Source organism: Coptis chinensis, chromosome 6 (genome assembly GCF_015680905.1).
Source record: "Coptis chinensis isolate HL-2020 chromosome 6, ASM1568090v1, whole genome shotgun sequence".
In the NCBI taxonomy this organism is placed as follows: Eukaryota; Viridiplantae; Streptophyta; class Magnoliopsida; order Ranunculales; family Ranunculaceae; genus Coptis; species Coptis chinensis.
The window spans coordinates 1,126,667-1,198,755 of record NC_141461.1 but is presented as its reverse complement, the minus strand read 5'-3'; the positions used below and the strand labels follow the sequence as shown (position 1 = coordinate 1,198,755).

General features: G+C 38.7%; 3 protein-coding genes and 3 long non-coding RNA genes across 9 annotated transcripts; 4 read left to right on the top strand and 2 right to left on the bottom strand.

Annotated features, from left to right (window-relative positions):
* The first annotated feature begins 23,446 nt into the window (after positions 1-23,446).
* Positions 23,447-45,861, top strand: LOC147490529 (uncharacterized). 2 transcript variants are annotated; one of them, XR_015199966.1, is made up of 6 exons: positions 23,447-23,528; positions 24,330-24,363; positions 24,446-24,577; positions 24,702-24,833; positions 45,340-45,423; positions 45,595-45,861. XR_015199966.1 is itself a non-coding variant. In XM_086568982.1 (6 exons), exons 2-6 carry the CDS (start codon positions 24,361-24,363, stop codon positions 25,353-25,355), a joined length of 384 nt encoding a protein of 127 aa, XP_086425108.1. In that variant the 5' UTR covers positions 23,447-23,528; positions 24,330-24,360; the 3' UTR covers positions 25,356-25,386. The 2 variants fall into 2 exon arrangements, 1 of the variants encoding a protein (XP_086425108.1); XM_086568982.1 differs by lacking the exons at positions 45,340-45,423; positions 45,595-45,861 and adding exons at positions 24,949-24,999; positions 25,290-25,386.
* On the top strand, positions 25,434-26,249 carry LOC147490531 (uncharacterized). The gene is made up of 4 exons (XR_015197844.1): positions 25,434-25,620; positions 25,693-25,788; positions 25,883-25,981; positions 26,065-26,249. It is a non-coding gene; the product is annotated as an uncharacterized LOC147490531 (long non-coding RNA).
* On the top strand, positions 38,506-45,304 carry LOC147490530 (uncharacterized). 3 transcript variants are annotated; one of them, XR_015199687.1, is made up of 5 exons: positions 44,110-44,179; positions 44,299-44,364; positions 44,482-44,541; positions 44,660-44,693; positions 44,804-44,824. It is a non-coding gene; the product is annotated as an uncharacterized LOC147490530 (long non-coding RNA). The 3 variants fall into 3 exon arrangements; XR_015199686.1 differs by lacking the exon at positions 44,110-44,179 and adding an exon at positions 38,506-38,679 and having other exon boundaries at positions 44,660-45,304; XR_015199685.1 differs by having other exon boundaries at positions 44,660-45,304.
* A 356-nt stretch (positions 45,862-46,217) lies between the features above and the next one.
* Positions 46,218-49,036, bottom strand: LOC147490528 (uncharacterized). Its single transcript, XM_086566148.1, has 2 exons — positions 47,632-49,036; positions 46,218-46,641 (listed from the first exon to the last, which is right to left on the bottom strand). Exons 1-2 carry the CDS (start codon positions 48,911-48,913, stop codon positions 46,589-46,591), a joined length of 1,335 nt encoding a protein of 444 aa, XP_086422274.1. The 5' UTR covers positions 48,914-49,036; the 3' UTR covers positions 46,218-46,588.
* Positions 49,037-60,610: 11,574 nt separating this feature from the next.
* On the top strand, positions 60,611-61,309 carry LOC147490527 (uncharacterized). Its single transcript, XR_015200341.1, has 3 exons — positions 60,611-60,702; positions 60,792-60,890; positions 60,974-61,309. It is a non-coding gene; the product is annotated as an uncharacterized LOC147490527 (long non-coding RNA).
* Positions 61,310-67,715: 6,406 nt separating this feature from the next.
* On the bottom strand, positions 67,716-69,536 carry LOC147490526 (uncharacterized). Its single transcript, XM_086565376.1, has 2 exons — positions 68,803-69,536; positions 67,716-67,810 (listed from the first exon to the last, which is right to left on the bottom strand). Exons 1-2 carry the CDS (start codon positions 69,521-69,523, stop codon positions 67,716-67,718), a joined length of 816 nt encoding a protein of 271 aa, XP_086421502.1. The 5' UTR covers positions 69,524-69,536.
* Between the last annotated feature and the right edge of the window lie 2,553 nt (positions 69,537-72,089).

The following is a 72,089-nucleotide window of genomic DNA, read 5'->3' as shown; positions in this document are numbered from 1 at the left end:
TCCACTTATTCTTGAGAACTTTTCTCCCCGGGGTTTCTCAACTAACTCATAAGTGTGATTCTTATGCAAAGAATCCATCTCGTCATGCATGGCCTTCAACCATTTTTCTTTGTCCGTACCTTCAAGTGCCTCTTGATAGTACATAGGTTCTCCACCATCCGATAGTAGCACGCGACGCATTATGGGTGGATACCGTTGAAGCTAGTCTCTCTTCTGTCGGACCTCCTTGCCCCATCTGGCCGGGTGCCTCGAGGATACACTTCGCTTGCTCGGTGGTGGTTCATGCATCTCATCTGCATCTTCTATACCAATAGGTTCTATCCCATCATGAGCAATAGGATTCTCATCATGAGCTTCAAACTCATGGTTCTCTGCATTCTCAATGCCTTCGCGACGCTCCACAAAAGAGAACTTCGGTTCGAATCAACAAGATCATTGGTGAAAGCCCAGAAGCTTCTCACCCTCCTCAAAGTCTGCTATGGTTTGGTCTTCTAGGAACACAACATCTCGACTTCGATTACCTTCTTGTTAATCGGATCATAGAGTTTGTAACCAAACTTTTCATCTCCATAACCCGGAAAAATGCACCGCTTGGCTTTGTCATCAAGCTTGGATCTCTCATCCTTTGGAATATGCACAAATGCCCCGCACCCAAATACCCTCAAGTATCCATAATCAACATCTCTCGCGACCATACTCTCTCGGATAATCACTATTCGAGGGCTTTGCTCGGGTGAGGTTGATCACATGCACGTCAGCAGACGCATTGCTTCTACCCAAGAGTTTCTAGGTAGCTTAGAGTGAGATAGCATGCATCTTATCCTCTACAATGGTACGGTTCATTCTCTCGCTATTCCATTCTCGCATTGTCTTGGGAACGGTGCGCTCATGACTAATCCCATGACTCGCAAATACTCTTCAAATGGCCCAATGTACTCACCCCCATTATCCGGCGAATACACACTTCAACAACTTCCCAGTCTCTCTTTCCACCATGTCGTGGAATTTCTCAAACACGCCAAGTACTTCATCCTTGGTCTTCGACTATAGGCCCATATCTTTCTTGGACGATCATCAATGAATGTCAAGAAGTCTGGCTCCCTCGTGGGACTTCACTCATAGGACCACATAAGTCTCCAGTGCACTAGCTCAAGGACGTGTCCTTTTTCGTGAGACGGGAATCTTTGGAAAGACACCCCGTGTTGCTTTCCTACCAAACAATGAGTACATGTATTTAAATGTGTACCTTTAATGTCCGGCAAGGCCTTTTGCTTAGCAAGAACTTCCATCCCTTTTATGCCCGTGTGACCGCGGTCTCTTGTGCCACGGTTCGAGGATGAAGCTTCTTCTTCGCGATTCGCCTACGCTTTACACAAACTAGCCTTGTGTTTTGTAAAGAGAGCAAGTTTTCTTTTCCTCCGGGCTGCTACAATGGAACCTCGGTCAGGTTCCATACCCCGCTACCAAACGAGTTTACAAAGCCATCATCATCTAATTTCCCAAACGAAATTAGGCTTAGCCGTATGTCGGGGACATGTCTTACATCCTTGAGTGTCAAGGTGTAGCCGACATTGGTTTCTACATGAACATCTCCAATGCCTATAATCTTGAGACTCCATCATTACCCATCCTCACTTCACCATATTCACCACAACCGTAGGTAGTGAAGAATCCCCGGCGATTGTGGACGGATAGGATGCTCCCGTATCTATCACCCACTCGTATCCTCGACATGAGGTACTAAGACAAAGACACACCCACAATCGACACAATTCCCACTAGGTCGCCGACTAGTCGCGGTAGTATCTCCGCTTGTGTTTCCGTTCCTCTGCACCATGTCTTCATGTACACGGTTGTTCTTCTCATCCCTCTTCGTTTCTGCACTCATATCCGGTGGCCTTTGGTGGCACAATAGTAACATTGCCTCTCCGCCTTTAGGAGTTCTAGCTTCACCCCTAGATTTACTTCTGTCATCACCTCTAGAACGAGATGGTTTTTCGCCCGACCTCTCCCCGTTTCTCGCGAAAAAGGACCTTTGAGTGAGAAGAGCCGCTTCTTGCACTCCTTCTAGTCTCCTCATTCAACAAAGACGTGGTAGCCATCTCCATGGTAACAATTCCATCCTTGGCTGCTCCATGTAGAGAAACCGCTAATGTCTCCCAACTTTCGGGTAGAGCCTAATAGAAACAAAGCCTCAACTTCGCCTCCCAAATTGATCTTCATCAAATGCATCCGATTGATGATATTCTCAGACTTCATTAAGATGCTCGGACATTGAAGAACCTTCTAGGTACTTCGTGGTTCCGCAAACTTCTTAACGACTAGCACTTTGTTTCCACCCGGCTTCCTCTCATACACGTGTCTTCGAAGTTTCTTCCACGACCGAAGGTCGTAGTCTCTTAGGCCACATGGTGAAAGACACCGCCGCCTATCCATTGTCGAATGTACCCAATAACTTTTCTGTCAAGCTTTTTCCATTCAAATTTCATCGATCTTTTCTCGGTTTTACTCCCTCATTCTCAATGGGAAGTGCCAAGTCCTTGCAAGATAGCAAGTCTTCCATCTTGGCTTTCCAGGATGGTGTAGTTCTTCCTATTCGGACTCATCATACGAAAGTGTTCACGGAATGGTCCATCTCTACAAGTTATTTAACCTCAAATCTTCTCTCGAATTTCGCAAACACCTTCCCGACCAAGATTCGATAACACCCTAGGCTATTCTAACCAAGGCTCGATACCACTTGTTGGGGATTACACCAATATCAATCGGTTCCCCACTACACGTATAACTTGTATGAACACACTTCAACTCCGGATAAATCTCAAATATCACAAACTACCTATACTAACATGCCCAACTCGCTAAAACAACTATTAACAAATGGATAATAATGTAAAGCAAGAAAAGCAAACCACAACACAAAGATTTACCGTGGTTCGCCAATGATGCCTACTTCCACAAGAGCCAGCTTCTTAATAAAGTAGGAAGGAAGATTACAATCTCTCCTTACCTTCTCTCACCTTACTAGATCACTTTATCTCTTTTTGAGGGGTTGTATCTCGTAAAGGTTCTCTCTCTCTTTGTTTTAGTCCGGATCCCAATCCTTTCCGACTTGTTTGGTTCTGTTAGGTTAGGTTTTCCAAAACCTTGATATTTGGTTTTATCTCCAAAAACCAAATTTCGCGGTAATCGTGTAGCAAGGCCCACAAAATTTATGCCTGAGCGGCAGGGCGCTACCAAGACTGGAAGCCGAAAGCGCTGGCGCTGGCACTTTGAGCGCTGGTCGCCTATATGTTATTGAACTCAAGGCCGAAGTCGCTGCTATCTCGGCGCTGGCGCTTCGACTTAATCGCGATGCCGAATTCGCTTGTTTCTCTCCAGCTCCAGTTTCTCTCCTCATGTGAGGGATAACTCCAACAAATTGTAGTAAATTCACTGCAATTTAATGCCTGCTTATATGTATACTATTTACCCACTAACTGTGTTGCATGTGGTTATCCATCTATTCATTTATAATTTGCTTTTGTTTTTGGGTCTTCGATCACTTATTATCCTTGACTACTTTATTCATATATTTACATTCCACTAATACTAACTGCCATATTTGCTATTCGGTTGATTATACTTATAATTAGGTGCAGATAACAAATAGAATGCTAGGACAACGTGCTCGAAGGGAAAGAGAAAGGAGCACTAAACTAATTGGCAACTCAAACTTCACCATCCAAGGTGCACAAGTAGTCACACGTCATGTCATTGACCACCAACTAATGGGTTCAACATTGAATGACTCTCCTTCACTTCCACAGACTCCACTTCAAACACTTCTCCCGCCATCCGGTTCTCATGTAAGATGAGCTTTAATTAAAATAATACTATGATTGCTCATGCATTGTCCAAAAGGTGTTTTTGTACACTATAATTGTAGTAAATTCACTACTATTTAATAACTTCCATTTAATGCCTGCTTATATGTATAATATTTACCCACCAATTGTGTTGCATGTGGTCATCCATCTATTCATTTATAATTTGCCTTTGAGTCTTCGATCACTTATTACCTTTCACTACTTTCTTCATATCTTTACATTTAAATGTTTTCTAATTTTAATACTAATTGCCATCTTTGCTATTATCCATGCATTCCTCTTTCTCCCAATCTATTCGGTTGATTATACTTATAATTAGGTGCAGATAACAAATAGAATACTAGGACAACGTGCTCGAAGGGAAAAGAGAGGAGCACTAAACTAATTGGCAAAGACAAAAACTTCACCATCCAAGGTGCACAAGGTTCAACATTGAATGGTTCTCATTCACTTCCACAAACTCCACTTCAAGTGACAAGCATCAAACACATAATAGTCCAGTTACACCTCATGCAACACCATACCGACGCGTCTTTCTTCTTTGAGTCTCTTCGAAATCTTTATCATTCCTTAATCCCGTAAAGGCTATTTACGCTCCCAAGAAGAGCGTGTCACATCAAGTACCCATGCTGATTCATCGGCTCAAAACAACACGTGAGTACTTCACTTAGTAGTTTTCCTTAATCAAAATCTATATATAACTCACTTTGTGCAAGTTTCATTGCAAAGACATGTATCTCTTCTTCGCTTCCTCATCCTTACCTCATGCAATTCCACATTCAACCAATGAGAACTTTGTACCAACACCGTCTCACTAAAATGCAAGGTTAGTAATGTGGTTTATTACATCTTTCTCTTGGTTCTTTGTGGTTTGGTTACCATAAGATCCTACCTAACATCACAAGTTTCTTCGCAGTACGCGTAACTGCAGGTCTTCTACCTCATCTTTTGTCCATCCAATATCACATTCGACAAATACAGCTTCTGCATCATCATCAACTAACCGAAATTCGCGGTATACTTCTTCACACTTATTGAAATTGGAATAACAAAAAAATGGCACCTTTGTCTAAATATATACAATTATTTCTCTTGTAGACAACAACCATTTGGGGATCCTGCACAATATTGTGAGGAGGTTCACAATAATGGTTTTGACCGTCCAATTTATGCTAATAATGCTGACATAAGTGATGATGAAGACGAAGTTGACAATATTGTTTCTAACCATCTGATTGAACAAGGAAGACACTCATTGGGGAGAATGGATGTTCAGTGTCCATTTTGTAGTGCACTCCATTGGATGGATGAACGACTAAAAGATTCATCATTATCACGTCCTTGATTTGGGACTTGTTGTTTGCAAGGGAAAGTCAAATTGCCTCCACTACGGCCATTACCTCCAGCCCTTAAAGCTTTATATGATGGAAATGATCGCAACTCAAAGTCATTTCGAAGTACATGAGACAATACAACCAAGCTTTTCGCATTTACAAGCCTTGGAGGAAATGAGTGTCTTTCTTGGGCCGAGGTCCAAGGCCTTTTACTATACATGGTCGGTTCGTCATAGAACCGGATCTCTAATTCGACACCGGGCGCAGCCAACTTACTCTCAACTTTACATATATGATCCCAATCTTTGCATTGATATATCGTCAACCGTAATCCCCATTTGAACACGATGTTCAAGATAATTCATGCAACTATGCTCCAGTATAATTGTTTCTCTGCTACTTTTCGCCATGCATACGATGTTCTTAGATCTGCCTCTCTTCAACATGGTGAGAACTTCAATGTACCTGCTTATTTGCATTACAGTGCTACTAGAGACAGACGTCGTTACAACTTGCCAACCGCAGATGAGATTGTCGCATTTTACCTGGGGGCAAATGTGGCGTAATAATATGAGGGATATTGTGATATATCTTAAAGGAGGGCAAGAATTCATGCAGATCAGTGAATGTCATCCAGCTTACTTGCCTTTGCATTATGTGCTAATGTTTCCTTACGGAGAGCTTGGGTGGTCACCATATATGAGGCGTTCAAATACTAATGACCGATTGACACGGATGGATTTCTACTCTTATCGGATATTTGAACATACAGAGAATATTCTGCAATCTTACGCGGGCACAAACCGTTTCAAGAGTTTTTGTGGATGGATGGGCAAAATGACTGAACGAACAAAATGAGATATTATAGGTTACAACAAGACAAGCTTCTGGGCTGAACTTTATCAAGGTATCAGCGATGTTGCGGTTGAAGCTTTCGACCCCAAACCAGATTGGAAGACGAAGTGGTCTTACCAAAGATCTTGTGTCGGCAGCCCTAGGCACATGTTCGAAATTTTTCAGGATTCAATGGCCATCACACGCGTTACAATAAGCATCCTGATATATTTCTCACAATGACTGCAAATCCGCACTAGGGCCGAAGTTGTTCGCATTGTCCGAAAGCACCAAATCGCAACTCATCGACCAGAGGTCGCGGCCCGTGGTTTGAACTAAAGCGAAGGGCCTTGATGAAGGAAATTAAAAGAAAGGTGTGCTTGGTAATCGCCGTTGCACATGTCTACACCATTGAGTTCTAGAAACGCGGGTTGCCCCATATGCATGCACTTATATATCTTCGACATTCGACAAGATCCGTATACCTCAAGTTGATCGCATTGTATGTGCAGAGTTTCCGATCCGAAACCTAACTGAAGTTATTCGGCACCGTCCTCACATGTATGGTTCATGGTCCATGTGGACTAAATAATCCTAACTCTCCGCGGCATGGTAAATGGTAGATGCAAGCATCACTATCCCCGGACTTTTGCGGATGCTACCACCATGGATAAAGATGGATATCCTATCTACCGGTCATCGTGACAACGGTAGATCATATATTGTGAGGGGCATACAGGTTGATAACAGGGATGTTGTTCCTTATAATCCTTATCTTTCTAAGATGTTCAACCGCCATATTAATGTCGAAGTTTGTCTTTGGGATCCGTTGTGTTAAATACATTCACAAGTATATATTTAAAGGGCATGACATGACAACAATAGTGTTGAATGAGTTGGATGAGATCCAACAATACTTGGATCACGAGATACATTGGCCCACCGGAAGCGGTTTGAGATTATTAACTTTCCATCTACATGAGGAGATTCCACACGTTAGCGCGCCATGGCATCATCTCCTCGAATGCACCAGCGTAGTTTATAAAGTCGATGAACCAATACATGATATACTATCAAGGGCGGAGCACCAAAAGTCAACTTTGACCCCTTCTTTGATTGTTGTGCATCAGATTTAAGAGCAAGAAGCCTCACTTATCAAGAGTTCCCGAATACTATGTCCGAACAAACAATCTCGGACTTGGACAAGAAGGATCTGAGAGGGAAAATTTGCTATTGGTAGAATGTATTTCGCCAGTCCTAATTCCGGTGAGCGATTTTACCTACGTTTACTTCTAACCGTTGTAAAAGGACCTCAATCATTTGATGATCTGAAAAGGATTGGTAATAGTCCTCCCCTTCCAACTTTTAAAGATGCATGTGTTGCACGTGGACTTCTAGAAGATGACAGCGAATGGGTGCAATGTCTACAGGAAGCTTCAGTCATGCAGACTGGATATCATTTTCGCCGACTATTTTGTGTTATTCTCGCAGAGTGCAATCCTTTGCAACCCCAAACATTGTGGAATGATTTTTGGGAAAATATATGTGATGACCTTCCACATAAGCTTTCTCGACAATGTTCAACATTCGAGAACCTACCCCCGTTGAAGTGCAAGATTATGGTTTATTTCTCTTAAATGAGATTTTGATAGAGTCGTAAATCAATCGGCTAATTTCCCTCTAATGCCGCTGCCTCATTAACTACAAGATGGAACTTAGTTGTTGCAAACCGACTCATATGGGACCAGCGACAATTTCGGTTTAATCCTCAAAATGCAAAAGCACATGGCAAATGGGGTTCTCCTAAATGCAGAGCAACGCTTTTCATGTCAAACGATGATAGATTCTTTCCCAAAATCTAGGGAAACTCTTCTTTTTAATGGAGCGGCAGAATAGGCAAAACTTTTGTTTACAACACAATCGCCGCTACGTGGTCGTCTTTGAGGGCATATTGTTATTATGGTCGCTTCATCCGAATAGCTTCATTACTATTGGTTTGGTCGTCGCATCTCTTCACTCGACCTTTTCGCATCCCACTAGATATTCTTGATACCTCTGTTTTGTGGGTTTAGTAAGAATTCAATGCATGCCGAATTATTCAGGGAAGCTAAACTTATTATTTGGGATGAAGTCCCAATGCAAAATAAGTTTTGTGTGGAGGCGATTGATCGCACACCCGGGATACTCGCGACAATAATAAACCTTTTGGTGGATTAACAGTTGTACTTGGTGGTGACTTCCGTCAATGCCTTCCAGTTATACCCAAAGGGGTTCGAGAACAGATTGTGCGTGCTTCCTTGCGGTCTTCCTTCCTCTGGAGTCACATTCATGTTCTAACTCTTGCCCAAAACATGCGATTGGAAAATGGAAACTCTGCAAATATTAAGGCTCGCAAATTTCTTAATGGAGGTACCAAACTGTGTATTTTTCTTTGTACTATTTTGCTTAATATTGATATTCATTTACATCATTCTTTGTACTATTTTTATTCGTACTAATATTCATTACTATTTTCTGGTTAATTAGATAGGAAGTGACCCAAGCGAGACAGTTGAACTACCATCAACAATTCATCGATGTGCAAATCTTCAGGATCTCATTTCTACTACATATCCTCATAAAATCAACCTACCACAGTTACACCGAATATTTAACCGAGCGCATGGATTCTATCTCATGACGCAATGATGATGTCAATGATATTAATGCAGCAGCTTTAAATATGTTCCCAGGGGAAAGTACTCTCTTTCTAGCTGCAGACAAGCTGGCAGACGAGGATGCAACGAATCCAGCCAATATTAATCAATACCCAAATGAGTACCTAAACTCACTTGATCCAAATTGGGTCTACCACCGTTTAGCCTCAACCTAAAAGTTGGTTGTCCTATAATGTTGTTCGCGAAAATATTGCTCCCAAAGATGGATTATGCAATGGAACCCGATTGATGGTGGTCCACTGTCGACCTCACGTTCTTTTCGCAAGAATTTTGACTGGTGAAAAAGCGGGTAATCATGCATTTATTCCAAGAATATCTTTGTCACCGTCGTCTTCTGATTTTCCTTTTCATATGACAAGAAGACAGTTTCCTGTGCGTGTTGCTTATGCAATGACTATAAATAAGTCACAAGGACAATCGGTGAAGTATGTGGGGATTGACCTTCGCACTGAAGTTTTCAGCCACGGTCAATTATATGTCGCACTATCAAGGTGCACTTCTTAAGACATAATCAGTATTCTCCTCCCTCCAAAATTAAAAGTCACACCTCAAACTTTGTTTACCCGAAGTCTTACTATAATCCGTAAAGTTCTTTTCATTTATAGTCACGTGTTGAGTAGTTACTCATTGAATTTATAGTCATCAAATTGATACATTTGTATTTGCTCTTACTTGGTTAATTTGCTTCGCTCAAATTATGTAGGTTTTGCTTGAATTGGTGTGTAATTACATTTTGTCGAGATTATGTTGAAGAACTTTTTTGCGAACCTTGGTTAGTTTTTTCCCCTAATTTCTTCTTTTTGATCTTACAACACCTGAATATATAGTTCTATACAAATCTATTTCAATTCCTACTAAATGGTGACGCCTGTTTATATGGTATTTAGTTTGAACGAGGAAATTTCAATTCTCATATCTTCAAACTTAGTGTGATCTCTGGCGATTCTCGGGGTATTTTCCTTTTTCATTTTTCATTTTCCTTCCCTGGTCTTTCTCTACTTATTGTGTTGTTTAATTTTTTCATCCGTGAACGTGGTGATGGGACCTTGGCCAATCACTATAACTTAGTGATCTCTGTTGATTCTCAAGTCAAGTGAAACAGGTAACATCTCTTCTCTTATAACTCAATCTCTTTGATTTTCCATGTAAAGATTCAGTTCGTTTTAAAATCGTTTAGCCAGAGATGAATTATTTGTTTTCTTCTATGTAAAGGTTTAGTCTGAGCTTCTTCTGGTGTTGTTATAGGTATTTATTTGCTTATTTATTAAGGGTTCTATTTTTTGGTTTTGGGTTTGTCGAAAAGTATTAGTTTTGATTGATTTGAGCTTTGATTTGGTTCTGCTGCTTTTATAGGTATTTTAGTGCAGGTAGCATTTCGGTGGCTATTGTTTGTTCTTTCATTTATTAGTGTTGTTACAGAAAGTCACGTTTATGGAACTACCCCAATGGAAACTTTAGGAAATATGGTATATGTATACATTGTAAATATCATTTGTTAAGGGTGTGTAGACCTTTTGATAGTTATGGGACTCGAATGTATGTATTTTACTTGTGTTTTCGGTAATGACTTTGTACGAGGTGCTTTGATGATCCGCATTAGTCGGGACATTCAAATACTTTTGGCGTACTAAGTCATAATGTTGAAGTGCTCTCATTTTTGTAAGCCAATTATTTGATCGCTCATGTCATCCGTCGAGACGGTTAAATGCTTGGATTAACCAATGAGAAATATATGATTGTGGTTTTCGTGTTATGACAGGTTTATATTTATGAAATGTCAAAAATACTGAGAGGAGATCTTTGCTAAAATTTTACTATAAAACCACGTGTCATAGGTTTGTAATTGTTTGAGTTTTGGGGAAGCTTACATATTTGCTTGTTCCAAAACTTAAAAAGAGTCTATAGGTGAATACAATCGTTCATTGTTTCACTTCTAAATTGTCAATTTCTTCTTCCCTTCATTATATATAGTATTTCCTACTCACTCTATTTAACGAATTTAAAATAGATAATTACATACTTCTTCGATGAAGTTTCCTTAAGGCTTGGGATTTATGATAATGACCTTGACATTGGCGAATGAGGATGGGGTTTCTGGAAGAGTTATGATTGTCAACAATGTTATCTGTACTTTCGCTACTTTTTTTTGTACTTGGCGTACTTTTGTGGGTGCTCTTTTTGGTACTGTTTTGATGTCCTCATTCAAACCACTTGTGGGAGTCTGATTATTTATATGTTTCTCATATTGTTCTTATTTCATTTGGTTTAATTGGTGTTCTTCTATGTTTAAGTCCATTTAGATGAATGAGTCTAGAACATCTGTGCAAATCACTACCGGATTTATTGAATGAGAATTGTCTTTGCAGCCTTTTAACATGATCCAAAACATTGGAAAGTCATAAAATAATGGGGAGGTTCTATCCAAATTACCCCTTAGGTGGTTCATGTTAGTGTGATGTCGAGTTTCTCAACCTAATAATCATTCTTGACCATAAATGGAACAATAGCCAGTATAATAGAATCAAAACGGGAGAGGGGGGTGTGTTCAAGTTTAGGCTACTTCTTCAAAGTTAGCGTCGCAGGCGACTCTATCAGTGCCGTACGGCACGGGCATACCCTAGTAAACAAAGAATATACATTGAACATCCTTGCATGTACAAGGAGATTGTTTTTTTTTGATAATCAACAGACTATATTTGCATGAGTTCTATCTTCCTCCAAGACGTCCGTCAACCAACAAAGCGGCAGTGTAAGCCACTCAGAACGTGGGGGTAGATTGTGGCCATTAGAGGCTAAGCTTATGTGCTACACACGGTTTGCAGATCTACTGATCCACTTAATACAAATAAAGTAAAAAAGGCCAAAATCTAGCCGTGCATCTTCTAGTATATTCCTTGAAGTCCATGATATATTTGATGCTTTTCTTCCCAAAAGTTGCTGACTTCTTTCACATCGACCTCTACTTCAACTGAGGAGCTGAAGTTCCTGCTCCACTTGAGTCCTTTAAGAGTTCCTTGGCATTCTGCCTCTGCAACAGACCCTGCCTTTACCGGTTCCTGCAGCAATAAAAATACCATTGTGATCCCTTAAAACATAGCCTAAGCCAAACCATTTGCTTTGATTTTATAACTGGCAGCTATTCTGAGTTTAAGATGCCCAGGTTGAGGTGGCATGTACGGGGAGGTAACTCAAAAGAAAACCAACTTAAGAGGCAAAGATCACAACATTTGTCTCCTTCCACAAAGTCCATATGATGGCTCTTGGACGATGATACACTATTTACCTCGCCTTACTAGCTAGAGAGTAATAGAAGTATGAACTTACTACTCAATGCCTGGTTTCCTATACACGCCAACTAATTAATATCATCTGAAATTTTTTCTTAATTGCTTATGCAATAATGGGATTGCTAAGAATCCTACTAGTGTTGCTTGATCTGAAGGAGAAATATAAAGTTTATTACACAATTTATACCTTGCACGTGTTCTTCCAGAAACTGGTAATCTAGCACGAAACAAGATATTACATTGGTAGATCTACCAACAAATAGACCCTGATCCACGGATCCGAACATGCAACGTGGTATAATAGGTTCACATTCAAAGTGTTAATACACTCGTTCCATTATTACACAAATAAAACACTCATACCCATAATTAAACAAAAGGATCATGGTTGCCGCAAAGAGAGCAGCTTAGGACATTAGTAAAAGAGACATCTTGATCAAATGCCAATTGTTGACCACTATCAAACACAATACCCAAAATTGGAATGACAGGTTTCAACCATGGATATAGTGCATTTTCAAGCTGTGATGAGAAAATTTTGTTTCAAACAATCAGGCTTAAACTTAAATTGGAGAAATGCACTAATATAAATTCATAATAACAAGAATAGGCAACTACTAATTGCTACTGCTTTGAACCAAACTGATTGTTGTAGAACACCAAAACTTTTGGGTGCGCCTTGATCTTTGAGGAATCAAAACCAGATAAATAAAGGCCTCGTAAGTTTCTAACTCTAGAAAGAGCAACATAAACCATACCATAATCGAAGGCAATCAAGAGTCATTCCTTGGCACTTGTGAACGCTAATAGCCCATGCCAGTATAAGAGGAATCTGCTTTCGAGTTGCAAGCACTTTTTCTCCCTCCATAACATGCCATTCTTCAGGCCCAATCATATGCACCAATCCTGAGTCAAATCGAACCTTGGGCAACAGACATTTAGCAAATACTCCCCGAGACTTCTTTCCAGTTTGCTCAACGAAATCCACAATGGTACCAGTCGCACCTTTCATGAGGCCAACACCCACATCCATGTTCTTAATCAACATCACCCTAGCACCAATACCTAACTCCAACTTCTTAGGTGCGATCCCCCTACTGTGTTCCCACTTCCAAAGGTTCTTTGCCTTCTTTCCAGTATCCCTTGCTGTATACTTTAAAAATTTTCCCATTCAAACTTCTTAACCTAGCATCATTCACTATCTTGACATCCCTATTCAACGGATAAAGACATGGCACAGTCACCGATGAATCCACCGGTTCTTTACAGCAATATTGTTGAAGAATTCTTAAATGTTCTTCATTCAATCTCCCTCTCCTTACCCCTTGAAGCAAATCTATAAACTCCCGCTCCGATTGTCGAAATATTGCAGTAAGTTCAAGTTGCAAATAAAAAGTAGCATTCCAACATTTAGCATCAAAAGCAAATTCCCTATCAAAGGGGTATTGGTCGTCCATAATAGGTGGAAGTTGAAAAAATCACCACTAACAATCAACTGAATACCACCCCAAGGTTTATGGACACGACCCTTCAAAGTTCTAGCAATGTAGTCAAGTTTATCAAAAAGATCACCACTTATCATACTTATATCATCAATAACTAAAGCTCTAACACTTTTCCATCTTTCAAAAGCATCAGAATTCCTAACAACCATTTCAAGTAAATCATGTTTATGACCAACCCCAAGTCCTATACCAGCAAATGAATGTAAAGTTTGTCCATATAAAGCGCAAGCAGCAATACCAGTTGATGCAGTAACAAACACTTCACCAGGTTTGTATACATCATTCTTTAAAATGTCTATAGCTATTGAAACCAAGAAAGTTTTACCTGTTCCTGCTGACCCAGTGATGAAAACTGACTTTTTATTTGATATTGCATTCAGTGCTTCTTGCTGTTGACTTGTTAAGTGTTGTGTGTAACCTGTGGTGTTCTTATTGGTGCAGTAGGTTCGAAACAATGAGGTGGTGGGTTTGAAGTGAAGGAAAGTAAAGATTTTTGAAGCATGTCTTAGCATTTTGACTTTTGAGGATTAAACTCACTTCATTCCTAGCTTCTTGCCACTCACTTTCTGTTTGCTTTTACAGTTTACCAACCGAATAAACTGTGGCCGTGGGTAGTTATAAGGCTTTCTTGGCTCATGTGCCACTCGGGCGGTGGGCTTGTGGGCCATATTGACATCCTTAAGTGGTCGCCTCAAGTAGCCGAAAGTTTGTACATCAAGTTGAAGAGCACGTTTTGGTAAGTGAGATTGTAATTGTACATAAAGTTGAAGCATCTTATACGTAGACCTGATGTGCAATTTATTATGATATTCAATATCGGTCATCTCGGTGATCGCCCGTACCGTTTGCAAACCAATTATTTTTTTTAATGATTTTTAAAATTTTCTCACCAACCCGATTTAATTACCGAATTTACCGATTAATAGACCGAAATGACCAATTTCTCGCTAAACAGAGAAAAAAAATATTGGTTCTCCACCCATAAAAAATTAAAAATATATAAAATTAACGAATTGGATTCTTAGACCGTATTAATAATAATTGTAAATGAGCGTTTTAGTTTTCCTTTACATATAAGATTAGGAGGAGAAGGGGTTGAATATTGGAAAGACCGAGTTCGTTGTTGAGCGAACTGCCTACGTATCTATCTATCGATTATGAGGGGAGAGAAGAATCAGGTCTGACGTAGTTCATGTAGGGGGTATTTATAATTGTTGAGCATGTAGATCTGCGCAACACGTGTACCGACGGGTACAGATATGTGGCTGAGATTAGGGATGCGTGTAGGGTTGGTGTTGGTAGGAATCCCGTAATGATAGGGAGTGGTTGCAGTGGTTCGTATATTGCGGTGATGGGATGTGTAAGCATATCTCTGGTAATGATTGCATCTGGACAAGGGATGATGTCATGAGATGAAGCGTTCTGCGTGAGCTCGTCCGTTGGACCTGTGTCACCCTGGAGCGAGCTCATAGGACGAACATCTTAGATCGAGCAATGGTGTCGTTGCTTGTAGTATGAGCCGAAGTAGATCACCTATATAAGGTGAGTCGCTTATGAAGCGAGCTCGGAGGACGAGGACATGAGGTCGGTGTGGTATTTCTATTTATGCTAAACACGTGTATAATATACATTGGTTGTGTATATTAGTCCCTCACACAGCCCCCTCTCATTAGGTCGCTCCACCTACGGGGGTGACGATGAGAGAGTAATTCCACACGTGGGAAGCACGTGGAATAGTGACTGAAGATGCAAGTGATACTGGTTTGACAAGTACTGAATTGATCCTAGAAGTGTAGGCTCTCAATTAGTAAGAAAGTTGTAGCTCGAGGGAGCCTTGGAGCTTGAGTGAGCTGAATGCTTTAGTAAGCGTTCTGCACTGAGCTTATCTTAGAAGCATAGGTCCTCAACTAGTGAGAAGTGGTGGGCTATGTAGCCCTTGAGCTCAAGTGAGTGTGTTAGCTTAGGAAAACGTGTGATTCAGAGAACCGTAGCCAAAGTTATGGCCAAAATACCAAAACACATCCTAATTACTATGTATAACTCCTAAGTTATAGATGCTAACATGCAAATAATCACTCATTCGGTAATATATATGCTAAACATGTGACTTAGATATAGATATATAGATAACCATGCAAAACAGTTCCATTTGTATGTATATATACATTAATATGTAATTCATGACCAGCTAACGCGCATATATATATATTCACAAAAGGTATTCACATGATTCATACATAATTCTAGGCTAATACGTAAATAATAATCCATAAATTTTTCCTAATACTATATACATGGCATACATGCAGAAAAACATAAAAAATTACAATAATATCGAAAATTTGGAACCTGTAGCTTCCGGCTTTTTTTCCTTGAACTCAAAACAAACGTTTCAATTAAATTGACGCGATTAATCCCAAAGGATTATCGAATTTTTCGTCTGGGCCGGATATTTAGGCTTCTGGCGTCGCGACTTCGACCGACGCGCCGCGCGTGTCGCTTAATTCAGAATGATTTCAACTTTTTACAACACTCTTATAATCGCTGCGGTGATGTTTCCCGATCCTAACTTTTGGTACCGGAAGTGGAACGAAAAATTTGTGAGCCGAACAGGTCTATTGCGAGGTAAAAATACTGAAATTTGAACAAAAAAAAAACGAACGAAAAAGGAAAGGAAGGAAGAGAATGGGGTTCCCCGCGATGCAACTTCCGATCGTAGCCCAAGTTCTATTGCTTTAGAACAAAGAAATGGGCGCCATTTGATATATGCTTGTTTACTACTACTTAGAGGTTTGAACTCTAAATTGATGCAAAAGCACTCAAAGTTCCTTACTCACGATCTTCGTTTACGTAGAGAGTTGGAATAAGGATTCAACTAACCTAAAGTTTAGAACAACTACAAATTGGATGTTACAATAAAGGGAACTAAGGAGTAAGGTTATAATATTGATGCTAGGTTTTCCTTCCTACACAAACATTAAGAAAGACATTAAAGTTTGAAAATATGCACTTAATACCAAAATACAGATTTGAAAGAAAAGGTGGAGAGTTAATCCTCCTCATGTGAAACTATCATTAGTTGTTGATTTGAAAAAGGTTATTTGATCCTTCCTAGACTCATAGACAATCCCCTAATGGAAGAAAAGATTTGATCCCTAGCATGTATGGCTCACTTAAGAGCTCACACATGCTAGCAAGTGAAACTAAGCAATGACTTATCTCTAAGCTCATTGCTTTGATTCCTAACTAGACACTGCACCAACTATCATTTTGGGATAGGGTGTAGAGCTAGTTGTTTTTCCTAACAACCTACCAAACCAACAAAAATTGATTTACCCTCACATGAGTTGGATTAACTCCCCAAAAGGGAAGTTAACTCATGATCCTTGGGACAAAGATTTATAAACTAAAAAAAACAAAAGAGAGATAGAGAAAAGAAGAAGATAAACAATCAAACTCACTGATATATTTATTTTCTAGAAGAAAACAAGTGTTTCCTCCATTAAAACTATTACAAGCTTCTTACAAAAACTAAAAACTAACTTATGATTTTTTTCACTAAGGAACTAAAATAATGCCATGTGAGGAAAATAAGTCAAGGGAGTAAATGGAGTGTCCCCCACCCTTGTCTAATTTCTTCTCCATTTGAGAGAAATCTCATTTCCTCCCACGTGAATCATCAAACCACATTAATTCATTTTTATCCACCATATTAAAACAAAGTGACACCTTGCCTTTTTTTCACTATTAACACATAATCTAATTTATTACATGCAAGGTGTCAACTTTGCACCAATAATTTGTTATTTTTGTCTTGACATGCTCCATGATTGATGACTCATCCAATCTTGTGGCCCCGCATAGTGGGCTCATGTGCGATCCGATGGCGGTCCGGTATTTAGGCAGTTTTACAACTTCCGCCTATCGTAGAGTTCATCATACGATTGTCCGAGGCGACTCTCTTGTCGCGTTCGAGTCTTGGTTCGAGAGGTAGGAGCTTTGGAAGTTTGATGCTTACGTGCGGTTTGGGAGAATTCATATATATCACAGCCGCTCCTCGTGCTTTATTGCGGGTTTAACCAATATTTCCATGTTTACCGCAAAATACGCAAAAGTATGAAAATATATTTATTTCATGATTATTAAACACATAATTAACCAAATTTATATGTGTCAATGGGGTTTCATAATACACTTTTGGGTGCTTATCACCTAGTTTTATTGCCAAAGGGCAAAAGGACTATCGACAGTAAATGAGTGTTCGGAAAGAAAGAGGTCCTTCCCCGAGTCCGGCAAAGATCGGGGTACAAAGGCAAAGTAGTAGTAAAGGGTTTCTCCACGTAAGGAAGGAGTCGACTACAATGAGGTATTTTTCCCGGTGGTCAAACATACTTCCATTCGTGTGTTATTGAGTTTAGTTGCTCACTTTGACTTGGAGTTAGAGCAACTTGATGTGAAAACCGCTTTCTTGCATGGGGACACGGAGGAAGAGATCTATATGAGACAACCCGAAGGGTTTGTTGTTCTTGAAAAGAAGATCATGTATGCAAATTGAATCGGTCATTTGTATGGGTTAAAGCAATCGCCCGCAATGGTACAAGCTTTGACACATTCATGATGCAACATATGAGTACACCCGTAAGTATGACTAGCGTGTCTACTTTAGAAGGCTTCGTGGTAATGACTTCATCTATCTCCCCGCTTTATGTGGATGACATGCTTATTGCTTCCAAAAGCATGGTGGAGATAGACAAGTTGAAATCTCAACTTAGCTCGAGTTTGAGATGAAAGACTTAGGTGGAGCCAAGAAGATCTTGGGCATGGAGATTGACAGAGATAGGAAGAAGCGGCGGATAGTTGTATCTCGGAAAAATACCTTCAGAAAAGTAATTTCATGATTTGGTATGGAGACCAAAATCGGTTTCTACACCTTTTAAATTTGGGCATTTTAGGCTTTCAGCTAAGTTCTCTCCTAGTTCGGTGGAGGAACAAAAGCATATGGCTAATGTTCCTTATACAAGTGCCGTGGGTAGTTTGATGTATGCTATGGTGTGTACACGACCAGACATTTCCCAGGCAGTTAGTGTTGTAAGCAGGTATATGGCAAATCCTAGAAAGCAGCATTGGGAGGCAGTGAAATGGGTACTAAGGTACTTGAAGGGTACCTTGGATGTGGGATTAGCTTATGGTGGAGGCACTTGTTATGTCGATGGGTTTGTGGATTCGATTATGCGGTGATCTAGATAGACGACGATCGACTCACCGGTTATATGTTTATGATGCATGGTGCAATCGGTTAGTTGGAGGTCTATGCTCTGACGAGCTACTGATTGCTCTATCTACTACCGAGGTAGAGTATATGGCGATGGCGAGGCAAAGAAAAAGCACTATGGCTCGAGGTCTTCTAGATGATATGGGTATTGAGCAGAACAGTGTTGCTTTGTATTGTGATAGTCAGAGTGCTATTCATTTGGCGAAGAACCAAGTTCATCATGCACAAACCAAGCATATTGATGTCCGTTATCACTTTATACGGGATGTCGTTGAGGATGGTGATGTAGCACTTGAGAAAGTGGACACCCATGACAATCCTGCTGATATGCTGACAAAAGTTGTCACCGGAGTTAAGTTCCAACACTGTTTGGACTTGCTCCAAATCCTACATGTTTGAAAGAGCCCTGTGTGGGCATAGCCCTTCGAGGTAGTTGACTGCGAGTCTTTCTTGCTGGATGTGTTCTTGCTGGATGTGTTCGGCTTGGTTTTATGTGTTAAAATATCACCGAGGTGGAGAATGTAGAGAAAAAGGGATGTTTTTTTCTATTTCACGTTCAGCCGCTTTTGCCAAGAGCATAGAGACAAAGAGCGACCGACGCTTCGAGTGAATTTGCCCTTCGCTTAAACCTGAATTTCGTGGGCCTCGCTCAAGAACAATCGAAATTTGTTTTTTGGTATAAAAACAAAATCAAGGTTTTGGAAAACCTAACTTTTTCCAAAACCAAGAAAGAGAGAGATTACAAGAGAGCAATTCTAACATGCCCACGAAATTCGTCAAACACAGATAACTTGTATTTGACCTTTCTGAGAAAATTCAGTTAAGTGTCGCTTCGCTCTTGAAGCAGTGCGCTCTGAACGTGAAATAGAAAAAAACATCCCTTTTTCTCTACAATTTTTCATTTATTTATCTGCGATAATTTTTTTACAAGGGCAGCGTACTTAGCACTTGGGTGTTTTCTTGAGCAGTTGAGCATTAGGGAGCTCTGGGACTCTACGGCCAGCTGCTTGTACCCTGAATAACTTCGACTTCTGCGAAAATATGAAAATTCTTCCATTGCTTCGACCTCTTGCTACCTAAATTAACTCCTATCGACCAACAAGTGAAGATGTTCAATACTTGACATCAAGAAACTGCTATAGTTTTCGACAATTTAAGCAATGCCTCAGCTGAAATGGACAAATGCTCAACTTTATCATTATTAGTTTAGTTAGCCTACTTTCCATGACTTCCAGGATATCGTTTTTGAAACTTGAACCTAGAACCTTGAAGCTTGTGTTTAGTTTACCGTTTGATGATCTTAAGATGTGGACGTAAGGATCAACCAATGGCTCAGATACTCATTTTAAAACTCGTAATAGTACTTCAAAGATGGGCAATAATCTAAGTAATGTACGCAAATACTAACAAATTTGCTGATTTTTTTCAACCCAATCAATTTGCTCCATTTAAAGTCGAACTAACTCGAGGCGACGAGACCCACCATAAAATTACTAATATTGCGATACTGATAGTCCTTAGATGAAATAATGGTTTAGGTTAAGACAGTCCAAAATTATATATCCAAAATTTACATTGTGCAAGGTATACAGAATGGATATATAGACAGACATGAATAAGTTTATTAATCAGAAACACTGGATTTATTCAAGACTGACAGAAAATATAATAAAAATAAATCTACAATACAGACTAGGGTGGGAATTTGGCCCTAACGACTCTAACCCGGCCCTGACCGACCCGACCCTAAGCCCTATAAAGCCCTTACAACTAAAGCCCTCACAGAGTTTAGGGCAGGGCCGACCCGACCCTAAGGCCTTCTAGGGCAGGACTAGGGCTAAGGTTCTGAAACATAGGCCCGACCCTAATTCAGCCCTAACCAAGCCTTAGTTATAGTTTTAAATTTTCACTATAAATATACGTACCATAATTGTCCAACTCTTTGTTAAATATTTTAAATTAAAATAACATTGTTCTTTGTAATTTATCACCTACAGTCTTATACCCAAAGGTACTTCCAATAACTTGTCTTATATAACAAAAACTTGTCAACCTATATAGCAGCTATGAAGAACAATGAGCACTAGCCTAATAAAAAAATATGACTTTATTCCTTTGATCATCAAATCAAAGTCTAGAATTTATTATTCTCAATTTATTTTTTCACTTACTTCTTATAAATTATATTTTTATTCACATCCAAACCAAGTCTATAACTAAAGGTTTCCGTCCCACACCATTAAAGCGAAATATAGAAAGCGGTTATTTGTAACACGTAAAACCAAAAACAACCTCTCTCAATGAAAAAATGGCATTTGTAAAACGAAGAAAATATATAGGCCCGGCCCTAAAACCCGACCCTAAAACCCGGCCCTAAAGCTTTTAAAGAGGGCTTAGAGTAGGGTCAGGGCTTGAGATTTAGACTTGTGACCCGGCCCATTGCCCACCCCTAATACAGACCAATATAAACATTACAAACAATCCCTACATAAGCATTATCTATCTAATAAAACACAATGGTGTGGGGCCCGCAGGGCCTCCATCCAGTGGTTACCATTGTCTTTTCTAAGTTGTGACATGGCAAAATAAGCCAATCCCAAAGAGTATGCTCCCTTATGCCCTAACACTGGGATCTATTGGATCTTATTCTTCAAACAAACTATGTATGCCCTATCCTTCCTTCCTAGCGCCGTCACTCTAGAGAAAGAATTGCCCTGTTTCATTTCCACAACCAACACAGTAAAATGCGAAGCTTGAAGCCCAGTAAATGAGGTCCGACTTGGTTTTCATTCTTTTAATTTATTAATCAATCTTTTGTTATTTATGTACAATGCTTTTGTTCATTCATTCTGACTTCAGTTTTCATTTGATTCATTCTTTATGTACAATACTTTTGTTCATCTCTGGAATGATTGAAGGAGCGGTTAACAAAAGATTGATTGCCTGTATTATGACGAAGCTGAAGCACAGGTAAATGAGGTCTGACTTCAGTTTTCATTCTTAATCAATCTTTTGTTATTTTGTGTTATGGAAAAGCGGGAAAGAAACAAACTTAATTAAAGGTTGGACAAGTTGAAGTACTACGACAAATCGATGGTGTTGTGTTTGCATGGTACTCTTTTTTGCTCAACCAAGATGGTGTATAGCGAAAATGACTTCAAAATCAGAATTTGGATAAATATTGGTTAATAAAATGGATTTTGACAGTAAATATTTTGCAGTATCTCGCTTCTACTTCATAGATAATATAAAATTATTTTATGTTCCCTTGGTTCGCTTGTTTATTCAGTTTTTGTATGATTACTGTTGTGGTTTAATTAGTATTTTAATTATGAAGGGGGGTTGAGATTTTAGACATATAGGTGCCACTCATGAAATTAAATTGAAATTACGTCCATTTTCGGGCTTGTAAATTTCTGAATGCATTCATCTATACCTAGGTTACATTCTGCCCGAGAACCACATAGAAAGATCAAAGATACATAAAAGAGCACCCTACCAATAAAGAAACAATACAGTCATATTAACTTCTTAATATGTCTAAAATAATGGAGCAATATGTCCTCTTTGTATCTTAAGTTCTTAATTAGTTTTCATTCATTCGACTTCATTCAGATTTTCATTCATTCATTCTTTATGTACAATGCTTTATGTACACTAATAAAGCAAATATTATATGTATGCCTCTTTATGTACACTAATAAAATGAGGTCCGGCTATTGTTTGTTCTTTGAAGGGAGCGGTTCGGGTTCATGTGTTCGGACGCCTCTTGAAGACCGAATGTATAATTGTTCCTCTATTATTCAGCAAATATTATAAATGTAGATGACCGAGCTTTGTGAACTCTACAAAGCTACGGGATCTTGAAATACCGTTTTCTCCATAACATAACTGTAAGTTTATTCCTCGCTTGAGGATAATGTTAACTCCAAATCAATGTTTCGCTAAAAAGAAAGTGTTGTTTTTAAGATTTGGTTTTAGGGGGATGTAGGTTTCCCTTAGAAGCATGTGTATCAATACATTGTTTATAGTTATGAGAATTGTTTATAGCTATCAATACATTGTTTATAGCTTGAAAATGGATATATCCGATATATATCGGTTTTTGGGTACACCAATATATTTATCGATATCGATATTTTGGGCCTTGGTTTGACTGGTCACAAAAAATAGATATATATCGGTTTTGGGTACACCGATATATTAACCGATATCGATATTTTGGTCCTTGATATGTGGTCCTTTTCGGCTTTTAGGCTCTTCCCACTTACAATGTTGACTTGTACAAGATTAAAAATCACCAAGATTTTTAGAGAAACTTCATCCTTAAAAAAAAAATGCATGAGGATATTGGATTGTCTTCCACATGCTCTTCTTTGGGGTCCACCTTCTTTTAAACTCGAACAAATGGCAGTGATTTTGTCTAGCTTGAAGATTGGATTGACTTTTGAGTATAGTAATCAAAGTTCTACTATGTGTATGCTGAAATGTTAAAGGCAATGTTAAATATGTATGTATCCCTTACAGAGTGGACTTCCAACTAATAATTATTCAGAAAATATTCTTTAACGTAATGTGTGATTATTTTGTTTTCCTAATTTATTTTGTTTTATCAAACCTGTTCAACCCTTTGTAGTTTGGGACTTCAGCTCATTATACTCACCGGTTCTCCAAAAAGTCTCATGGGCGTATAGGAGCTAGAGTTGGAAGGTAAGCAAGGAAACCTTTTAGAACCTTTAAACGGTCAACATTTATGTTAGTTCTCCTAAAGTTTGAAATGTATTTTTTTTGTCTTTGGTTAAAAAAAATGAAACTTTGAGTTGGAGAAAAGCAAAATAAGAGCAGATGACACCCTGAATAGTGTCCCGTGTGTAGTTATATGTTTTTAGTACTCAATTTAGTCGTATTTTAAATGTGTTAATTCTATTGTTTTAAAATATAGGGGGTTAGATGTCACTCAATTAATCTAAGTAAAACTCTTTCTTTCTTATGGAGGGAAAATTTTCCACCAGAAGCGATGTGACAGTTGAAATTTAAAAGCAGGAGAGAAACAGTAATTCCTGATGGGTCAGGTTATGATGAAGCAAGTAACTTACATGGGATGTTGATGGACTTTTTCCTGAAAAATTTGCCTAGGCTTAAGCCCAAGTGCCAACTAGTCTACATTAATTGAGCTTACAACCGGTGGAGTCCAGGTGCGCCTGTTCTATATAAGTTAAGAAGTTTACCCTGTGGAGGAATGTGACCGTGGGTTTGGATAGGGGCCACAGTAATTCCACTCTACTCCTTGGGGGGTGTCTCATGGTGGAGACATAGGTGTTAACACTATTCGATTGCAATATAAGAGATGATGGTTATGAACAAGAAAATTCTTTTTAGTTTATCTATGATTGTTCGGATAGAACATGTACTAATCAATTTACTGATTTAGTGTGTTTTAAGTTGCCTTTAGGTTTTGATTAAAAGCTGATCAAGTACATAATCAACTTCTTTGCTTTGTCTTTTTTTTAGGCACCATTTTTTGTTGCAGATTTTCCTCTCAATGGTATGTTATCCCTACCCATCCTTTTTATGTTTGTTTCTACAGATTTTATTGAGTATCTAGCTATTTCTATTTGTTTCTACAGGATCCCATAGATAAGGGTAAACGTCCAATGGACCCTTATAAGGACCCTTGCAAGAAAAACAATAATTATGTTCCAGTTCAAGATGGACTCTACCTTCAGCCACCTACTCCTCAACGATCTACTCGCTCCCAGGTATTACAATCAACAATATACGTTATTGATAACTTCTATTAACATACTTTGAGTTACCCAAATTATATTAACACTCTTATTGGTTTCACATCATGTTTTTGAACTCTCTTTCAAATATTTATAGCTTCCTACGCAACCAATTCTTGACAAAGGAAAACGCCCTATAGACTCCTTTAAGGAACCTTCAAACCAAAACAAACATGTCTTTGTTGCCCCCCAAGATAGGCTCAATCTTCAACCGCCTCTTGGCTTCCAGGTATTTCTTGCTTGCATTGTCTTATGCTAAGTTGCATTGCCTTATTTATTTTTCTACACTGTTGCTTATGTATATTGCATTGTCTTATTTCTTCTTTTGCTTTATAAATGTGCAGCGCCCATCAGATAGTGTTTCTCTATCTCATCTCCCGCCATCCGGTTCTCATGTAAGATGAGCTTTAATTAAAATGTAATGCTATAATTGCTCATGCATTGTCCAAAAGGTGTTTTTGTACACTATAATTGTAGTAAATTCACTGCAATTTAATGCCTGCTTATATGTATACTATTTACCCACTAACTGTGTTGCATGTGGTTATCCATCTATTCATTTATAATTTGCTTTTGTTTTTGGGTCTTCGATCACTTATTATCCTTGACTACTTTATTCATATATTTACATTCCACTAATACTAACTGCCACATTTGCTATTCGGTTGATTATACTTATAATTAGGTGCAGATAACAAATAGAATGCTAGGACAGCGTGCTCGAAGGAAAGAGAAAGGAGCACTAAACTAATTGGCAACTCAAACTTCACCATCCAAGGTGCACAAGGTTCAACATTTAATGGTTCTCATTAACTTCCACAAACTCCACTTCAAGCTGACAAGCATCAAACACATAATAGTCCAGTTACACCTCATGCAACACCATACCGACGTCTTTCTTCTTCAGAGTCTCTTCGGAAATCTTTATCATTCCTTAATCCCGTAAGGCTATTTACGCTCCCCGAAGAACGTGTCACATCAAGTACCCATGCTGATTCATCGGCTCAAAACAACACGTGAGTACTTCACTTAGTAGTTTTCCTTAATCAAAATCTATATATAACTCACTTGTGCAAGTTTCATTGCAGTACATGTATCTCTTCTGCTTCCTCATCCTTACCTCATGCAATTCCACATTCAACCAATGAGAACTTTGTACCAACACCGTCTCACCAAAATGCAAGGTTAGTACGTGGTTTATTACATCTTTCTCTTGGTTCTTTGTGGTTTGGTTACCATAAGATCCTACCTAACATCACAAGTTTCTTCGCAGTGTAGTACGCGTAACTGCAGGTCTTCTACCTCATCTTTTGTCCATCCAATATCACATTCGACAAATGCAGCTTCTGCATCATCATCAACTAACCGAAATTCGCGGTATACTTCTTCACACTTATTGAAATTGGAATAACAAAAAAATGGCACCTTTGTCTAAATATATACAATTATTTCTCTTGTAGACAACAACCATTTGGGGATCCTGCACAATATTGTGAGGAGGTTCACAATAATGGTTTTGACCGTCCAATTTATGCTAATAATGCTGACATAAGTGATGATGAAGACGAAGTTGACAATATTGTTTCTAACCATCTGATTGAACAAGGAAGACACTCATTGGGGAGAATGGATGTTCAGTGTCCATTTTGTAGTGCACTCCATTGGATGGATGAACGACTAAAAGATTCATCATTATCACGCCCTCGATTCGGGACTTGTTGTTTTGCAAGGGAAAGTCAAATTGCCTCCACTACGCCATTACCTCCAGCCCTTAAAGCTTTATATGATGGAAAATGATCGCAACTCAAAGTCATTTCGAAGTACATGAGACAATACAACCAAGCTTTCGCATTTACAAGCCTTGGAGGAAATGAAGCGTGTCTTTCTTGGGCGAGGTCCAAGCCTTTTACTATACATGGTCGGTTCGTCATAGAACTGGATCTCTAATTCCCGACACCCGGCAGCCAACTTACTCTCAACTTTACATATATGATCCCAGTCTTGCATTGGATATACGTCAACCGTAATTCCCATTTGAACACGGATGTTCGAAGATAATTCATGCAACTATGCTCCAAGATAATTGTTTCTCGCTACTTTTAAGCCATGCATACGATGTTCTTAGATCCGCCTCTCTTCAACATGGTGAGAACTTCAATGTACCTGCTTATTTGCATTCTGATTACTACTAGAGACGACGCGTCGTTACAACTTGCCAACCGCGGATGAGATTGCGTCATTTTACCCGGGGATGGCGCGTATAATAATATGAGGGATATTGTGATATATCTTAAAAAGAGGGCAAGAATTCATGCGGTCGGTGAATGTCATCCAAGCTTACTTGCCTTTGCATTATGTGCTAATGTTTCCTTCTACGGAGAGCTTGGGTGGTCACTGATATGAGGCGCTCAAATACTAATGACCGATTGACACGGATGGATTTCTACTCTTATCGGATATTTGAACATACGGAGAATATTCTGCAATCTTACGCGGGCACAAACTGTTTCAAGAGTTTTTGGTGGATGGATGGGCAGTGACTGAACAGAACAAAATGAGATATTATAGGTTACAACAAGACAAGCTTCGGGCTGAACTTTATCAAGGTATCACTGATGTTGCAGCTGAAGCTTTCGACCCAAACCAGATTGGAAGACGAGTGGTCTTACCAGCATCTTGTGTCGGCAGCCCTAGGCACATGTTCGAAATTTTTCAGGATTCAATGACCATCACACGTTACAATAAGCATCCTGATATATTTCTCACAATGACTACAAATCCGCACTAGGACGAAGTTGTTGAGGAATTGTATGAGCACCAAACTGCAACTCATCGACCAGAGGTCGTGGCCCGTGTCTTTGAACTAAAGCGAAGGGCCTTGATGAAGGAAATTAAAAAGAAAGGTGTGCTTGGTACTGCCGTTGCACATGTCTACACCATTGAGTTCCGAACGCTGGTTGCCCCATATGCATGCACTTATATATCTTCGACATTCTCGACAAGATCCGTGATACACCTTTCAAGTTGATCGCGTTGTATGTGCGAGTTTCACGATCCGTAAACCAAACTCGAAGTTATTTCAGACCGTCCTCACATGTATGGTTCATGGTCCATGTGGACTAAATAATCCTAACTCTCCGTGCATGGTAAATGGTAGATGCAAGCATCACTATCCCCGGACTTTTGCAGATGCTACCACCATGGATAAAGATGGATATCCTATCTACCGTCGTCGTGACAACGGTAGATCATATATTGTGAGGGGGCATACAGTTGATAACAGGGATGTTGTTCCTTATAATCCTTATCTTTCTAAGATGTTCAACTGCCATATTAATGTCGAAGTTTGTGCTGGGATCCGTTGTGTTAAATACATTCACAAGTATATATTTAAAGGGCATGACATGACAACAATAGTGTTGAATGAGTTGGATGAGATCCAACAATACTTGGATGCGAGATACATTGGCCCACCGGAAGCAGTTTGGAGATTATTAAGTTTCCATCTACATGAGGAGATTCCCAGGTTATGGCGCTTGGCTTCATCTCCTCGAATGCACCGCGTAGTTTATAAAGCCGATGAACCAATACATGATATACTATCAAAGGCGGAGCACCAAAAGTCAACTTTGACCGCCTTCTTTGATTGTTGTGCATCGATTTAAGAGCAAGAAACCTCACTTATCAAGAGTTCCCGAATACTATGTCCGGAACAAACAATCTCGGACTTGGACAAGAAGGATAACGAGAGGAAAATTTGCTATTGGTAGAATGTATTTAGCCAGTCCCTAATTCGGTGAAATGATTTTACCTCGTTTACTTCTAACCGTTGTAAAAGGACCTCAATCATTTGATGATCTGAAAAGGATTGGTAATGGTCCTCCTTCCAACTTTTAAAGATGCATGTGTTGCCGTGGACTTCTAGAAGATGATGACAATGAATGGGTGCAATGTCTACAGGAAGCTTCAAATGCGGTGGATATCATCTTCGCCCGACTATTTTTTGTGTTATTCTCGCAGAGTGCAATCCTTTGCAACCCCAAACATTGTGGAATGATTTTTGGGAAAATATATGTGATGACCTTCCACATAAGCTTCGCACAATGTTCAACATTCCGAACCTACCCCCTGTTGAAGTGCAAGATTATGGTTTATTTCTCTTAAATGAGATTTTGATAGAGTCGGGATTAAATCAGCGGCTAATTTCCCTCTAATGCCGCCTCCTCTAACTACAAGATGGAACTTAGTTGTTGCAAACCGACTCATATGGGACCGGCGACAATTTTAGTTTGATCCTCAAAATGCAAAAGCACATGGCAACAGGGTTCTCCTAAATGCAGAGCAACGCTTTTCATATCAAACAGTGATAGATTATGTTTCCCAAAATCTAGGGAAACTCTTCTTTTTGAATGGAGCAGCAGGAACAGGCAAAACTTTTGTTTACAACACAATCGGCCGCTTCGGTCGCGTCTTTGAGGGCATATTGTTATTATGGTCGCTTCATCTGGAATAGCTTCATTACTATTGGTTGGCGGTCGTACTGCTCACTCGACCTTTCGCATCCCACTAGATATTCTTGATACCTCTGTTTGTGGGTTTAGTAAGAATTCAATGCATGCGAATTATTCAGGAAGCTAAACTTATTATTTGGGATGAAGTCCCAATGCAAAATAAGTTTTGTGTGGAGGCAGTTGATCGCACACTTCGGGATACTCGCGACAATAATAAACCTTTTGGTGGATTAACAGTTGTACTTGGTGGTGACTTAAGTCAATGCCTTCCAGTTATACCCAAAGGGGTTCGAGAACGATTAGCGTGCTTCCTTGGGTCTTCCTTCCTCCGGAGTCACATTCATGTTCTAACTCTTGCCCAAAACATGCGATTGGAAAATGGAAACTCTGCAAATATTGCGTTCGCAAATTTCTTAATGGAGGTACCAAACTGTGTATTTTTCTTTGTACTTTTGCTTAATATTGATATTCATTTACATCATTTATAAGGCTTTCTTGGCTCATGTGCCACTCGGGCGGTGGGCTTGTGGGCCATATTGACATCCTTAAGTGGTCGCCTCAAGTAGCCGAAAGTTTGTACATCAAGTTGCAGAGCACGTTTTGGTAAGTGAGATTGTAATTGTACATACAGTTGAAGCATCTTATACGTAGGCCTGATGTGCAATTTATTATGATATTCAATATCGGTCATCTCGGTGATCGCCCGTACCGTTTGTAAACCAATTATTTTTTTTAATGATTTTTAAAATTTTCTCACCAACCCGATTTAATTACCGAATTTACCGATTAATTGACCGAAATAACCAATTTCTCGCTAAACAGAGAAAAAAAATATTGGTTCTCCACCCATAAAAATTAAAATATATAAAATTAACGAATTGGATTCTTAGACCGTATTAATAATAATTTGTAAATGAGCCGTTTTAGTTTTCCTTTACATATAAGATTAGGAGGAGAAGGGGTTGAATATTGGAAAGACCGAAGTTAGTTGTTGAAACCGCCGCCACGATATCTTTCTATCGATTATGAGGGGAGAAAAGAATCAGGTCTGACGTAGTTCATGTAGGGGTATTTATAATTGTTGAGCATGTAAATCTGCAATAATCGCGGTACCGACGGTACGAGATATGTGACTGAGATTAGAGATCGTGTAGGGTTGGTGTTGGTAGGAATCCGTAATGATAGGGAGTGGTTGCATGGTTCAGATATATTGCGGTGATGGGATGTGTAAGCATATCTCCTCGGTAATGATTGCATCTGGACAAGGGATGATGTCATGAGATGAAGCGTTCTGCGTGAGCTCGTCCGTTGGACCTGTGTCACCCTGGAGCGAGCTCATAGGACGAACATCTTAGATTGGGCAATGGTGTCGTTGCTTGTAGTATGAGCCGAAGTAGATCACCTATATAAGGTGAGTCGCCATGACTTATGAAGCGAGCTCGAGGACGCGAGGACATGAGGTCGGTGTGGTATTTCTATTTATGCTAAACACGTATAATATACATTGGTTGTGTATATTAGTCCCTCACCTGACCCCTCTCATTAGGTCGCTCCAATTACGTAGGGGCTTACCCGATGAGAAATAATTCCACACGGGAAGCACGGAATAGTGGACCCAAGATGCAAGTGATAATTGGTTTGACAAGTCTTGAATTGATCCTAGAAGTGTAGGCTCTCAATTAGTAAGAAAGTTGTAGCTCGAGGAGCCTTGGAGCTTGAGTGAGCCAATGCTTTAGTAAGCGTTCGCGACCGAAGCTTATCTTAGAAGCATAGGTCCTCAACTAGTGAGAAGTGGTGGGCTATGTAGCCCTTGAGCTCAAGTGAGTGTGTTAGCTTAGGAAAACGTGTGATTCAGAGAACCGTAGCCAAAGTTATGGCCAAAATACCAAAACACATCCTAATTACTATGTATAACTCCTAAGTTATAGATGCTAACATGCAAATAATCACTCATTCGGTAATATATATGCTAAACATGTGACTTAGATATAGATATATAGATAACCATGCAAAACAGTTCCATTTGTATGTATATATACATTAATATGTAATTCATGACCGCTAACCGCATATATATATTCACAGCGATTCACATGATTCATACATAATTCTAGGCTAATACGTAAATAATAATCCATAAATTTTTCCTAATACTATATACATGGTATACATGCAAAAAACATAAAAAATTACAATAATATCGAAAATTTGGAACCTCAGAAGCCCCTTTTAAGCTTTTTGAACTGAAACAAACGCGTTTCAATTGGCCGACGCCGATTAATCCCAAAGGATTATCGAATTTTTCAGTCACAGGGCGGATATTTAGGCTCTGCGTGCGACTAATACCTGATATCGCGTGTCGATTAATTCGAATGATTTCAACTTTTACAAAGACTCTTATAATCGCTGCAGTGATGTTTCCCAGTCCTAACTTTTGGTACGGAAGTGGAACGAAAAATTTGTGAAAGCGAAACGGGTCTATTACGAGGTAAAAATAATGAATTTGAACAAAAAAACGTAAAACGAAACGAAAAAGAAAGGAAGGAAGAGAATGGGGGTTCCCCTTGATGCAACTTCCGACCAGAGTAGCAAGTTCTATTGCTTTACAAAGGCGTGGCCACGCATTTGATATATGCTTGTTTACTACTACTTAGAGGTTTGAACTCTCTAAATTGATGCAAAAGCACTCAAAGTTCCTTACTCACGATCTTCGTTTAAAGAGAGTTGGAATAAGGATTCGAACTAACCTAAAGTTTAGAACAACTACAAATTGGATGTTACAATAAAGGGAACTAAGGAGTAAGGTTATAATATTGATGCTAGGTTTTTCTTCCTACACAAACATTAAGAAAGACATTAAAGTTTGAAAACATGCACTTAATACCAAAATACAGATTTGAAAGAAAAGGTGGAGAGTTAATCCTCCTCATGTGAAACTATCATTAGTTGTTGATTTGAAAAGGTTATTTGATCCTTCCTAGACTCATGCAGACAAGCCCCCCTAATGGAAGAAAAGATTTGATCCCTAGCATGTATGGCTCACTTAAGAGCTCACACATGCTAGCAAGTGAAACTAAGCAATGACTTATCTCTAAGCTCATTGCTTTGATTCCTAACTAGACACTACACCAACTATCATTTTGGGATAGGGTGTAGAGCTAGTTGTTCTTCCTAACAACCTACCAAACCAACAAAAATTGATTTACCCTCACATGAGTTGGATTAACTCCCCAAAAGGGAAGTTAACTCATGATCCTTGGGACAAGGATTTATAAACTAAAAAAAACAAAAGAGAGATAGAGAATGTAGTGTCTTGCTGGATGTTGACTGCGAGTCTTTCTTGCTGGATGTGTTCGGCTTGGTTTTATGTGTTAAAATATCACCGAGGTGGAGAATGTAGAGAAAAAGGGATGTTTTTTTCTATTTCACGTTCGAGGCGCACTGCTTCCAGAGGCAGCTTACTCGCACCCCAAGAGCCTAGAGACAAGAGCGACTGACCAGCGCTTCGAGCTGCCATGAAGCGAATTTCGTGGGCCTCGCTACAGTAACCGCGAAATTTGTTTTTTGGTATAAAAACAAAATCAAGGTTTTGGAAAACCTAACTTTTTCCAAAACCAAGAAAGAGAGAGATTACAAGAGAGCAATTCTAACATGCCCACGAAATTCGTCAAACACAGATAACTTGTATTTGACCTTTACGAAATTCAGTTCTGGGCGCAGGTGCGCTCGCTCTTGGGCGCAGGTGCGCTCTGAACGTGAAATAGAAAAAAACATCCCTTTTTCTCTACAATTTTTCATTTATTTATCTGCGATAATTTTTTTACAAGGGCAGCGTACTTAGCACTTGGGTGTTTTCTTGAGCAGTTGAGCATTAGGGAGCTCTGGGACTCTACGGCCAGCTGCTTGTACCCTGAATAACTTCGACTTCTGCGAAAATATGAAAATTCTTCCATTGCTTCGACCTCTTGCTACCTAAATTAACTCCTATCGACCAACAAGTGAAGATGTTCAATACTTGACATCAAGAAACTGCTATAGTTTTCGACAATTTAAGCAATGCCTCAGCTGAAATGGACAAATGCTCAACTTTATCATTATTAGTTTAGTTAGCCTACTTTCCATGACTTCCAGGATATCGTTTTTGAAACTTGAACCTTGAAGCTTGTGTTTAGTTTACCGTTTGATGATCTTAAGATGTGCACGCAAGGATCAACCAATGGCTCAGATACTCATTTTAAAACTCGTAATAGTACTTCAAAGATGGGCAATAATCTAAGTAATGTACGCAAATACTAACAAATTTGCTGATTTTTTTCAACCCAATCAATTTGCTCCATTTAAAGTCGAACTAACTCGAGGCGACGAGACCCACCATAAAATCACTAATATTGCGATACTGATAGTCCTTAGATGAAATAATGGTTTAGGTTAAGACAGTCCAAAATTATATATCCAAAATTTACATTGTGCAAGGTATACAGAATGGATATATAGACAGACATGAATAAGTTTATTAATCAGAAACACTGGATTTATTCAAGACTGACAGAAAATATAATAAAAATAAATCTACAATACATACTAGGGGTGGGAATTTGGCCCTAACGACTCTAACCCGGCCCTGACCGACCCGACCCTAAGCCCTATAAAGCCCTTACAACTAAAGCCCTCACAGAGTTTAGGGCAGGGGGCCGACCCGACCCTAAGGCCTTCTAGGGGGGACTAGGGCTAAGGTTCAAACATAGGCCCTACCCTAATTCAAATTTAACCAAGCCTTAGTTATAGTTTTAAATTTTCACTATAAATATACGTACCATAATTGTCCAACTCTTTGTTAAATATTTTAAATTAAAATAACATTGTCCTTTGTAATTTATCACCTACAGTCTTATACCCAAAGGTACTTCCAATAACTTGTCTTATATAACAAAAACTTGTCAACCTATATAGCAGCTATGAAGAACAATGAGCACTAGCCTAATAAAAAAATATGATTTTATTCCTTTGATCATCAAATCAAAGTCTAGAATTTATTATTCTCAATTTATTTTTTCACTTACTTCTTATAAATTATATTTTTATTCACATCCAAGCCAAGTCTATAACTAAAGGTTTCCGTCCACACCATTAAAAGCGAAATACGAGCAGTTATTTGTAACACGAAAACCAAAAACAACCTCTGTCGAAAAATGGCATTTGTAAAAGCGAAGAAAATATATAGGCCCTACCTAAAAACCCGACCCTAAAACCCGCCCTAAAGCTTTTAAAGTAGGGTCGGGGGCTTGAGATTTAGACTTGTGACCCGCCCATTGCCCACCCCCCTCTGAGACCAATATAAACATTACAAACAATCCTACATAAGCATTATCTATCTAATAAAACACAATGGTGTGGGGCCACGGGGCCTCCATCCGATGGTTACCATTAATCTTTTCTAAGTTGTGACATGGCAAAATAAGCCAATCCCAAAGAGTATGCTCCCTTATGCCCTAACACTGGGATCTATTAGATCTTATTCTTCAAACAAACTATGTATGCCCTATCCTTCCTTCCTGGCGCCGTCACTCTAGAGAAAAAATTGCCTTGTTTCATTTCCACAACCAACACAGGTAAATGACGAAGCTTGAAGCCCAGGTAAATGAGGTCTGACTTCAGTTTTCATTCTTTTAATTTATTAATCAATCTTTTGTTATTTATGTACAATGCTTTTGTTCATTCATTCTGACTTCAGTTTTCATTTGATTCATTCTTTATGTACAATGCTTTTGTTCATCTCTGGAATGATTGAAGGAACGGTTAACAAAAGATTGATTGCCTGTATTATGACGAAGCTGAAGCACAGGTAAATGAGGTCTGACTTCAGTTTTCATTCTTAATCAATGTTTTGTTATTTTGTGTTATGGAAAAGCGGGAAAGAAACAAACTTAATTAAAGGTTGGACAAGTTGAAGTACTACGACCACAAATCGATGGTGTTGTGTTTGCATGGTACTCTTTTTTGCTCAACCAAGATGGTGTATAGTGAAAATGACTTCAAAATCAGAATTTGGGTAAATATTGGTTAATAAAATGGATTTTGACAGTAAATATTTTGTAGTATCTCGCTTCTACTTCATAGATAATATAAAATTATTTTATGTTCCCTTGGTTCGCTTGTTTATTCAGTTTTTGTATGATTACTGTTGTGGTTTAATTAGTATTTTAATTATGAAGGCGGGGTTGAGATTTTAGACATATAGGTGCCACTATGAAATTAAGTTGAAATTACGTCCATTTTCAGGCTTGTAAATTTACGAATGCATTCATCTATACCTAGGTTCTGTTACAGCCAGAACCACATAGAAAGATCAAAGATACATAAAAGAGCACCCTACCAATAAAGAAACAATACAGTCATATTAACTTCTTAATATGTCTAAAATAATGGAGCAATATGTCCTCTTTGTATCATAAGTTCTTAATTAGTTTTCATTCATTCTAACTTCAGTTTTCATTCATTCTGACTTCAGTTTTCATTCATTCATTCTTTATGTACAATGCTTTATGTACACTAATAAAGCAAATATTATATGTATGCCTCTTTATGTACACTAATAAAATGAGGTCTGGCTATTGTTTGTTCTTTGAAGGAGCGGTTCGGCCATGTGTTACGGGCGCTTTGCGAAAGACTGAATGTATAATTGTTCCTCTATTATTCAGCAAATATTATAAATGTAGATGACCGGAGCTTTGTGAACTCTACAAAGCTACGGGATCTTGAAATACCGTTTCTCGACCATAACCTGTAAGTTTATTCCTGCTTGAGGATAATGTTAACTCCAGTCAATGTTTCGCTAAAAAGAAAGTGTTGTTTTTAAGATTTGGTTTTAGGGGGATGTAGGTTTCCCTTAGAAGCATGTGTATCAATACATTGTTTATAGTTATGAGAATTGTTTATAGCTATGAATACATTGTTTATAGCTTGAAAATGGATATATCCGATATATATCGGTTTTTGGGTACACCGATATATTTATCGATATCGATATTTTGGGCCTTGGTTTGGACTGGTCACAAAAAAAATAGATATATATCGGTTTTTGGGTACACCGATATATTAACCGATATCGATATTTTGGTCCTTGATATGTGGTCCTTTCGGCTTTTAGGCTCTTCCCACTTACAATGTTGACTTGTACAAAATTCAAAAATCACCAAGATTTTTAGAGAAACTTCTGTCCTTAAAAAATGCATGAGGATATTGGATTGTCTTCCACATGCTCTTCTTTGGGGTCCACCTTCTTTTAAACTCGAACAAATGGCAGTGATTTTTTGTCTAGCTTGAAGATTGGATTGACTTTTGAGTATAGTAATCAAAGTTCTACTATGTGTATGCTGAAATGTTAAAGGCAATGTTAAATATGTATGTATCCCTTACAGTGGACTTCCAACTAATAATTATTCAAAAATATTCTTTAACGTAATGTGTGATTATTTTGTTTTCCTAATTTATTTTGTTTTATCAAACCTGTTCAACCCTTTGTAGTTTGGGACTTCACTCATTATACTCACCGGTTCTCCAAAAAGTCTCATGGGCGTATAGGAGCTAGAGTTGGAAGGTAAGCAAGGAAACCTTTTAGAACCTTTAAACGGTCAACATTTATGTTAGTTCTCCTAAAGTTTGAAATGTATTTTTTTTGTCTTTGGTTAAAAAAAATGAAACTTTGAGTTGGAGAAAAGCAAAATAAGAGCAGATGACACCCTGAATAGTGTCCCGTGTGTAGTTATATGTTTTTAGTACTCAATTTAGTCGTATTTTAAATGTGTTAATTCTATTGTTTTAAAATATAGGGGGTTAGATGTCACTCAATTAATCTAAGTAAAACTCTTTCTCTCTTATGGAGGGAAAATTTTCCACCGTAAGATGTGACAGATTGAAATTTAAAAGCGGAGAGAAATGAGAATTCTTGATGGGTGGGGTTATGATGAAGCAAGTAACTTACATGGGATGTTGATGGACTTTTTCCTGAAAAATTTGCCTAGGCTTAATCCCAAGTGCCAACTAGCCTACATTAATTGAGCTTACAACCGGTGGAGTCCAGGTGCGCCTGTTCTATATAAGTTAAGAAGTTTACCCTGTGGAGGAATGTGACCGTGGGTTTGGATAGGGGCCACAATAATTCCACTCTACTCCTTGGGGGTGTCTCATGGTGGAGACATAGGTGTTAACACTATTCGATTGCAATATAAGAGATGATGGTTATGAACAAGAAAATTCTTTTCGTTTATCTATGATTGTTCCGGATAGAACATGTACTAATCAATTTACTGATTTAGTGTGTTTTTAAGTTGCCTTTAGGTTTTGATTAAAGGCGATCAAGTACATAATCACTTTTGCTTTGTCTTTTTTTAGGCACCATTTTTTTGTTGCAGATTTTCCTCTCAATGGTATGTTATCCCTACCCATCCTTTTTATGTTTGTTTCTACAGATTTTATTGAGTATCTAGCTATTTCTATTTGTTTCTCTGAGATCCCATAGATAAGGGTAAACGTCCCAATGGACCCTTATAAGGACCCTTGCAAGAAAAACAATAATTATGTTCCAGTTCAAGATGGACTCTACCTTCACCACCTACTCCTCAACGACACCTTTCGCTCCCGGGTATTACAATCAACAATATCGTTATTGATAACTTCTATTAACATACTTTGAGTTACCCAAATTATATTAACACTCTTATTGGTTTCACATCATGTTTTTGAACTCTCTTTCAAATATTTATAGCTTCCTACGCAACCAATTCTTGACAAAGGAAAACCCCATGGACTCCTTTTAAGGAACCTTCAAACCAAAACAAACATGTCTTTGTTGCCCCCAAGATAGGCTCAATCTTCAACCGCCTCTTGGCTTCCGTGTATTTCTTGCTTGCATTGTCTTATGCTAAGTTGCATTGCCTTATTTATTTTTCTACTACTTTATTGTTTATGTATATTGCATTGTCTTATTTCTTCTTTTTGCTTTATAAATGTGCGGCCCATCGATAGTGTTTCTCTATCTCATCTCCCCCCATCCGGTTCTCATGTAAGATGAGCTTTAATTAAAATGTAATGCTATAATTGCTCATGCATTGTCAAAAAGGTGTTTTTGTACACTATAATTGTAGTAAATTCACTGCAATTTAATGCCTGCTTATATGTATACTATTTACCCACTAACTGTGTTGCATGTGGTTATCCATCTATTCATTTATAATTTGCTTTTGTTTTTGGGTCTTCGATCACTTATTATCCTTGACTACTTTATTCATATATTTACATTCCACTAATACTAACTGCCATATTTGCTATTCGGTTGATTATACTTATAATTAGGTGCAGATAACAAATAGAATGCTAGGATAACATGCTCGAAGGGAAAGAGAAAGGAGCACTAAACTAATTGGCAACTCAAACTTCACCATCCAAGGTGCACAAGTAGTCACACGTCATGTCATTGACCACCAACTAATGGGTTCAACATTGAATGGCTCTCCTTCACTTCCACAGACTCCACTTCAAACACTTCTCCCGCCATCCGGTTCTCATGTAAGATGAGCTTTAATTAAAATAATACTATGATTGCTCATGCATTGTCCAAAAGGTGTTTTTGTACACTATAATTGTAGTAAATTCACTACTATTTAATAACTTCCATTTAATGCCCTTATATGTATAATATTTACCCACCAATTGTGTTGCATGTGGTCATCCATCTATTCATTTATAATTTGCCTTTGAGTCTTGATCACTTATTACCTTTCACTACTTTCTTCATATCTTTACATTTTAGAGTGTTTTCTAATTTTAATACTAATTGCCATCTTTGCTATTATCCATGCATTCCTCTTTCTCCCAATCTATTCGGTTGATTATACTTATAATTAGGTGCAGATAACAAATAGAATACTAGGACAAATGCTTTCGAAGGAAAGAGAGGAGGAGCACTAAACTAATTGGCAGCACAAACTTCACCATCCAAGGTGCACAAGGTTCAACATTGAATGGTTCTCATTCACTTCCACAAACTCCACTTCAAGCTGACAAGCATCAAACACATAATAGTCCAGTTACACCTCATGCAACACCATATCGACGTCTTTCTTCTTCAGAGTCTCTTCGGAAATCTTTATCATTCCTTAATCCCGTAAGGCTATTTACGCTCCCCGAAGAACGTGTCACATCAAGTACCCATGCTGATTCATCGGCTCAAAACAACACGTGAGTACTTCACTTAGTAGTTTTCCTTAATCAAAATCTATATATAACTCACTTGTGCAAGTTTCATTGCAGTACATGTATCTCTTCTGCTTCCTCATCCTTACCTCATGCAATTCCACATTCAACCAATGAGAACTTTGTACCAACACCGTCTCACCAAAATGCAAGGTTAGTACGTGGTTTATTACATCTTTCTCTTGGTTCTTTGTGGTTTGGTTACCATAAGATCCTACCTAACATCACAAGTTTCTTCGCAGTACGCGTAACTGCAGGTCTTCTACCTCATCTTTTGTCCATCCAATATCACATTCGACAAATATATGCAACTTCTGCATCATCATCAACTAACCGAAATTCGCGGTATACTTCTTCACACTTATTGAAATTGGAATAACAAAAAAATGGCACCTTTGTCTAAATATATACAATTATTTCTCTTGTAGACAACAACCATTTGGGGATCCTGCACAATATTGTGAGGAGGTTCACAATAATGGTTTTGACCGTCCAATTTATGCTAATAATGCTGACATAAGTGATGATGAAGACGAAGTTGACAATATTGTTTCTAACCATCTGATTGAACAAGGAAGACACTCATTGGGGAGAATGGATGTTCAGTCCATTTTGTAGTGCACTCCATTGGATGGATGAACGACTAAAAGATTCATCATTATCCGCCCTCGATTCGGGACTTGTTGTTTGCAAGGGAAAGTCAAATTGCCTCCACTACGGCCATTACCTCCAGCCCTTAAAGCTTTATATGATGGAAATGATCGCAACTCAAAGTCATTTCGGAAGTACATGAGACAATACAACCAAGCTTTCGCATTTACAAGCCTTGGAGGAAATGAGCTGTGTCTTTCTTGGGCGAGGTCCAAGGCCTTTTACTATACATGGTCGGGCCGTCCATAGAACTAGATCTCTAATTCCCGACAATCGGGCGCAGCCAACTTACTCTCAACTTTACATATATGATCCCAGTGCTGCATTGGATATACGTCAACTTCGTAATCCCCATTTGAACACAGATGTTCTGAAGATAATTCATGCAACTATGCTCCAGTATAATTGTTTCTCTGCTACTTTTTCGCCATGCATACGATGTTCTTCTTAGATCTGCCTCTTTCAACATGGTGAGAACTTCAATGTACCTTTATTTGCATTCTGATTGCTACTAGAGACAGACGTCGTTACAACTTGCCAACCGGATGAGATTGCTTGTCATTTTACAGGGATGGCAAATGGCGTAATAATATGAGGGATATTGTGATATATCTTAAAGGAGGGCAAGAATTCATGCAGATCAGTGAATATCATCCAGCTTACTTGCCTTTGCATTATGTGCTAATGTTTCCTTACGGAGAGCTTGGGTGGTCACCTGATATGAGGCGTTCAAATACTAATGACCGATTGACACAGATGGATTTCTACTCTTATCGGATATTTGAACGCCCTGGAGAATATTCTGCAATCTTACGCGGGCACAAATTGTTTCAAGAGTTTTTGGTGGATGGATGGGCGTGGCTGAACAGAACAAAATGAGATATTATAGGTTACAACAAGACAAGCTTCGGGCTGAACTTTATCAAGGTATCACTGATGTTGCGGTTTGAAGCTTTTCGATTAAACCAGATTGGAAGACGAGTGGTCTTACCAGCATCTTGTGTCGGCAGCCCTAGGCACATGTTCGAAATTTTTCAGGATTCAATGGCCATCACACGTTACAATAAGCATCCTGATATATTTCTCACAATGACTGCAAATCCGCACTAGGACGAAGTTGTTGAGGCATTGTCTGAGCACCAAACTGCAACTCATCGACCAGAGGTCGTGGCCCGTGTCTTTGAACTAAAGCGAAGGGCCTTGATGAAGGAAATTAAAAAGAAAGGTGTGCTTGGTACTGCCGTTGCACATGTCTACACCATTGAGTTCCAGAAACGCGGGTTGCCCCATATGCATGCACTTATATATCTTCGACATTCTGACAAGATCCGTATACCTGCTCAAGTTGATCGCATTGTATGTGCAGAGTTTCCTGATCCAGAAACCGAACCTGAGTTATTTCGGACCGTCCTCACATGTATGGTTCATGGTCCATGTGGACTAAATAATCCTAACTCTCCGTGCATGGTAAATGGTAGATGCAAGCATCACTATCCCCGGACTTTTGCAGATGCTACCACCATGGATAAAGATGGATATCCTATCTACCGTCGTCGTGACAACGGTAGATCATATATTGTGAGGGGGCATACAGTTGATAACAGGGATGTTGTTCCTTATAATCCTTATCTTTCTAAGATGTTCAACTGCCATATTAATGTCGAAGTTTGTGCTGGGATCCGTTGTGTTAAATACATTCACAAGTATATATTTAAAGGGCATGACATGACAACAATAGTGTTGAATGAGTTGGATGAGATCCAACAATACTTGGATCTGCGAGATACATTGGCCCACCGAAGCAGTTTGGAGATTATTAAGTTTACATCTACATGAGGAGATTCCCACGGTTAATGCGCTTTGGCTTCATCTCCACTGGAATGCACCGCGTAGTTTATAAAGTCGATGAACCAATACATGATATACTATCAAGGGCGGAGCACCAAAAGTCAACTTTGATCGCCTTCTTTGATTGTTGTGCATCGATTTAAGAGCAAGAAGCCTCACTTATCAAGAGTTCCCGAATACTATGTCCGAACAAACAATCTCGACTTGGACAAGAAGGATCTGAGAGGAAAATTTGCTATTGGTAGAATGTATTTTGCCGATCCCTAATTCGGTGAGCGATTTTACCTCGTTTACTTCTAACCGTTGTAAAAGGACCTCAATCATTTGATGATCTGAAAAGGATTGGTAATGGTCCTCCCCTTCCAACTTTTAAAGATGCATGTGTTGCACGGGACTTCTAGAAGATAACAAATGAATGGGTGCAATGTCTAGGGAAGCTTCATCATGCAGACCGATATCATCTTCGCCGACTATTTTGTGTTATTCTCGCAGAGTGCAATCCTTTGCAACCCCAAACATTGTGGAATGATTTTTGGGAAAATATATGTGATGACCTTCCACATAAGCTTCATGCAGCACAATGTTCAACATTCCGTAACCTACCCCCCGAAGTGCAAGATTATGGTTTATTTCTCTTAAATGAGATTTTGATAGAGTCGGGTAAATCAGCGGCTAATTTCCCTCTAATGCCGCTGCCTCACATTAACTACAAGATGGAACTTAGTTGTTGCAAACCGACTCATATGGGACCAGCGACAATTTCAGTTTGATCCTCAAAATGCAAAAGCACATGGCAACAGGGTTCTCCTAAATGTAGAGCAACGCTTTTCATATCAAACAGTGATAGATTCTGTTTCCCAAAATCTAGGGAAACTCTTCTTTTTGAATGGAGCAGCAGGAACAGGCAAAACTTTTGTTTACAACACAATCGCTGCTACGTGTCGTGCTGAGGGGCATATTGTTATTATGGTCGCTTCATCTGGAATAGCTTCATTACTATTGGTTGGCGGTCGTACTGCTCACTCGACCTTTCGCATCCCACTAGATATTCTTGATACCTCTGTTTGTGGGTTTAGTAAGAATTCAATGCATGCCGAATTATTCAGGGAAGCTAAACTTATTATTTGGGATGAAGTCCCAATGCAAAATAAGTTTTGTGTGGAGGCGATTGATCGCGACCGGGATACTCGCGACAATAATAAACCTTTTGGTGGATTAACAGTTGTACTTGGTGGTGACTTCCGTCAATGCCTTCCAGTTATACCCAAAGGGGTTCGAGAACAGATTGTGCGTGCTTCCTTGCGGTCTTCCTTCCTCTGGAGTCACATTCATGTTCTAACTCTTGCCCAAAACATGCGATTGGAAAATGGAAACTCTGCAAATATTATTGTTATCGCAAATTTCTTAATGGAGGTACCAAACTGTGTATTTTTTTTTTTTGTACTATTTTGCTTAATATTGATATTCATTTACATCATTCTTTGTACTATTTTTATTCGTACTAATATTCATTACTATTTTCTGGTTAATTAGATAGGAAGTGACCTGCCGAGGCAGTTGAACTACCATCAACAATTCATCGATGTGCAAATCTTCGAGGATCTCATTTCTACTACATATCCTCATTAAAATCAACCTACCACGGTTACACCGAATATTTAACCGAAGCACAAATTCTATCTGCACGCAATGATGATGTCAATGATATTAATGCAAAGAAGCTTTAAATATGTTCCTGGGAAAGTACTCTCTTTCTAGTCTGCGCATAACAAGATTGCCGCAGACGAGGATGCAACGAATCCAGCCAATATTAATCAATACCCAAATGAGTACCTAAACTCACTTGATCCAAATGGTCTACCACCGTTTAGCTCAACCTAAAAGTTGGTTGTCCTATAATGTTGTTGCAAAATATTGCTCCCAAAGATGGATTATGCAATGGAACCCGATTGATGGTGGTCCATTGTCGACCTCCACGTTCTTTTAAAGAATTTTGACTAGTGAAAAGCGGGCAATCATGCATTTATTCCAAGAATATCTTTGTCACCGCTGCCTTTTTCTTCGATTTTCCTTTTCATATGACAAGAAGACAGTTTCCTGTGCGTGTTGCTTATGCAATGACTATAAATAAGTCACAAGGACAATCGGTGAAGTATGTGGGGATTGACCTTCGCACTGAAGTTTTCAGCCACGGTCAATTATATGTCGCACTATCAAGGTGCACTTCTTCGACATTTAATCGATTATTCTCCTCCCTCCAAATTCGGAAAGTCACACCCCAAACTTTGTTTACCCAGAAGTCTTACTATAATCCGTAAGTTCTTTTCATTTATAGTCACGTGTTGAGTAGTTACTCATTGAATTTATAGTCATCAAATTGATACATTTGTATTTGCTCTTACTTGGTTAATTTGCTTCGTTCAAATTATGTAGGTTTTGCGAATTGGTGTGTAATTACATTTTGTCAGTATTGCGTTGAAGAACTTTTTGTGAACCTTGGTTAGTTCTTTTCCCCCTAATTTCTTCTTTTTGATCTTACAACACCTGAATATATAGTTCTATACAAATCTATTTCAATTCCTACTAAATGGTGACGTCTGTTTATATGGTATTTAGCTGAACGAGGAAATTTCAATTCTCATATCTTCAAACTTAGTGATCTCTGCTGATTCTCAGGTATTTTCCTTTTCACTTTTTCATTTTTCCTTCCCTGGTCTTTCTCTACTTATTGTGTTGTTTAATTTTTTCATCCGTGAACGTGGTGATGGGACCTTGGCCAATCACTATAACTTAGTGATCTCTGTTGATTCTCAAGTCAAGTGAAACAGGTAACATCTCTTCTCTTATAACTCAATCTCTTTGATTTTCCATGTAAAGATTCAGTTCGTTTTAAAATCGTTTAGCCAGAGATGAATTATTTGTTTTCTTCTATGTAAAGGTTTAGTCTGAGCTTCTTCTGGTGTTGTTATAGGTATTTATTTGCTTATTTATTAAGGGTTCTATTTTTTGGTTTTGGGTTTGTCGAAAAGTATTAGTTTTGATTGATTTGAGCTTTGATTTGGTTCTGCTGCTTTTATAGGTATTTTAGTGCAGGTAGCATTTCGGTGGCTATTGTTTGTTCTTTCATTTGTTAGTGTTGTTACAGAAAGTCGCGTTTATGGAACTACCCCAATGGAAACTTTAGGAAATATGGTATATGTATACATTGTAAATATCATTTGTTAAGGGTGTGTAGACCTTTTGATAGTTATGGGACTCGAATGTATGTATTTTACTTGTGTTTTCGGTAATGACTTTGTACGAGGTGCTTTGATGATCTGGCATTAGTCGGGACATTCAAATACTTTGGCGTACTAAGTCATAATGTTGAAGTGCTCTCATTTTTGTAAGCCAATTATTTGACTGCTCTGTCATCTGTCGAGACGGTTAAGTAACTGGATTAACCAATGAGAAATATATGATTGTGGTTTTCAGGTTATGACAGGTTTATATTTATGAAATGTCAAAAATACAGAGGAGATGCTGCCAAAATTTTACTATAAAAACCACGTGTCATAGGTTTGTAATTGTTTGAGTTTTGGGGCGTTACATATTTGCTTGTTCCAAAACTTAAAAAGAGTCTATAGGTGAATACAATCGTTCATTGTTTCACTTCTAAATTGTCAATTTCTTCTTCCCTTCATTATATATAGTATTTCCTACTCACTCTATTTAACGAATTTAAAATAGATAATTACATACTTCTTCGATGAAGTTTCCTTAAGGCTTGGGATTTATGATAATGACCTTGACATTGGCGAATGAGGATGGGGTTTCTGGAAGAGTTATGATTGTCAACAATGTTATCTGTACTTTCGCTACTTTTTTTTGTACTTGGCGTACTTTTGTGGGTGCTCTTTTTGGTACTGTTTTGATGTCCTCATTCAAACCACTTGTGGGAGTCTGATTATTTATATGTTTCTCATATTGTTCTTATTTCATTTGGTTTAATTGGTGTTCTTCTATGTTTAAGTCCATTTAGATGAATGAGTCTAGAACATCTGTGCAAATCACTACCGGATTTATTGAATGAGAATTGTCTTTGCAGCCTTTTAACATGATCCAAAACATTGGAAAGTCATAAAATAATGGGGAGGTTCTATCCAAATTACCCCTTAGGTGGTTCAAGTTAGTGTGATGTCGAGTTTCTCAACCTAATAATCATTCTTGACCATAAATGGAACAATAGCCAGATAATAGAATCAAAAGCGGGAGAGGGGGTGTTCAAGTTTAGGCTACTTCTTCAAAGTTAGCGTCGCAGGCGACTCTATCAGTGACGTACGGCACGGGCATACCCTAGCAAACAAAGAATATACATTGAACATCCTTGCATGTACAAGGAGATTGTTTTTTTTTGTATAATCAACAGACTATATTTACATGAGTTCTATCTTCCTCCAAGACGTCCATCAACCAACAAAGCGGCAGTGTAAGCCACTCAGAACGTGGGGGTAGATTGTGGCCATTAGAGGCTAAGCTTATGTGCTACACACGGTTTGCAGATCTACTGATCCACTTAATACAAATAAAGTAAAAAAGGCCAAAATCTAGCCGTGCATCTTCTAGTATATTCCTTGAAGTCCATGATATATTTGATGCTTTTCTTCCCAAAAAGTTGCTGACTTCTTTCACATCGACCTCTACTTCAACTGAGGAGCTGAAGTTCCTGCTCCACTTGAGTCCTTTAAGAGTTCCTTGGCATTCTGCCTCTGCAACAGACCCTGCCTTTACCGGTTCCTGCAGCAATAAAAATACCATTGTGATCCCTTCAAACATAGCCTAAGCCAAACCATTTGCTTTGATTTTATAACTGGCAGCTATTCTGAGTTTAAGATGCCCAGGTTGAGGTGGCATGTACGGGGAGGTAACTCAAAAGAAAACCAACTTAAGAGGCAAAGATCACAACATTTGTCTCCTTCCACAAAGTCCATATGATGGCTCTTGGACGATGATACACTATTTACCTCGGCTTACTAGCTAGAGAGTAATAGAAGTATGAACTTACTACTCAATGCCTGGTTTCCTATACACGCCAACTAATTAATATCATCTGAAACTTTTTCTTAATTGCTTATGCAATAATGGGATTGCTAAGAATCCTACTAGTGTTGCTTGATCTGAAGGAGAAATATAAAGTTTATTACACAATTTATACCTTGCACGTGTTCTTCCAGAAACTGGTAATCTAGCACGAAACAAGATATTACATTGGTAGATCTACCAACAAATAGACCCTGATCCACGGATCCGAACATGCAACGTGGTATAATAGGTTCACATTCAAAGTGTTAATACACTCGTTCCATTATTACACAAATAAAAACACTCATACCCATAATTAAACAAAAGGATCATGGTTGCCGCAAAGAGAGCAGCTTAGGACATTAGTAAAAGAGACATCTTGATCAAATGCCAATTGTTGACCACTATCAAACACAATACCCAAAATTGGAATGACAGGTTTCAACCATGGATATAGTGCATTTTCAAGCTGTGATGAGAAAATTTTGTTTCAAACAATCAGGCTTAAACTTAAATTGGAGAAATGCACTAATATAAATTCATAATAACAAGAATAGGCAACTACTAATTGCTACTGCTTTGAACCAAACTGATTGTTGTAGAACACCAAAACTTTTGGGTGCGCCTTGATCTTTGAGGAATCAAAACCAGATAAATAAAGGCCTCGTAAGTTTCTAACTCTAGAAAGAGCAACATAAACCATACCATAATCGAAGGCTTTTGAAAGATCAGTATGAAGGCAATCAAGAGTCATTCCTTGGCACTTGTGAACGCTAATAGCCCATGCCAGTATAAGAGGAATCTGCTTTCGAGTTGCAAGCACTTTTTCTCCCTCCATAACATGCCATTCTTCAGGCCCAATCATATGCACCAATCCTGAGTCAAATCGAACCTTGGGCAACAGACATTTAGCAAATACTCCCCGAGACTTCTTTCCAGTTTGCTCAACGAAATCCACAATGGTACCAGTCGCACCTTTCATGAGGCCAACACCCACATCCATGTTCTTAATCAACATCACCCTAGCACCAATACCTAACTCCAACTTCTTAGGTGCGATCCCCCTACTGTGTTCCCACTTCCAAAGGTTCTTTGCCTTCTTTCCAGTATCCCTTGCTGTATACTTCAAAATTTTCCCATTCAAACTTCTTAACCTAGCATCATTCACTATCTTGACATCCCTATTCAACGGATAAAGACATGGCACAGTCACCGATGAATCCACCGGTTCTTTACAGCAATATTGTTGAAGAATTCTTAAATGTTCTTCATTCAATCTCCCTCTCCTTACCCCTTGAAGCAAATCTATAAACTCCCGCTCCGATTGTCGAAATATTGCAGTAAGTTCAAGTTGCAAATAAAAAGTAGCATTCCAACATTTAGCATCAAAAGCAAATTCCCTATCAAAGGGGTATTGGTCGTCCATAATAGGTGGAAGTTGAAAAAAATCACCACTAACAATCAACTGAATACCACCCCAAGGTTTATGGACACGACCCTTCAAAGTTCTAGCAATGTAGTCAAGTTTATCAAAAAGATCACCACTTATCATACTTATATCATCAATAACTAAAGCTCTAACACTTTTCCATCTTTCAAAAGCATCAGAATTCCTAACAACCATTTCAAGTAAATCATGTTTATGACCAACCCCAAGTCCTATACCAGCAAATGAATGTAAAGTTTGTCCATATAAAGCGCAAGCAGCAATACCAGTTGATGCAGTAACAAACACTTCACCAGGTTTGTATACATCATTCTTTAAAATGTCTATAGCTATTGAAACCAAGAAAGTTTTACCTGTTCCTGCTGACCCAGTGATGAAAACTGACTTTTTATTTGATATTGCATTCAGTGCTTCTTGCTGTTGACTTGTTAAGTGTTGTGTGTAACCTGTGGTGTTCTTATTGGTGCAGTAGGTTCGAAACAATGAGGTGGTGGGTTTGAAGTGAAGGAAAGTAAAGATTTTTGAAGCATGTCTTAGCATTTTGACTTTTGAGGATTAAACTCACTTCATTCCTAGCTTCTTGCCACTCACTTTCTGTTTGCTTTTACAGTTTACCAACCGAATAAACTGTGGCCGTGGGTAGTTATAAGGCTTTCTTGGCTCATGTGCCACTCGGGCGGTGGGCTTGTGGGCCATATTGACATCCTTAAGTGGTCGCCTCAAGTAGCCGAAAGTTTGTACATCAAGTTGCAGAGCACGTTTTGGTAAGTGAGATTGTAATTGTACATACAGTTGAAGCATCTTATACGTAGGCCTGATGTGCAATTTATTATGATATTCAATATCGGTCATCTCGGTGATCGCCCGTACCGTTTGCAAACCAATTATTTTTTTTAATGATTTTTAAAATTTTCTCACCAATCCGATTTAATTACCGAATTTACCGATTAATCGACCGAAATGACCAATTTCTCGCTAAACAGAGAAAAAAAATATTGGTTCTCCACCCATAAAAAATTAAAAATATATAAAATTAACGAATTGGATTCTTAGACCGTATTAATAATAATTGTAAATGAGCGTTTTAGTTTTCCTTTACATATAAGATTAGGAGGAGAAGGGGTTGAATATTGGAAAGACCGAGTTCGTTGTTGAGCGAACTGCCTACGTATCTATCTATCGATTATGATGGGAGAGAAGAATCAGGTCTGACGTAGTTCATGTAGGGGGTATTTATAATTGTTGAGCATGTAGATCTGCGCAATACGTGTACCGACGGGTACAGATATGTGACTGAGATTAGAGATGCGTGTAGGGTTGGTGTTGGTAGGAATCCCGTAATGATAGGGAGTGGTTGCAGTGGTTCGTATATTGCGGTGATGGGATGTGTAAGCATATCTCTGGTAATGATTGCATCTGGACAAGGGATGATGTCATGAGATGAAGCGTTCTGCGTGAGCTCGTCCGTTGGACCTGTGTCACCCTGGAGCGAGCTCATAGGACGAACATCTTAGATCGGGCAATGGTGTCGTTGCTTGTAGTATGAGCCGAAGTAGATCACCTATATAAGGTGAGTCGCTTATGAAGCGAGCTCGGAGGACGAGGACATGAGGTCGGTGTGGTATTTCTATTTATGCTAAACACGTGTATAATATACATTGGTTGTGTATATTAGTCCCTCACACAGCCCCCTCTCATTAGGTCGTTCCAATTATGTGGGGTGACCTGATGAGAGAGTAATTCCACACGTGGGAAGCACGTGGAATAGTGACTGAAGATGCAAGTGATACTGGTTTGACAAGTACTGAATTGATCCTAGAAGTGTAGGCTCTCAATTAGTAAGAAAGTTGTAGCTCGAGGGAGCCTTGGAGCTTGAGTGAGCTGAATGCTTTAGTAAGCGTTCTGCACTGAGCTTATCTTAGAAGCATAGGTCCTCAACTAGTGAGAAGTGGTGGACTATGTAGCCCTTGAGCTCAAGTGAGTGTGTTAGCTTAGGAAAACGTGTGATTCAGAGAACCGTGAGCCAAAGTTATGGCCAAAATACCAAAACACATCCTAATTACTATGTATAACTCCTAAGTTATAGATGCTAACATGCAAATAATCACTCATTCGGTAATATATATCTTTGAACATGTGACTTAGATATAGATATATAGATAACCATGCAAAACAGTTCCATTTGTATGTATATATACATTAATATGTAATTCATGACCGCTTAACGCGCATATATATATTCACAAAGTATTCACATGATTCATACATAATTCTAGGCTAATACGTAAATAATAATCCATAAATTTTTCCTAATACTATATACATGGCATACATGCAGAAAAACATAAAAAAATTACAATAATATTGAAAATTTGGAACTCAGAAGCTTCCCGCTTTTTAGCCCTTTGAAAACAAACGTTTCAATTGTCGACGCGATTAATCCCAAAGGATTATCGAATTTTTCAGTCATGTAGGGCGGATATTTAGGCACAAGGCGTCGCGACTTCGACATCGCCGCCGCACGTGTCGGCTTAATTCAGAATGATTTCAACTTTTTACAGCACTCTTATAATCGCCTGCAGTGATGTTTCCCAGTCCTAACTTTTGGTACCTGGAAGTGGAACGAAAAATTTGTGAGCGAACAGGTCTATTGCGAGGTAAAAATACGAATTTGAACAAAAAAAAAACGTAAACGAACGAAAAGGAAAGGAAGGAAGAGAATGGGGGTTCCCCCTTGATGCAACTTTCGATCTGTAGCCCAAGTTCTATTGCTTTAGAACAGCAGCGGCGCCATTTGATATATGCTTGTTTACTACTACTTAGAGGTTTGAACTCTCTAAATTGATGCAAAAGCACTCAAAGTTCCTTACTCACGATCTTCGTTTCGTAGAGTTGGAATAAGGATTCGAACTAACCTAAAGTTTAGAACAACTACAAATTGGATGTTACAATAAAGGGAACTAAGGAGTAAGGTTATAATATTGATGCTAGGTTTTCCTTCCTACACAAACATTAAGAAAGACATTAAAGTTTGAAAACATGCACTTAATACCAAAATACAGATTTGAAAGAAAAGGTGGAGAGTTAATCCTCCTCATGTGAAACTATCATTAGTTGTTGATTTGAAAAAGGTTATTTGATCCTTCCTAGACTCATAGACAAGCCCCTAATGGAAGAAAAGATTTGATCCCTAGCATGTATGGCTCACTTAAGAGCTCACACATGCTAGCAAGTGAAACTAAGCAATGACTTATCTCTAAGCTCATTGCTTTGATTCCTAACTAGACACTACACCAACTATCATTTTGGGATAGGGTGTAGAGCTAGTTGTTCTTCCTAACAACCTACCAAACCAACAAAAATTGATTTACCCTCACATGAGTTGGATTAACTCCCCAAAAGGGAAGTTAACTCATGATCCTTGGGACAAGGATTTATAAACTAAAAAAAAACAAAAGAGAGATAGAGAAAAGAAGAAGATAAACAATCAAACTCACTGATATATTTATTTTCTAGAAGAAAACAAGTGTTTCCTCCATTAAAACTATTACAAGCTTCTTACAAAAACTAAAAGCTAACTTATGATTTTTTTCACTAAGGAACTAAAATAATGTCATGTGAGGAAAATAAGTCAAGGGAGTAAATGGAGTGTCCCCCACCCTTGTCTAATTTCTTCTCCTTTTGAGAGAAATCTCATTTCCTCCCACGTGAATCATCAAACCACATTAATTCATTTTTATCCACCATATTAAAGCAAAGTGACACCTTGCCTTTTTTTCACTATTAACACATAATCTAATTTATTACATGCAAGGTGTCAACTTTGCACCAATAATTTGTTATTTTTGTCTTGACATGCTCCATGATTGATGACTCATCCAATCTTGTGGCCCCGTAGTGGGCTCATGTAATGCGATCCATGGGCGGTCCGGTATTTTGGCGCTTTTACAACTTCCCGCCTATCGCGTAGTTCATCATACGATTGTCCGAGCGACTCTCTTGTCGCATTCGAGTCCCGGGTTCGAGAGGTAGGAGCTTTGGAAGTTTGATGCTTCGTGCGGATTTGGGAGAATTCATATATCTGCCGTTCCTCGTGCTTTATTGCGGTTTAACCAATATTTCCATGTTTACTGCAAATACCTGCAAAAGTATGAAAATATATTTATTTCATGATTATTAAACACATAATTAACCAAATTTATATGTGTCAATGGGGTTTCATAATACACTTTTGGGTGCTTATCACCTAGTTTTATTGCCAAAGGGCAAAAGGACTATCGACAGTAAATGAGTGTTCGGAAAGAAAGAGGTCCTTCCTGAGTCCGACAGTACTGGGTACAAGGCAAGAGTAGTAGTAAAGGGTTTCTCCGCGTAAGGAATGAGTCGACTACTGATGAGGTATTTTCCCCGTGGTCAAACATACTTCCATTCGTGTGTTATTGAGTTTAGTTGCTCACTTTGACTTGGAGTTAGAGCAACTTGATGTGAAAACTGCTTTCTTGCATGGGGACCTGGAGGAAGAGATCTATATGAGACAACCCGAAAGGTTTGTTGTTCTTGAGAAAGAAGATCATGTATGCAAATTGAATCGGTCAATTGTATGGGTTAAAGCAATCGCCCGCAATGGTACAAGCTTTGACACATTCATGATCAACATGAGTACACCCGAAGTAAGTATGATCACTGTGTGTCTACTTTAGAAGGCTTCGTGGTAATGACTTCATCTATCTCCCCGCTTTATGTGGATGACATGCTTATTGCTTCCAAAAGCATGGTGGAGATAGACAAGTTGAAATCTCAACTTAGCTCGAAGTTTGAGATGAAAGACTTAGGTGGAGCCAAGAAGATCTTGGGCATGGAGATTGACAGAGATAGGAAGAAGCGGCGGATAGTTGTATCTCGGAAGAAATACCTTCGAAAGTAATTTCATGATTTGGTATGGAGATCGCAAAATCGGTTTCTACACCTTTATTTTCGGGCATTTTAGGCTTTCAGACTAAGTTCTCTCCCTAGTTGATTGGAGGAACAAAAGCATATGGCTAATGTTCCTTATCTGAAGTGCCGTGGGTAGTTTGATGTATGCTATGGTGTGTACCGCGACCCGGACATTTCCCGTGCGATTAGTGTTGTAGCGTGGTATATGGCAAATCTTAAGCGACATTGGGAGGCGGTGAAATGGGTACTAAGGTACTTGAAGGGTACCTTGGATGTGGGATTAGCTTATGGTGGAGGCACTTGTTATGTCGATGGGTTTGTGGATTCCCGATTATCGCGGTGATCTAGATAGACGACGCGATCGACTCGGTTATGTGTTTATGATGCATGGTGCACCGGTTAGTTGGAGGTCTATGCTTCAGCCACAGGTTGCTTGCTCTATCTACCAATGGGCAGAGTATATGGCGAAGGGCGGCGCAAAAAAGAGGCACTATGGCTTTCGAGGTCTTCTAGATGATATGGGTATTGAGCAGAATAGTGTTGCTTTGTATTGTGATAGTCAGAGTGCTATTCATTTGGCGAAGAACCAAGTTCATCATGCACAGACCAAGCATATTGATGTCCGTTATCACTTTATACGGGATGTCGTTGAGGATGGTGATGTAGCACTTGAGAAAGTGGACACCCATGACAATCCTGCTGATATGCTGACAAAAGTTGTCACCGGAGTTAAGTTCCAACACTGTTTGGACTTGCTCCAAATCCTACATGTTTGAAAGAGCCCTGTGTGGGCATAGCCCTTCGGGGTAGTTGACTGCGAGTCTTTCTTGCTGGATGTGTTCGGCTTGGTTTTATGTGTTAAAATATCACCGAGGTGGAGAATGTAGAGAAAAAGGGATGTTTTTTTCTATTTCACGCGTTCGAGCGCCCTTTGCCCAAGAGCCTAGAGACAAAGAGCGCGACTGCCGCCGAGAGTGAAATTACTGCGCCCGAACTGAATTCGTGGGCCTCGCCATAAGAATAACCGAAATTTGTTTTTTGGTATAAAAACAAAATTAAGGTTTTGGAAAACCTAACTTTTTCCAAAACCAAGAAAGAGAGAGATTACAAGAGAGCAATTCTAACATGCCCACGAAATTCGTCAAACACAGATAACTTGTATTTGACCTTTACGAAATTCAGTTCAAAGGTCAGGGCCTCTTTGGGCGCGTGTCTGAATGTGAAATAGAAAAAAACATCCCTTTTTCTCTACAATTTTTCATTTATTTATCTGCGATAATTTTTTTACAAGGGCAGCGTACTTAGCACTTGGGTGTTTTCTTGAGCAGTTGAGCATTAGGGAGCTCTGGGACTCTACGGCCAGCTGCTTGTACCCTGAATAACTTCGACTTCTGCGAAAATATGAAAATTCTTCCATTGCTTCGACCTCTTGCTACCTAAATTAACTCCTATCGACCAACAAGTGAAGATGTTCAATACTTGACATCAAGAAACTGCTATAGTTTTCGACAATTTAAGCAATGCCTCAGCTGAAATGGACAAATGCTCAACTTTATCATTATTAGTTTAGTTAGCCTACTTTCCATGACTTCCAGGATACCGTTTTTGAAACTTGAACCTAGAACCTTGAAGCTTGTGTTTAGTTTACCGTTTGATGATCTTAAGATGTGCACGTAAGGATCAACCAATGGCTCAGATACTCATTTTAAAACTCGTAATAGTACTTCAAAGATGGGCAATAATCTAACTAATGTACGCAAATACTAACAAATTTGCTGATTTTTTTCAACCCAATCAATTTGCTCCATTTAAAGTCGAACTAACTCGAGGCGACGAGACCCACCATAAAATTACTAATATTGCGATACTGATAGTCCTTAGATGAAATACTGGTTTAGGTTAAGACAGTCCAAAATTATATATCCAAAATTTACATTGTGCAAGGTATACAGAATGGATATATAGACAGACATGAATAAGTTTATTAATCAGAAACACCGGATTTATTCAAGACTGACAGAAAATATAATAAAAATAAATCTACAATACAGACTAGGGGTGGGAATTTGGCCCTAACGACTCTAACCCGGCCCTGACCGACCCGACCCTAAGCCCTATAAAGCCCTTACAACTAAAGCCCTCACAGAGTTTAGGGCAGGGCCGACCCGACCCTAAGGCCTTCTAGGGCAGGACTAGGGCTAAGGTTCAAACATAGGCCCTAATCTAATTCAAATTCTAACCAAGCCTTAGTTATAGTTTTAAATTTTCACTATAAATATAACGTCTGTAATTGTCCAACTCTTTGTTAAATATTTTAAATTAAAACAACATTGTCCTTTGTAATTTATCACCTACAGTCTTATACCCAAAGGTACTTCCAATAACTTGTCTTATATAACAAAAACTTGTCAACCTATATAGCAGCTATGAAGAACAATGAGCACTAGCCTAATAAAAAAATATGACTTTATTCCTTTGATCATCAAATCAAAGTCTAGAATTTATTATTCTCAATTTATTTTTTCACTTACTTCTTATAAATTATATTTTTATTCACATCCAAGCCAAGTCTATAACTAAAGGTTTCCGTCCACACCATTAAAGCGAAATACAGAGCAGTTATTTGTAACACAGAAACCAAAAAAACAACCTCTGTCTGAAAAATGGCATTTGTAAAACAAAGAAAATATATAGGCCCGGCCCTAAAACCCGACCCTAAAACCCGGCCCTAAAGCTTTTAAAGAGGGCTTAGAGTAGGGTCAGGGCTTGAGATTTAGACTTGTGACCCGGCCCATTGCCCACCCCTAATACAGACCAATATAAACATTACAAACAGTCCCTACATAAGCATTATCTATCTAATAAAACACAATGGTATGGGGCCCACAGGGCCTCCATCCAGTGGTTACCATTGTCTTTTCTAAGTTGTGACATGGCAAAATAAGCCAATCCCAAAGAGTATGCTCCCTTATGCCCTAACACTGGGATCTATTGGATCTTATTCTTCAAACAAACTATGTATGCCCTATCCTTCCTTCCTGGCGCCGTCACTCTAGAGAAAGAATTGCCTTGTTTCATTTCCACAACCAACACAGGTAAATGACGAAGCTTGAAGCCGCGAGTAAATGAGGTCTGACTTTAGTTTTCATTCTTTTAATTTATTAATCAATCTTTTGTTATTTATGTACAATGCTTTTGTTCATTCATTCGACTTCGGTTTTTATTTGATTCATTCTTTATGTACAATGCTTTTGTTCATCTCCTCGAATGATTGAAGGAGGCGGTTAACAAAAGATTGATTGCCTCATTATATGAATTTAAGCCTGCATTAAATGAGGTCTGACTTCAGTTTTCATTCTTAATCAATCTTTTGTTATTTTGTGTTATGGAAAAGCGGGAAAGAAACAAACTTAATTAAAGGTTGGACAAGTTGAAGTACTACGACAAATCGATGGTGTTGTGTTTGCATGGTACTCTTTTTTGCTCAACCAAGATGGTGTATAGTGAAAATGACTTCAAAATCAGAATTTGGGTAAATATTGGTTAATAAAATGGATTTTGACAGTAAATATTTTGCAGTATCTCGCATCTACTTCATAGATAATATAAAATTATTTTATGTTCCCTTGGTTCGCTTGTTTATTCAGTTTTTGTATGATTACTGTTGTGGTTTAATTAGTATTTTAATTATGAAGGCGGGGTTGAGATTTTAGACATATAGGTGCCACTCTGAAATTAAGTTGAAATTACGTCCATTTTCAGGCTTGTAAATTTACGAATGCATTCATCTATACCTAGGTTACATTACGGCCTGAACCACATAGAAAGATCAAAGATACATAAAAGAGCACCCTACCAATAAAGAAACAATACAGTCATATTAACTTCTTAATATGTCTAAAATAATGGAGCAATATGTCCTCTTTGTATCTTAAGTTCTTAATTAGTTTTCATTCATTCTAACTTCAGTTTTCATTCATTCTGACTTCAGTTTTCATTCATTCATTCTTTATGTACAATGCTTTATGTACACTAATAAAGCAAATATTATATGTATGCCTCTTTATGTACACTAATAAAATGAGGTCTGGCTATTGTTTGTTCTTTGAAGGAGCGGTTCAGTTCATGTGTTCTGGACGCCTCTTGCAGAAGACTGAATGTATAATTGTTCCTCTATTATTCAGCAAATATTATAAATGTAGATGACCGGAGCTTTGTGAACTCTACAAAGCTACGGGATCTTGAAATACCGTTTCTCGACCATAACCTGTAAGTTTATTCCTGCTTGAGGATAATGTTAACTCCAGTCAATGTTTCGCTAAAAAGAAAGTGTTGTTTTTAAGATTTGGTTTTAGGGGGATGTAGGTTTCCCTTAGAAGCATGTGTATCAATACATTGTTTATAGTTATGAGAATTGTTTATAGCTATCAATACATTGTTTATAGCTTGAAAATGGATATATCCGATATATATCGGTTTTTGGGTACACCGATATATTTATCGATATCGATATTTTGGGCCTTGGTTTGGACTGGTCACAAAAAAAATAGATATATATCGGTTTTTGGGTACACCGATATATTAACCGATATCGATATTTTGGTCCTTGATATGTGGTCCTTTCGGCTTTTAGGCTCTTCCCACTTACAATGTTGACTTGTACAAGATTCAAAAATCACCAAGATTTTTAGAGAAACTTCTGTCCTTAAAAAATACATGAGGATATTGGATTGTCTTCCACATGCTCTTCTTTGGGGTCCACCTTCTTTTAAACTCGAACAAATGGCAGTGATTTTTTGTCTAGCTTGAAGATTGGATTGACTTTTGAGTATAGTAATCAAAGTTCTACTATGTGTATGCTGAAATGTTAAAGGCAATGTTAAATATGTATGTATCCCTTACAGAGTGGACTTCCAACTAATAATTATTCAGAAAATATTCTTTAACGTAATGTGTGATTATTTTGTTTTCCTAATTTATTTTGTTTTATCAAACCTGTTCAACCCTTTGTAGTTTGGGACTTCAGCTCATTATACTCACCGGTTCTTCAAAAAGTCTCATGGGCGCATAGGAGCTAGAGTTGGAAGGTAAGCAAGGAAACCTTTTAGAACCTTTAAACGGTCAACATTTATGTTAGTTCTCCTAAAGTTTGAAATGTATTTTTTTTGTCTTTGGTTAAAAAAAAAATGAAACTTTGAGTTGGAGAAAAGCAAAATAAGAGCAGATGACACCCTGAATAGTGTCCCGTGTGTAGTTATATGTTTTTAGTACTCAATTTAGTCGTATTTTAAATGTGTTAATTCTATTGTTTTAAAATATAGGGGGTTAGATGTCACTCAATTAATCTAAGTAAAACTCTTTCTTTCTTATGGAGGGAAAATTTTCCACCAGAAGCGATGTGACAGTTGAAATTTAAAAGCGTGAGAGAAAGCTTGATGATTCCCCATGGGTCGCTATGATGAAGCAAGTAACTTACATGGGATGTTGATGGACTTTTTCCTGAAAAATTTGCTAGGCTTAAGCCCAAGTGCCAACTAGTCTACATTAATTGAGCTTACAACCGGTGGAGTCCAGTGTGCTACTGCTCTATATAAGTTAAGAAGTTTACCCCTGTGGAGGAATGTGGACCGTGGGTTTGGATAGGGGCCACAGTAATTCCACTCTACTCCTTGGGGGGGTGTCTCATGGTGGAGACATAGGTGTTAACACTATTCGATTGCAATATAAGAGATGATGGTTATGAACAAGAAAATTCTTTTCGTTTATCTATGATTGTTCCGGATAGAACATGTACTAATCAATTTACTGATTTAGTGTGTTTTTAAGTTACCTTTAGGTTTTGATTAAGCTGATCAAGTACATAATCACTGCTGCTTTGTCTTTTTTTTAGGCACCATTTTTTGTTGCAGATTTTCCTCTCAATGGTATGTTATCCCTACCCATCCTTTTTATGTTTGTTTCTACAGATTTTATTGAGTATCTAGCTATTTCTATTTGTTTCTACAGGATCCCATAGATAAGGGTAAACGTCCAATGGACCCTTATAAGGACCCTTGCAAGAAAAACAATAATTATGTTCCAGTTTAAGATGGACTCTACCTTCAGCCACCTACTCCTCAACGACACCTTTCGCTCGAGGTATTACAATCAACAATATAATGTTATTGATAACTTCTATTAACATACTTTGAGTTACCCAAATTATATTAACACTCTTATTGGTTTCACATCATGTTTTTGAACTCTCTTTCAAATATTTATAGCTTCCTACGCAAACCAATTCTTGACAAAGGAAAACGCCTCTATAGACTCCTTTAAGGAACCTTCAAACCAAAATAAACATGTCTTTGTTGCCCCCCAAGATAGGCTCAATCTTCAACCGCCTCTTGGCTTCCAGGTATTTCTTGCTTGCATTGTCTTATGCTAAGTTGCATTGCCTTATTTATTTTTCTACACTGTTGCTTATGTATATTGCATTGTCTTATTTCTTCTTTTGCTTTATAAATGTGCAGCGCCCATCAGATAGTGTTTCTCTATCTCATCTCCCGCCATCCGGTTCTCATGTAAGATGAGCTTTAATTAAAATGTAATGCTATAATTGCTCATGCATTGTCCAAAAGGTGTTTTTGTATACTATAATTGTAGTAAATTCACTGCAATTTAATGCCTGCTTATATGTATAATATTTACCCACCAATTGTGTTGCATGTGGTCATCCATCTATTCATTTATAATTTGCCTTTGAGTCTTCGATCACTTATTACCTTTCACTACTTTCTTCATATCTTTACATTTCGTGTTTTCTAATTTTAATACTAATTGCCATCTTTGCTATTATCCATGCATTCCTCTTTCTCCCAATCTATTCGGTTGATTATAGTTATAATTAGGTGCAGATAACAAATAGAATACTAGGATAAATAAGCGCTCTCGAAGGGAAGAGAGAGGAGCACTAAACTAATTGGCAAGACAAACTTCACCATCCAAGGTGCACAAGGTTCAACATTGAATGGTTCTCATTCACTTCCACAAACTCCACTTCAAGCTGACAAGCATCAAACACATAATAGTCCAGTTACACCTCATGCAACACCATACCGACGTCTTTCTTCTTCAGAGTCTCTTCGGAAATCTTTATCATTCCTTAATCCCATAAGGCTATTTACGCTCCCCGAAGAACGTGTCACATCAAGTACCCATGCTGATTCATCGGCTCAAAACAACACGTGAGTACTTCACTTAGTAGTTTTCCTTAATCAAAATCTATATATAACTCACTTGTGCAAGTTTCATTGTAGTACATGTATCTCTTCTGCTTCCTCATCCTTACCTCATGCAATTCCACATTCAACCAATGAGAACTTTGTACCAACACCGTCTCACCAAAATGCAAGGTTAGTACGTGGTTTATTACATCTTTCTCTTGGTTCTTTGTGGTTTGGTTACCATAAGATCCTACCTAACATCACAAGTTTCTTCGCAGTACGCGTAACTGCAGGTCTTCTACCTCATCTTTTGTCCATCCAATATCACATTCGACAAATGCAGCTTCTGCATCATCATCAACTAACCGAAATTCGCGGTATACTTCTTCACACTTATTAAAATTGGAATAACAAAAAAATGGCACCTTTGTCTAAATATATACAATTATTTCTCTTGTAGACAACAACCATTTGGGGATCCTGCACAATATTGTGAGGAGGTTCACAATAATGGTTTTGACCGTCCAATTTATGCTAATAATGCTGACATAAGTGATGATGAAGACGAAGTTGACAATATTGTTTCTAACCATCTGATTGAACAAGGAAGACACTCATTGGGGAGAATGGATGTTCAGTGTCCATTTTGTAGTGCACTCCATTGGATGGATGAACGACTAAAAGATTCATCATTATCACGTCCTCGATTCGGGACTTGTTGTTTGCAAGGGAAAGTCAAATTGCCTCCACTACGGCCATTACCTCCAGCCCTTAAAGCTTTATATGATGGAAATGATCGCAACTCAAAGTCATTTCGGAAGTACATGAGACAATACAACCAAGCTTTCGCATTTACAAGCCTTGGAGGAAATGAGCGTGTCTTTACTGGACGAGGTCCAAGGCCTTTTACTATACATGGTCGGGCCAAGGCCATAGAACTGGATCTCTAATTCCTGACACTGGGCGGCAGCCAACTTACTCTCAACTTTACATATATGATCCCAGTGCTGCATTGGATATACGTCAACTTCGTAATCCCCATTTGAACACAGATGTTCTGAAGATAATTCATGCAACTATGCTCCAGTATAATTGTTTCTCTGCTACTTTTCGCCATGCATACGATGTTCTTAGATCTGCCTCTCTTCAACATGGTGAGAACTTCAATGTACCTGCTTATTTGCATTACAGTGCTACTAGAGACAGACGTCGTTACAACTTGCCAACCGCAGATGAGATTGCTGTCATTTTACCTGGGGATGGCAGCGAGCGTAATAATATGAGGGATATTGTGATATATCTTAAAGGAGGGCAAGAATTCATGCAGATCAGTGAATGTCATCCAGCTTACTTGCCTTTGCATTATGTGCTAATGTTTCCTTACGGAGAGCTTGGGTGGTCACCTGATATGAGGCGTTCAAATACTAATGACCGATTGACACAGATGGATTTCTACTCTTATCGGATATTTGAACGCCCTGGAGAATATTCTGCAATCTTACGCGGGCACAAACTATTTCAAGAGTTTTGGTGGATGGATGGGCGTGGATCAACGTAACAAAATGAGATATTATAGGTTACAACAAGACAAGCTTCGGGCTGAACTTTATCAAGGTATCATCGATGTTGCGGTTTGAAGCTTTCGATGAAACAGATTGGAAGACGAAAGTGGTCTTACCAAAGATCTTGTGTCGGCAGCCCTAGGCACATGTTCAAATTTTTCAAGATTCAATGGCCATCACACGCTACAATAAGCATCCTGATATATTTCTCAAATGACTGCAAATCCGCTTCTAGGACGAAGTTGTTCGTGGCATTGTCCGAGTACCAAATCGCAACTCATCGACCAGAGGTCGTGGGCCGTGTCTTTGAACTAAAGCCGGGGGCCTTGATGAAGGAAATTAAAAAGAAAGGTGTGCTTGGTACTGCTGCCGTTGCACATGTCTACCCATTGAGTTCCGTAAAACGCTGGTTGCCCCATATGCATGCACTTATATATCTTCGACATTCGACAAGATCCGTATACCTACCTCAAGGTTATCGCATTGTATGTGCAGAGTTTCCCGATCCGAAAACCGAACCCGAAGTTATTTCGCACCGTCCCTCACATGTATGGTTCATGGTCCATGTGGACTAAATAATCCTAACTCTCCGTGCATGGTAAATGGTAGATGCAAGCATCACTATCCCCGGACTTTTGCAGATGCTACCACCATGGATAAAGATGGATATCCTATCTACCGTCGTCGTGACAACGGTAGATCATATATTGTGAGGGGGCATACAGTTGATAACAGGGATGTTGTTCCTTATAATCCTTATCTTTCTAAGATGTTCAACTGCCATATTAATGTCGAAGTTTGTGCTGGGATCCGTTGTGTTAAATACATTCATAAGTATATATTTAAAGGGCATGACATGACAACAATAGTGTTGAATGAGTTGGATGAGATCCAACAATACTTGGATGTGAGATACATTGGCCCACCGGAAGCAGTTTGGAGATTATTAAGTTTCCATCTACATGAGGAGATTCCCACAGTTGTGCGCTTGGCGCTTCATCTCCCTGGAATGCACCGCGTAGTTTATAAAGCTGATGAACCAATACATGATATACTATCAAGGGCGGAGCACCAAAAGTCAACTTTGATTGCCTTCTTTGATTGTTGTGCATCAGATTTAAGAGCAAGAAGCCTCACTTATCAAGAGTTCCCCGAATACTATGTCTGGAACAAACAATCTCAGACTTGGACAAGAAGGATACGAGAGGGAAAATTTGCTATTGGTAGAATGTATTTCGCCAGTCCTAATTCCGGTGAGCGATTTTACCTACGCTTACTTCTAACCGTTGTAAAAGGACCTCAATCATTTGATGATCCGAAAAGGATTGGTAATGGTCCTCCCTTCCAACTTTTAAAGATGCATGTGTTGCACGTGGACTTCTAGAAGATGACAAATGGGTGCAATGTCTACAGAAGCTTCACCATGCGACCGATATCATCTTCGCCGACTATTTTGTGTTATTCTCGCAGAGTGCAATCCTTTGCAACCCCAAACATTGTGGAATGATTTTTGGGAAAATATATGTGATGACCTTCCACATAAGTTTCGCACAATGTTCAACATTCCGAACCTACCCTATTTGAAGTGCAAGATTATGGTTTATTTCTCTTAAATGAGATTTTGATAGAGTCGTAAATCAATCGGCTAATTTCCCTCTAATGCCACTGCCTCTGTAACTACAAGATGGAACTTAGTTGTTGCAAACCCGACTCATATGGGACCAGCGACAATTTCAGTTTGATCCTCAAAATGCAAAAGCACATGGCAAATGGGTTCTCCTAAATGCAGAGCAACGCTTTTCATATCAAACAATGATAGATTATGTTTCCCAAAATCTAGGGAAACTCTTCTTTTGAATGGAGCGGCAGGAATGCAAAACTTTTTGTTTACAACACAATCGCCGCTACGGTCGTCTTTGAGGGGGCATATTGTTATTATGGTCGCTTCATCCGAATAGCTTCATTACTATTGGTTGGCGGTCGTCTCGCTTTCGCTCGACCTTTTCATCCCACTAGATATTCTTGATACCTCTGTTTGTGGGTTTAGTAAGAATTCAATGCATGCCTAATTATTCAGGAAGCTAAACTTATTATTTGGGATGAAGTCCCAATGCAAAATAAGTTTTGTGTGGAGGCAGTTGATCGCACACTTCGGGATACTCGCGACAATAATAAACCTTTTGGTGGATTAACAGTTGTACTTGGTGGTGACTTCCGTCAATGCCTTCCAGTTATACCCAAAGGGGTTCGAGAACAGATTGTGCGTGCTTCCTTGCGGTCTTCCTTCCTCTGGAGTCACATTCATGTTCTAACTCTTGCCCAAAACATGCGATTGGAAAATGGAAACTCTGCAAATATTGCGTTCGCAAATTTCTTAATGGAGGTACCAAACTGTGTATTTTTCTTTGTACTATTTTGCTTAATATTGATATTCATTTACATCATTCTTTGTACTATTTTTATTCGTACTAATATTCATTACTATTTTCTGTTTAATTAGATAGGAAGTGACCTAAGCAAGCGACAAAGTTGAACTACCATCAACAATTCATCGATGTGCAAATCTTCGTGGATCTCATTTCTACTACATATCCTCGCCTAAATCAACCTACCACAGTTACACCGAATATTTAACTGAAGCACAATTCTATCTCGCGACGCAATGATGATGTCAATGATATTAATGCAAAGACTTTAAATATGTTCCTGTGGGAAAGTACTCTCTTTCTAGCTGCAAAACAAGCCGGCGACGAGGATGCAAACGAATCCAAACCAATATTAATCAATACCCAAATGAGTACCTAAACTCACTTGATCCAAATTGGTCTACCACCGCTTCGCCTCAACCTAAAAGTTGGTTGTCCTATAATGTTGTTGCGAAATATTGCTCCCAAAGATGGATTATGCAATGGAACCCGATTGATGGTGGTCCACCGTCGACCTCACGCTTCTTTCGTAAAGAATTTTGATCGGTGAAAAAGCGGCAATCATGCATTTATTCCAAGAATATCTTTGTCACCGCTGCCTTCTCGATTTTCCTTTTCATATGAGATGGATGACAGCTTCGCGGCGTGTTGCTTATGCAATGACTATAAATAAGTCACAAGGACAATCGGTGAAGTATGTGGGGATTGACCTTCGCGACCAAGTTTTCAGCCACGGTCAATTATATGTCGCGACTATCAAGGTGCACTTCTTCGCATTTAATCAAGATTCTCCTCCCTCCAAATTCGAAAGTCACACCCCAAACTTTGTTTACCCGTAAGTCTTACTATAATCCGTAAAGTTCTTTTCATTTATAGTCACGTGTTGAGTAGTTACTCATTGAATTTATAGTCATCAAATTGATACATTTGTATTTGCTCTTACTTGGTTAATTTGCTTCGCTCAAATTATGTAGGTTTTGCGAATTGGTGTGTAATTACATTTTGTCGCATTAAGTTGAAGAACTTTTTTGCGAACCTTGGTTAGTTTTTTTTCCCATAATTTCTTCTTTTTGATCTTACAACACCTGAATATATAGTTCTATACAAATCTATTTCAATTCCTACTAAATGGTGACGTCTGTTTTATATGGTATTTAGGCTGAACGAGGAAATTTCAATTCTCATATCTTCAAACTTAGTGATCTCTGATGATTCTCGTGTATTTTCCTTTTCATTTTTCATTTTTCCTTCCCTCGGTCTTTCTCTACTTATTGTGTTGTTTAATTTTTTCATCCGTGAACGTGGTGATGGGACCTTGGCCAATCACTATAACTTAGTGATCTCTGTTGATTCTCAAGTCAAGTGAAACAGTAACATCTCTTCTCTTATAACTCAATCTCTTTGATTTTCCATGTAAAGATTCATTCTTTTTAAAATCGCTTTAGCCGAGATGAATTATTTGTTTTCTTCTATGTAAAGGTTTAGTCCGAGCTTCTTCCGTGTTGTTATAGGTATTTATTTGCTTATTTATTAAGGGTTCTATTTTTGGTTTTGGGTTTGTCGAAAAGTATTAGTTTTGATTGATTTGAGCTTTGATTTGGTTCTCACGCTTTTATAGGTATTTTAGTGCAGGTAGCATTTCGGTGGCTATTGTTTGTTCTTTCATTTATTAGTGTTGTTACGAAAAGTCGTTTATGGAACTACCCCAATGGAAACTTTAGGAAATATGGTATATGTATACATTGTAAATATCATTTGTTAAGGGTGTGTAGACCTTTTGATAGTTATGGGACTCGAATGTATGTATTTTACTTGTGTTTTTTCGGGTAATGACTTTGTACGAGGTGCTTTGATGATCCGCATTAGTCGGGACATTCAAATACTTTGGCGCATAAGTCATAATGTTGAAGTGCTCTCATTTTTGTAAGCCAATTATTTGATCGCCTCATTATCCGTCGAGACGGTTAAGTAACCGGATTAACCAATGAGAAATATATGATTGTGATTTTCAGGTTATGACAGGTTTATATTTATGAAATGTCAAAAATACGAGAGGAGATGTTTGCCAAAATTTTACTATAAAACCACGTCATAGGTTTGTAATTGTTTGAGTTTTGGGGCTACATATTTGCTTGTTCCAAAACTTAAAAGAGTCTATAGGTGAATACAATCGCTCATTGTTTCACTTCTAAATTGTCAATTTCTTCTTCCCTTCATTATATATAGTATTTCCTACTCACTCTATTTAACTTAATTTAAAATAGATAATTACATACTTCTTCGATGAAGTTTCCTTAAGGCTTGGGATTTATGATAATGACCTTGACATTGGCGAATGAGGATGGGGTTTCGGAAGAGTTATGATTGTCAACAATGTTATCCAGACTTTCGCTACTTTTTTTTTGTACTTGGCGACTTTTGTGGGTGCTCTTTTGGTACTGTTTTGATGTCCTCATTCAAACCACTTGTGGGAGTCTGATTATTTATATGTTTCTCATATTGTTCTTATTTCATTTGGTTTAATTGGTGTTCTTCTATGTTTAAGTCCATTTAGATGAATGAGTCTAGAACATCTGGCAAATCACTACCGGATTTATTGAATGAGAATTGTCTTTGCAGCCTTTTAACATGATCCAAAACATTGGAAAGTCATAAAAATAATGGGGAGGTTCTATCCAAATTACCCCTTAGGTGGTTCAAGTTAGTGTGATGTCGAAGCTCTCAACCTAATAATCATTCTTGACCATAAATGGAACAATAGCCGCGATAATAGAATCAAAACGGGAGAGGGGGGTGTGTTCAAGTTTAGGCTATTTCTTCAAAGTTAGCGTCGCAGGCGACTCTATCAGTGCCGTACGGCACGGGCATACCCTAGTAAACAAAGAATATACATTGAACATCCTTGCATGTACAAGGAGATTGTTTTTTTTTGATAATCAACAGACTATATTTACATGAGTTCTATCTTCCTCCAAGACGTCCATCAACCAACAAAGCGGCAGTGTAAGCCACTCAGAACGTGGGGGTAGATTGTGGCCATTAGAGGCTAAGCTTATGTGCTACACACGGTTTGCAGATCTACTGATCCACTTAATACAAATAAAGTAAAAAAGGCCAAAATCTAGCCGTGCATCTTCTAGTATATTCCTTGAAGTCCATGATATATTTGATGCTTTTCTTCCCAAAAAGTTGCTGACTTCTTTCACATCGACCTCTACTTCAACTGAGGAGCTGAAGTTCCTGCTCCACTTGAGTCCTTTAAGAGTTCCTTGGCATTCTGCCTCCAACAGACCCTGCCTTTACCGGTTCCTGCAGCAATAAAAATACCATTGTGATCCCTTAAAACATAGCCTAAGCCAAACCATTTGCTTTGATTTTATAACTGGCAGCTATTCTGAGTTTAAGATGCCCAGGTTGAGGTGGCATGTACGGGGAGGTAACTCAAAAAGAAAACCAACTTAAGAGGCAAAGATCACAACATTTGTCTCCTTCCACAAAGTCCATATGATGGCTCTTGGACGATGATACACTATTTACCTCGCCTTACTAGCTAGAGAGTAATAGAAGTATGAACTTACTACTCAATGCCTGGTTTCCTATACACGCCAACTAATTAATATCATCTGAAATTTTTTCTTAATTGCTTATGCAATAATGGGATTGCTAAGAATCCTACTAGTGTTGCTTGATCTGAAGGAGAAATATAAAGTTTATTACACAATTTATACCTTGCACGTGTTCTTCCAGAAACTGGTAATCTAGCACGAAACAAGATATTACATTGGTAGATCTACCAACAAATAGACCCTGATCCACGGATCCGAACATGCAACGTGGTATAATAGGTTCACATTCAAAGTGTTAATACACTCGTTCCATTATTACACAAATAAAAACACTCATACCCATAATTAAACAAAAGGATCATGGTTGCCGCAAAGAGAGCAGCTTAGGACATTAGTAAAAGAGACATCTTGATCAAATGCCAATTGTTGACCACTATCAAACACAATACCCAAAATTGGAATGACAGGTTTCAACCATGGATATAGTGCATTTTCAAGCTGTGATGAGAAAATTTTTGTTTCAAACAATCAGGCTTAAACTTAAATTGGAGAAATGCACTAATATAAATTCATAATAACAAGAATAGGCAACTACTAATTGCTACTGCTTTGAACCAAACTGATTGTTGTAGAACACCAAAACTTTTGGGTGCGCCTTGATCTTTGAGGAATCAAAACCAGATAAATAAAGGCCTCGTAAGTTTCTAACTCTAGAAAGAGCAACATAAACCATACCATAATCGAAGGCTTTTGAAAGATCAGTATGAAGGCAATCAAGAGTCATTCCTTGGCACTTGTGAACGCTAATAGCCCATGCCAGTATAAGAGGAATCTGCTTTCGAGTTGCAAGCACTTTTTCTCCCTCCATAACATGCCATTCTTCAGGCCCAATCATATGCACCAATCCTGAGTCAAATCGAACCTTGGGCAACAGACATTTAGCAAATACTCCCCGAGACTTCTTTCCAGTTTGCTCAACGAAATCCACAATGGTACCAGTCGCACCTTTCATGAGGCCAACACCCACATCCATGTTCTTAATCAACATCACCCTAGCACCAATACCTAACTCCAACTTCTTAGGTGCGATCCCCCTACTGTGTTCCCACTTCCAAAGGTTCTTTGCCTTCTTTCCAGTATCCCTTGCTGTATACTTCAAAATTTTCCCATTCAAACTTCTTAACCTAGCATCATTCACTATCTTGACATCCCTATTCAACGGATAAAGACATGGCACAGTCACCGATGAATCCACCGGTTCTTTACAGCAATATTGTTGAAGAATTCTTAAATGTTCTTCATTCAATCTCCCTCTCCTTACCCCTTGAAGCAAATCTATAAACTCCCGCTCCGATTGTCGAAATATTGCAGTAAGTTCAAGTTGCAAATAAAAAGTAGCATTCCAACATTTAGCATCAAAAGCAAATTCCCTATCAAAGGGGTATTGGTCGTCCATAATAGGTGGAAGTTGAAAAAATCACCACTAACAATCAACTGAATACCACCCCAAGGTTTATGGACACGACCCTTCAAAGTTCTAGCAATGTAGTCAAGTTTATCAAAAAGATCACCACTTATCATACTTATATCATCAATAACTAAAGCTCTAACACTTTTCCATCTTTCAAAAGCATCAGAATTCCTAACAACCATTTCAAGTAAATCATGTTTATGACCAACCCCAAGTCCTATACCAGCAAATGAATGTAAAGTTTGTCCATATAAAGCGCAAGCAGCAATACCAGTTGATGCAGTAACAAACACTTCACCAGGTTTGTATACATCATTCTTTAAAATGTCTATAGCTATTGAAACCAAGAAAGTTTTACCTGTTCCTGCTGACCCAGTGATGAAAACTGACTTTTTATTTGATATTGCATTCAGTGCTTCTTGCTGTTGACTTGTTAAGTGTTGTGTGTAACCTGTGGTGTTCTTATTGGTGCAGTAGGTTCGAAACAATGAGGTGGTGGGTTTGAAGTGAAGGAAAGTAAAGATTTTTGAAGCATGTCTTAGCATTTTGACTTTTGAGGATTAAACTCACTTCATTCCTAGCTTCTTGCCACTCACTTTCTGTTTGCTTTTACAGTTTACCAACCGAATAAACTGTGGCCGTGGGTAGTTTTTAAGGCTTTCTTGGCTCATGTGCCACTCGGGCGGTGGGCTTGTGGGCCATATTGACATCCTTAAGTGTTAAGTGGTCGCCTCAAGTTTTGGTAGCCGAAAGTTTGTAAATTTTACATCAAATTGCAGAGGGTGCTAAACGTTTTGGTAAGTGAGATTGTAATTGTACATACAAAATAACGAAGCATCTTATACGTAGGCCTGATGTGCAATTTATTATGATATTCAATATCGGTCATCTCGGTGATCGCCCGTACCGTTTGGTGGAAACCAATTATTTTTTAATGATTTTAAAATTTTCTCACCAATCCGATTTAATTACCGAATTTAAACCAATTTTTTTTTAATGATTTTTAAGTTTTCTCACCGAAATGACCAATTTCGACCGAAATGACTAATTTCAAACTAAGAGAGAAAAAATATTGGTTCTCCACCCATAAAAAATTAAAAATATATAAAATTAACAAATTGGATTCTTAGACCGTATTAATAATAATTGTAAATGAGCGTTTTAGTTTTCCTTTACATACAAGATTAGGAGGAGAAGGGGTTGAATATTGGAAAGACCGAGTTCGTTGTTAAGCAAACTGCCTACGTATCTATCTCTCGATTCTGGGGGGAGAGAAGAATCAGGTTTGACGTAGTTCATGTAGGGGGTCTGGGGGTATTTATAATTGTTGAGCATGTAGATCTGCGCAACACGTGTACCGACGGGTACAGATATGTGACTGAGATTAGAGATGCGTGTAGGGTTGGTGTTGGTAGGAATCCCATAATGATAGGGAGTGGTTGCAGTGGTTCGTATATTGCGGTGATGGGATGTGTAAGCATATCTCTGGTAATGATTGCATCTGGACAAGGGATGATGTCATGAGATGAAGCGTCCTGCGTGAGCTCGTCCGTTGGACCTGTGTCACCCTGGAGCGAGCTCGTAGGACGAATATCTTAGATCGGGCGATGGTGTCGTTGCTCGTAGTATGAGCCGAAGTAGATCACCTATATGAGGTGAGTCGCTTATGAAGCGAGCTCGGAGGACGAAGACATGAGGTCGGTGTGTTATTTCTATTTACGTTGGACACATGTATAATATACATTGGTTGTGTATATTAGTCCCTCACACAGCCCCCTCTCATTAGGTCATTCCAATTCTGTGGGGCGACCTGATGAGAGAGTAATTCCACACGTGGGAAGCACGTGGAATAGTGACTGAATATGCAAGTTGAAGATGCAAGTGAGATCCTAGAAGTGTAGGCTCTCAATTAGTAAGAAAGTTGTAGCTCGAGGGAGCCTTGGAGCTTGAGTGAGCCGGATGCTTTAGTAAGCGTTCTACACTGAGCTTATCTTAGAAGCATAGGTCCTCACCTAGTGAGAAGTGGTGGGCTATGTAGCCCTTGAGCTCAAGTGAGTGTGTTAGCTTAGGAAAATGTGTTGCTCGCGAAGAGCGTTCTCGCTGAGTTGAGCCTAGAGTTGTAGGTCATTAACTAGTAAGAACTGTAGAGGCTAAGAAGCCTAGGAGCTTGAGTGAGTGTGGTAGCTTAAGAAAGCATGTTGCTCATGGAGAGCATTTTCGCTGAGTTGAGCCTAGAGTTGTAGGTCGTCAACTAGTAAGAAATATAGAGGCTAAGAAGCCTATGAACTCAAGTGAGTGTGGTAGCTTAAGAAAGCGTGTTGCTCGCAGAGAGCGTTCTCGCTGAGTTGAGCCTAGAGGTGTAGGTCGTCAACTAGTAAGAACTGTAGAGGCTAAGAAGCCTATGAGCTCGAGTGAGCGTGGTAGCTTAAGAAAGCGTGTTGCTTGCTGAGAGCGTGTTAGCTTAAGAAAGCTAGGTGCTCGCTGAGAGCGTGTTAGCTTAAGAAAGCTTGGTGCTCGCTGGGAGCGTGTTAGCTTAAGAAAGCTTGGTGCT

Coding starts and splice junctions, on each gene's coding strand:
- LOC147490529 (XM_086568982.1), top strand. Junction 24,834..24,948: donor AACCGCCTCTTGGCTTCCAG/GTATTTCTTGCT, acceptor ATAAATGTGCAG/CGCCCATCAGATAGTGTTTC. Junction 25,000..25,289: donor TCCCGCCATCCGGTTCTCAT/GTAAGATGAGCT, acceptor ACTTATAATTAG/GTGCAGATAACAAATAGAAT.
- LOC147490528 (XM_086566148.1), bottom strand. CDS start 48,913: ATGCTAAGACATGCTTCAAAAATCTTTACTTTCCTTCACTTCAAACCC. Junction 46,642..47,631: donor TTCAAAAGCCTTCGATTATG/GTATGGTTTATG, acceptor TTATTGCTGCAG/GAACCGGTAAAGGCAGGGTC.
- LOC147490526 (XM_086565376.1), bottom strand. CDS start 69,523: ATGGACGACCAATACCCCTTTGATAGGGAATTTGCTTTTGATGCTAAA. Junction 67,811..68,802: donor TTCAAAAGCCTTCGATTATG/GTATGGTTTATG, acceptor TTATTGCTGCAG/GAACCGGTAAAGGCAGGGTC.